This window comes from Giraffa tippelskirchi, chromosome 11 (genome assembly GCF_054371585.1).
Source record: "Giraffa tippelskirchi isolate mGirTip1 chromosome 11, T2T-mGirTip1v1.2.pri, whole genome shotgun sequence".
In the NCBI taxonomy this organism is placed as follows: domain Eukaryota; kingdom Metazoa; phylum Chordata; class Mammalia; order Artiodactyla; family Giraffidae; genus Giraffa; species Giraffa tippelskirchi.
The window spans coordinates 48047155-48119243 of NC_137285.1; the positions used below are offsets into that span (position 1 = coordinate 48047155).

The 72089-nt window shown below is 35.8% G+C and overlaps 2 long non-coding RNA genes across 3 annotated transcripts; one reads left to right on the plus strand and one right to left on the minus strand.

Annotated features, from left to right (window-relative positions):
* Nucleotides 1-2569: 2569 nt before the first annotated feature.
* On the minus strand, nt 2570-50558 carry LOC145527355 (uncharacterized). Of its 2 annotated transcripts, none has more exons than XR_014069708.1 (3): nt 50150-50558; nt 46290-46386; nt 2570-3576 (listed from the first exon to the last, which is right to left on the minus strand). It is a non-coding gene; the product is annotated as an uncharacterized LOC145527355 (long non-coding RNA). The 2 variants fall into 2 exon arrangements; XR_014069707.1 differs by lacking the exon at nt 2570-3576 and adding an exon at nt 17465-20638.
* On the plus strand, nt 3455-15232 carry LOC145527358 (uncharacterized). The gene is made up of 2 exons (XR_014069711.1): nt 3455-3584; nt 14868-15232. It is a non-coding gene; the product is annotated as an uncharacterized LOC145527358 (long non-coding RNA).
* Nucleotides 50559-72089: the final 21531 nt, after the last annotated feature.

The following is a 72089-nucleotide window of genomic DNA, read 5'->3' on the forward strand; positions in this document are numbered from 1 at the left end:
AAGAATTTTCCACAGTTTGTTGTATTCCACACAGTAAAAGTCTTTGGCGTAGTCAGTAAAGCAGAAGTAGATATTTTAATGGAACTCTCTTGCTTTTTCTATGATTCAGTAGATGTTGGCAATTTGATCTCTGGTTCCTCTGTCTTTTCTAAATTCAGCTTGAACATCTGGAAGTTCTTGGTTCACATACTGTTGAAGCCTACCTTGGAGAATTTTGAGCATTACTTTGCTAGCATGTGAGATGAGTGCAATTGTGTGATGGTTTGAACATTCTTTGGCATTGCCTTTCTTTAGGATTGAAATGAAAACTGACCTCTTCCAGTCCTGTGGCCACTGTTGATGTTTCCAAATTTCCTGGCATATTGAGTGCAGCACTTTCACAGCATCATCTTTTAGAATTTGAAAGAGCTCACCTGTAATTCCATCACCTCCACTAGCTTTGTTTGTAGTGATGCTTCCTAAGGTCCTCTTGACTTTCCATTCCAGATGTCTGGCTCTAGGTGAGTGATGACACCATTGTGGTTATCTGGGTCATGAGGATCTTTTTTGTATAGTTCTTCTGTGTATTCTTGCCACCTCTTCTTAATATCTTCTGCTTCTGTTAGGTCCACATCATTTCTGTTCTTTATTGTGCCCATCTTAGCATGAAATGTTCCCTTGGTATCTCTTATTTTCTTGAAGAGATCTCTAGTCTTTCCCTTTCTATTCTTTCCCTATATCTCTTTGTATTTATCACAGAGGAAGGCTTTCTTATCTCTCCTTGCTATTCTTTGGAACTCTGCATTCATATGGGTATATCTTTCCTATTCTCCTTTGCTTTTAGCTTCTCTTCTTTTCTCAGCTATTTGTAAGGCCTCCTCAGACAACCATTTTGCCTTTTTGCATTTCTTTTTCTTGGAGATGGTCTTGATCACTGCCTCCTGCACATTGTCATGAACCTCTGTCCATAGTTCTTCAGGCACTCTGTCTACCAGATCTAATCCCTTGAATCTATTTGTCCCTTCCACTGTATAATCGTGATTTGATTTAGGTCATACCTGAATGGTCCAGTGGTTTTCCCTACTTTCTTCAATGTAAGTCAGAAGTTTGCAATAAGGAGTTCATGATCTGAGCCACAGTCAGCTCCTGGTCTTGTTTTTGCTGACTGTATAGAGCTTCTCCATCTTTGGCTGCAAAAAATATAATCAATCTGATTTTGATATTGACCATCTGGTGATGTCCATGTGTAGAGTTGTCTCTTGTATTGTTGGAAGAGTATGTTTGCTATGACCAATGCATTCTCTTGGCAAAACTGTTAGCCTTTGCCCTGCTTCATTTTGTACTCCAAGGTCAAACTTGCCTGTTACTCCAGGTATCTCGACTTCCTACTTTTGCATTCCCGTCCCCTATGATGAAAAGGACATCTTTTTTTTGGCATTAGTTTTATAAGATCTTTAGGTCTTCATAGAATCAGTCATCTTCAGCTTCTTCAGCATTAGTGTTTGGGGCAAAGACTTGGATTACTGTGATACTGAATGGTTTGCCTTGGAAATGAACAGAGATCATTCTGTCATTTTTGAGACTGCACCCAAGTACTGCATTTCAGACTCTTTTGTTGACTATGAGAGGTACATTCATTTCTCCCAAGGCATTCTTGCCCACAGTAATGGATACAATCATCATCTGAATTAAATTTGCCCATTACAGTCCTAAAAATTTTAGTTCACTGTTTCCTAAAATGTTGATGTTCACCCTTGCCATCTCTTGTTTGATCACCACTTCCAATTTACTTTGATTCATGGACCTAACATTCCAGGTTCCTATGCAACATTGTTCCTTACAGCATCAGACTTCACATCTATCACCAGTCACATCCACACCTGGGAGTTGTTTTCACTTTGGCTCTGTCTCTTCATTCTTTCTGGAGTTGCTTCTCCACTCTTCTCCAGAAGTATTTTGGGCACCTGCCGACTTGAGGAGTTTATCTTTCAGTGTCATATCTTTTTGCCTTTTCATACTTTTCATGGCTTATAAATACATGGCTTACATGTAAATTTCAATATGTATATGTTGGATAACTAATAATATTTTTATTAATTTTTACTGGCTTTTTTTGAATTGTCTATTCATATTCTGTTTTTGTTAACTTTTTAAATTGGGATCTTGGTATTTAATCAATATTTTTAATGTTACTGAAATAAGAAAACATGTATTCTGCTCTAAACAAATAACAAATGTACTTATCGTATTCTATCTGTTGGCAATGTGAGGATTACCTGATTTTCTCTTTCCTTATCCATTTGTTTGTTTACATTTCAGAGATTATTTTATAGACATAATTAAGGCAGATTTTAAGAATGTTAGCATTAAAGTTACAGATCTAAAATCAAGTTAGGGCTGAAAGTAAAATTTATAACATTATAACTTAACAATGGATCTAAGCTCTGACAGCCAAGTTGGGGGGAAAAAGTTCTGCTCAAGTAGAAAACTAACAAACTGTATAAAGCAAAAAGAAAACAATTCCTGTAGATGAAAACAAATAGTGAAAAACATAAAATTTTTAAAATATATGCTCTATTTTTAAAAATAATATATATTTTTTCTTTTTTATGCTTACTGTTTGTCTACTGCAATAGAATGCAAGTTCTATGAGAGTAGGGAATCTCAATGTGTTCAGTAACATATCCCAAGATTCTACAAGAATGTTTGACACAAAATTGTTGCACAAAATACATTTTGAGTGTAAACTTTAATGCCAACAAAAAACAGAACAATAAATATACATATATGCACCATCTAACCACGACTGAGCTAAAGCATCTAGTATACACAGACGCTATTGAATCCTCCCTCCTTCTCCTACAGAAGAAAGGACTATCTTGCATGTTTTATTCTTGTGCAGTTATTTACAACTTACTATACATTATTTTATTCCTAAGCAATAAATATTATATATTATTTCCCATATCTAAAACCTTTATGATACTTGCATTTTGTGTTTAACATTTGTTTAAGTTTACCCTTATTGACAGGTCATTTACTGTCGCTGCTCTACAGTGATCCATTATATGAATATGTAAACATTATGGACTAAATTGTGTCCCCCCAAATTCAAACCCTAACCCTTAATGTGACTGTATTTGGAGACAGGGCTTTCAAAGAAGTAATTAAGATTATCTGAGGTCATAAAGGGGGCTTCCCAGGTGGCGCTAGTGATAAAGAATCTGCCTGCAATGCAGGAGACTTGGGTTACTTCCCTGGGTCTGGAAGATCCCCTGGAGTAGGAAATGGCAACCCAATTCAGTATTTTTGCCTGGAAAATTCCATGGACAGAGGAGCCTGGTGGGCTACAGTCCATGGGTTCACAAAGAGCCAACTTCAACTGAGCACACACACACACGCATGAGGTCATAAAAGTGGGATACTAATCCAGTGGGGCAATATCCTTATAAGAGGAGAGACAGACATCAAAGATACACAAACACAGTGAAAAGGACATGTGAGGACACAAGAAAAATGTGGCCAACTGTAAGTCAGGGAGAGGCCTCAGGAGAAACCAAACTACTTACTGACTCCTTGATCTTGGACTCTCAGACTCTAGAATTGTAAGAAATAAATATTTGTTATTTAAAACATCCAGTCAGTAGTAATTTTTTATGGCAGTATTACATAACTAATACAGTCACAATTTTTCTCTTCTCATGTTACAGATATTGTTTTGAATTGTTTCTAGGTTTCATAACTAAAAACAACAGTGTAATTATCTTTATTTTACTTGTTATCTCTTATATATATGCAAAAATCTATCTGGGCTGGATACCAACAAGTGAAATTGTACCTTAGAATCTGGTCATCCGCAGTGTTATCCTATATTATTCTATGTTTTCAAATGTAATTGTGCCAGACAACACTTTAATCATGAGCATATGACTCCCCTGTTGCAGCACATCTGAAACATTTGCTATTGTCAGAATTTAATGTTTCATATTTTAATGAATGGGGAGTGGTATCCCATTTTGCTTTTAATTTGTATTTTCCTAACTACTAGTACAGAGAAGGCAATGGCATCCCACTCCAGTACTCTTGCCTGGAATATCCCATGGATGGAGGAGCCTGGTAGGCTGCAGTCCATGGGGTCGTGAAAAGTCGGACAGGACTGAGTGACTTCACTTTCACTTTTCACTTGCATGCATTGGAGAAGGAAATGGCAACCCACTCCAGTGTTCTTGCCTGGAGAATCCCAGGGATGGGGGAGCCTGGTGAGCTGCTGTCTATGGGGTCGCACAGAGTCGAACACGACTGAAGCGACTTAGCAGCAGCAGCAGCAACTACTAGTAAGATTAAATAATTTCTCATAGGTTAGTGCCCATTTGCGATCCCACTTATGTAAATATCTTGAACTTTTGTCCATTTTCCTACTGTGCTTTCTTCCCATATTGATTAGTCAAGGTGTTCTATAATCTGAGTACTAATCATTGATTAATAATATAATACAAAGGTTTCTTTCTGTGATTTCTCTTTTAAATTTTATGAAGTCCTTCACAAAATAGATACTTTAAAGTTTGCCATAGTTATTTATCAATAAATACCTTTGTTGTTGATACTTTTAAAGCATTAAGAAATCTTTTATTAAACCCGGTAATAAAAATAATCAAATTTATTGATAACATTTGTTAAATTGTGATTTTAATTTAATACTTACATTTACCCAGAGATTGTTTAGTTATTGTATGAAGTGGGGACTCCATTTTATTACTTAACATTCTAATCTAATATATAGCAACATTTATAGTTCATATTTTCCCACAATTGTACACTTATATTTTTGGAAATTACAATTCTTATGTTGCTGATATGTAATTGTAATTTATTTTTAATAATTATTTTGCAAAAACCACTTTGTTGTTGTTGTTCAGTCACTAACTCGAGTCTACTAACCATCTCATATTCTGCCTCTCCCTTCTCCTTTTGCCTTCAATCTTTCCCAGCATCAGGGTCTTTTCCACTGAGTCAGCTATTCATATCAGTTGGCCAAAGTATTAGAACTTCAGCAACAGTACTTCCAATGAATAATCAGGGTTGATTTTCTTTAGGATTGACTGCTTTGATCTCCTTGCAGTCTAACAGACTCTCAAGAGTCTTCTAAAGCACCACAATTCAAAAGTCTTCTAAAGCATCAATTCTTCAGCACTCAGCCTTCTTCATGGTCCAACTCTCACATCAGTACATGACTATTGGAAAAACCATAGTGTTGACTATATGGACCTTTCTCAGTAAAGTGATGTCTCTGCTTTTTAATATGCTGTCTAGGTTTGTCAGAACTTTCTTTCCAAGGAGCAAGTGTCATTTAATTTCATGGCTGCAGTTACCATGTGCAGTGATTCTGGAACCCATGTGCAGTGATTCTGGAACCCATGTGCAGTGATTCTGGAACCCAAGAAAATAAAGTCTGTCACTGCTTTGACTTTTTCTCCCACTATTTGCCATGAAGTGATGGGACCACATGCCATAATCTTAGTTGTTTTAATGGTGAATTTCAAGCAAGCTTTTTCACACTTCCTCTTTCACCCTCATCAAGAAGTTCTTTAGTTCCTCTTCACTTTCTGCTCTTAGGGTAGTATTATCTGCTTATCTGAGATTGTTGCTATTTCTCCCAAAAATCTTGATTCCAGCTTGTGATTCATCCAGCCCAGTATTTTGCATGACGTACTTTCCATATAAGTTAAATACGAAGGGTAACAATATAGAGTCTTCACATACTCCTTTCCCAATTTTGAGTGAGTCAGTTGTTTCATGTCTGGGTCTAACTGTTCCTTCTTGATCTGCATACATGTTTCTGAGGAGACATGTAAGGTGGTCTGGTACTCCCAACTCTTTAAGAATTTTCATCATTTGTTATGATCCACAACAAGTCAAAGGTTTTTGCATAGTCAATGAAGCAGAAGTAGATGTTTTTCTGAAACTCCCTTGCTTTCTCCATGATTCAACAAGTGTTGACAATTTGATCTGTTTCCTCTGCCTCTTCAAAACCCAACTCATAAATCTGCATGTTCTTGATTCAAGCACTGCTGTAGCCTAACTTGAAGAATTTTGAGCATAACCTTGCTGGCCTATGAAATGATTATACTCAATTGTACATTAATTTGAATATTCTTTGGAATTGGAATGAAAAATGACCTTTTCCAGTCCTGGGGGCCACAACAGAGTTTTCCAAATTTGCTGACATACTGAGTGCAGCACATTAACAGCATCATCTCTTAGTATTTAAATAGCTCAGCTGGAATTCCATCACCTCCACTAGCTTTGTTCCTAGCAATGTTTCCTAAGGCTCACTTGATTTCACATTCCAGGATGTCTAGCTCTACGTAGGTAACCACACCACACCAACAACTTTGCTTTCATGCATTTCTTTTTCTTTGGGATGATTTTGGTCACTGCCTACTGTACAGTGTTACAAATCTCCATCCATAGTTCTTCAGGCACTCTGTCTACCAGATCTAATTCCTTGAATCTATTTGTCACCTCCCCTGTAAAATTATAAGTGATTTGATCTGGGTCACACCTCAACGGTCTAGTGGTTGGCCCTACTTTCTTCAGTTTAAGACTGAATTTTGCAATGACAAGCTCATGATCTGAGCCACAGTCAGCTCCAGGTCTTGTTTTAACTGACTGTATAGAGCTTTTCCATCTCTGGCTGGCTGCAAAGAATATAATCTATCGGATTTCAGCATTGACCACCTGATGATGTCCATGTATAGAGTCATCTCTTGGGTTGTTGGAAAAGGGTGTGTGCTATGACTAGTCTGTTCTCTTGACAAAACTTTGGTAGCCTTTGCCCTTCGTCATTTTGTACTCCTAGGAAAATCCCATGGACAGAGGAGCCTGGTAGGCTGCAGTCCATGAGGTCACTAAGAGTCGGACATGACTGAAATGACTTAGCAGCAGCAGCAGCAGCAGCAGACCAAACTTGCCCATTAATCCAGGTTTCTCCTGACTACCTACTTTTGCATTCCAGTCCCCTATGATGAAAATGACATCTCTTTTTGGTGTTAGTTCTATAAGGTCTTGTAGGTCTTCATAAAGCCAGCTTCTTTGGCATCAGTGGTTAAGGCATAGACTTAGAATACTGTGATAATGAATGATTTGCCTTGGAAACAAACATAGATCATTCTGTCATTTTTGAGGTTGCATCCAAGTACTGCATTTCGGACTCTTTTGTTGACTATAACGGCTACTTCATTTCATCCAAGACATTCTTGCCCACAGTAGTGGATATAATGGTCATCTGAATTAAATTTACCCATTCCCATCCATTTTAGTTCACTGAGTCCTAAGATGTTGATGTTCAATCTTGCGATCTCCTGCTTGACCACGTCCAATTTACCTTGATTCAGGGATCTAACATTCCAGGTTCCCATGCAGTATTATTCTTTATGACATCGGACTTTACTCTCACCAGCAGACACACCCACAGCTGAGCATCATTCCTGCTTTGGCCGAACTGCTTCCTTCTTTCCGGAGCTATTAGTAATTGCCCTCTGCTCTTTCCCAGTGGTATATTGGACCCCTTCTGACCTGGGGGCTCATCTTCTGGCATCAAATCTTTCTGCTTTTTCACATTGTCCATGGGGGTCTCAAGGTTACACAATGGAGTGGGCTGCCATTTCCTTCTTCAGTGTACCACCTTTCGTCAGAACTGTTCACGATGACCCGACTATCTTGGGTGGCCCTGCACAGCATGGCTCATAGATTCCTTGAGTGAACACAGGCCCCTTAGTCACAGCAAGGCTGTGATCCACGGAAGGGCAAATGTCACTCAATCACTACTAAGTTATTAATCTTCATAATTTTCTATATAGTCCTTTAATTTTTCTATACTTGTAATAATAGTTCACAAATATTTTATTATGAAACTTTTATTGAGATCACAGTATGTGTGATGATACTATGAACTCTATACTGATCAAGTTATTAAAAAAAATCACAAAAAGATAAAAGCCCCTTCTTAAAGATTACATTCACAATGTTTTTTCCTTGTTAATTATGCAAGTCCTTTTCCCTACTTTATTAACCTCGCAAGAGAAGCATCACTTCTCTTACTGAAAATCCTCACTTTCCTTTGGGATTCCATTTGCTTCTGATTCCATTTGTTACCATTTATTTCCATATATTTCCAAGAATAAATAAGAGAAGGACAAATCAGTGTTTTCAATTTCTCAGGAAGCAGTCATTGTTCCATTGATTGCACAGAATATATTTAAAATTTGTTTTCATTCACATATTTAGCTGGTATTTACTAAATCCTTTACTAGTAAATGAAGAGACAAGGATTTTTAAGTCAAGATGTGCATCTTGATGTTAAGCTCGAGTGACAAATGTAAACAAATAACAGTAACAGAAGACACAGAGATAGGAGCCAAGCAAGTGGGACTGTAAGTGCTACCTGAGTATATCAGGAAATATTTCAAATAAGTGATTACAGAAGAATCAAAATTCACACATATTTTAGATTTTAGGAACGTTGAGAGGCAAAAAAAGACAACTGCTCTAAAAAAAAATAAACAACTGCTTTTAAAAATTCCTGAGTAACTCATTTGGAAGACTTTTCAAAATCAATGGTAGAGTTTACCTCTCAGAGAAGAAAAATACATATAGTATACTAAAAGAGATATTCTGGCAACTGGAAGAAAAAGGTTTGAAGATCTAGAATTTAAATTGTGACTTCCATTCATATGACTTTTACCAAATTTATTCAACTGTGCAACTATTCCAGATAATTCAAAGGGAAACACCTATAATACTGGTTTATTGCTGTCTTTTAACAGGATTGTTGACTTAGCCTAAGGAGCTACATCTGAGTGGTTACTTCTAAACCTTTTGAAATTATTTCATAATATTTTCTTTTTTCTCTGAAAAACAAAAGAATGCAATAAAAATTATAGTAGATAAAGTAAGAAATCTAGACCCTCTAAAAATATTCAGGAACGTCTTCAAGCTATTATACATATCATCTATGAATTGTCTATAAGCCAGATGTAATATTTTGCTTCCCTGGAATAAGGGTGACAGCAATTTTTCCCCCAGTCTTTTCTTGGACTGCATATTTTGTTGTTAGTTTTTAAAATTGTTTCAATAATTTTTCCAATTGTGTTGAGGTATGATTGGAAAATAGAAGTTTTATTTGTGAAACATATCACTTTTTATGATACAAAAAAAGTGATCAATAAAACAAACATCCCTGAGTTTAAGGTCCAGCTTTATCAAATCTTAATACTTCTGTCTTATTTACCTGATACATTTTTTAGTGGAAAATCAATTAAAATTTATTGAATGCCTACTGATTTTTTTCAAAGTTGTAATTGGCTTTACTTTTCAGTCTGTCTGCCCTCTGATGGAGAAGGATAAGAGGCTTATGGAAGCTTCCTGATGAGAGAGACTAACTGAAGGGAAAACTGGGTCTTAGTGGAGGTGATGGAATTCAGGTTGAGCTATTTCAAATCCTAAAAGATGATGCTGTGAACGTGCTGCACTCATTATGTCAGGAAATTTGGAAAACTCAGCAGTGGCCACAGGACTGGAAAAGGTCAGTTTTCGTTCCAATCCCAAAGAAAGGCAATGCCAAAGAATGCTCAAACTACCACACAACTGCACACATCTCTCACACGAGCAAAGTAATGCTCAAAATTCTCCAAGCCAGGCTTCAGCAATATATGAACTATGAGCTTCCAGATGTTCAAGCTGGATTTAGAAAAGGGAGAGGAACCAGAGATCAAATTGCCAACATCCGTTGGATCATCGAAAAAGCAAGAGAGCTCCAGAAAAACATCTATTTCTGCTTTAATGACTATGTCAAAGCCTTTGACTGTGTGGAATACAACAAACTGTGGAAAATTCTGAAAGAGATGGGAATAACAAACCACTTTACCTGTCTCCTGAGAAATCTGTATGCAGGTCAGAAGCAACAGTTAGAACTGGACATGGAACAACATATTGGTTCCAAATCAGGAAAGGTGTACGTCAAGGCTATTTATTGTCACCTTACTTACTTAACTTATATGCAGAGTATATCATGAGAAACACTGGGCTGGATGAAGCACAAGCTGGAATCAAGATTGCCAGGAGAAATATCAATAACCTCAGATATGCAGATGACACCACCCTTATGGCAGAAAGTGAAGAAGAACTAAGAGCCTCTTCATGAAAGTGAAAGAGGAGAAGGAAAAAGTTGGCTTAAAACTCAACATTCAAAAAACTAAGATCATGGCATCTGGTCCCATCACTTCATGGCAAATAGATGGGAAAACAAAGGAAACAGTGAGAGACTTTATTTTTTTCGGGTCCAAAATCACTGCAGATGGTGACTACAAGCCATGAAATCAAAAGACACTTGCCCCTTGGAAGAAAAGTTATGACTAACCTAGACAGCATATTAAAAAGCAGAGATATTACTTTGCCAAAGAAAGGTCCGTCTAGTCAAAGCTATGGTTTTTCCAGTATTCATATGTGGATGTGAGAGTTGGATTATAAAGAAAGCTGAGCGCCAAAGAATTGACGCTTTTGAACTGTGGTGTTGGAAAAGACTCTAGAGAGTCCCTTGGGCAGCAAGGAGATCCAATCAGTCCATCCTAAAATCAGTATGAATATTCATTGGAAAGACTGATGCTGAAGCTGAATCTATGTTACTTCAGCCACCTGATGCAAAGAACTTACTCATTTGAAAAGACCCTGATGCTGTGAAAGACTGAAGCAGAAGGAGAAGGGGACGACAAAGGATGAGATGGTTGGATGGCATCACCGACTCAATGGACATGAGTTTGAGTAGACTCCAGGAGTTGTTGATGGACAGGGAGGCCTGATGTCCTGCAATCTATGTGGTTGCAAAGAGTCAGACTTGACTGAGCAACTGAATTGTACTGAACTAATCGGCTTTCAGTTCAGATCAGTTCAGTTCAGTCGCTCAGTCGTGTCCAACTCTTTGCGACCCCATGAATTGCAGCACACCAGGCCTCTCGGTCCATCACCAACTCCCGGAGTCCACCAAAACCCATGTCCATTGAGTCAGTGATGCCATCCAGCCATCTCATCCTCTGTCATCCCCTTCTCCTCCTGCCCCCAATCCTACCCAGCATTAGGGTCTTTTCCAATGAGTCAACTCTTCACATGAGGTGGCCAAAGTATTGGAGTTTCAGCTTCAACATCAGTCCTTCCAATGAACACCCAGGACTGATCTCCTTTAGGATGGATTGATTGGATCTCCTTGCAGTCCAAGGGACTCTCAAGAGTCTTCTCCAACACCACAGTTCAAAAGCATCAATTCTGCGGTGCTCGGCTTTCTTCACCATCCAACTCTCATATCCATACATGATCACTGGAAAAACCATAGCCTTGATTAGACGGACTTTTGTTGGCAAAGTAATGTCTCTGCTTTTAAACATGCTATCTAGGTTGGCCATAACCTTCCTTCCAAGCAGTAAGCGTCTTTGAATTTCATGGCTGCAATCACCATCAGCAGTGATTTTGGAGCCCAAAAAAATAAAGTCTGACACTCTTTCCACTGTTTCCCCATCTATTTCCCATGAAGTGATGGGACCAGATGCCATGATCTTATTTTTCTGAACGTTGAGCTTTAAGCCAACTTTTTCACTCTTCTCTTTCACCTTCATCAAGAGGCTCTTTAGTTCTTCTTCACTTTCTGCCATAAGGGTGGTGTCATCTGCATATCTGAGGTTATTGATATTTCTCCCGGCAATCTTGATTCCAGCTTGTGTTTCTTCCAGCCCAGCGTTTCTCATGATGTACTCTGCATATAAGTTAAATAAGCAGGGTGACAATATACAGCCTTGACGTACTCCTTGCCCTATTTGGAACCAGTCTGTTGTTCCATGTCCAGTTCTAACTGTTGCTTCCTGACCTGAATACAGGTTTCTCAAGAAACAGGTCAAATGGTCTGGTATTGCCATCTCTTTCAGAATTTTCCACAGTTCATTGTGATCCACACAGTCAAAGGCTTTGGCATAGTCAATAAAGCAGAAATAGATGTTTTTCTGGAACTCTCTTGCTTTTTCGATGATCCAGCGGATATTGGCAATTTGATCTCTGGTTCCTCTGACTTTTCTAAAACCAGCTTGAACATCTGGAAGTTCACAGTTCACGTATTGCTGAAGCCTGGCTTGGAGAATTTTGAGAATTACTTTACTAGCATGTGAGATGAGTGCAATTGTGCGGTAGTTTGAGCATTCTTGGGCATTGCCTTTCTTTGGGATTGGAACGAAAACTGATCTTTTCCAGTCCTGTGGCCACTGCTGAGTTTTCCAAATTTGCTGGCATATCGAGTGCAGCACTTTCACAGCATCATCTTTCAGGATTTGAAATAGCTCAACTGGAATTCCATCACCTCCACTAGCTTTGTTCGTAGTGATGCTTTCTAAGGCCCATTTAACTTCACATTCCAGGATGTCTGGCTTTAGTTAGGATGAAATATTTCAACATGCTTATAAATGCACAAAAGAAAAATATAAAGCATAAGATTTATCACTAAATTATTATCATGTATCCACCAGCCCGTTTAAGAAACAGCATTTTCCGACACCAAGCTCCCTCCTCGTTCTCTTTCATTACTAGCTATCTCCTTTGTTCCCTCCAAAAGTAACCCCAATCTTGACAATTTCTATTGTGGATTTAGGGAAAACAGCAAACCCAAATAAATGAACTCAAGTCTTTGTAACTAAAACTAACTGATGCTGGGCTTCAGTCTTTCAGAAAGTCATTCTACATCTAGCTAAAACTTAATTTTGTATTTTAACATTTCAGGGTCACAGCCCAAAGATGGTGGATTTATCTGGGGTATTTTCTTCCTCAAGGAAATTCCTGGATTCATGCCTAGTCCACAAGACTGTCAGATAATTCCTAGAATCCTAGACTCTCAGTCACCTCTTCCAAAATTAAAAAATACCCCTAAGGCTAAGAAAGCCCCAAATGCCAGATTCCCATTGACTGAACTGCAGCTTCCCCAATTCTTGGCTCATTAATTTTTCAGTCTTGCTAATTTGCCAGTTCCTTCAGACAGATTATTTTTTATGTTTCACCCAGCTCTTGTAGTTGTTTTCAGCAGAAATGTTGATTAGGTTTACTTAATTGTGGAAGTTTAAATCTCATCAGTATTTTTAATAGAATTATCATAAATATAACTAATATTCCCTGTTTTCAATTTCTTTGATCTCATCCCCTCATTTCTTTTCTCTGTCAAGAAAGAACCACTGTCCTGAACTGTAGTTTTTCACTCCTCACATTTCATAATTTTACTCCATACATAATACATATATAATATACAGTATTTTTGTACATTTTTATATTTTTAAATATATCACAAAACTGGAAGTTCCATTCCAGTTCTCTTACTTCAAAATACATTTGTGAAATTTGAAAAATATATACATATATATTTGTGAAATTTGTCTTTGTTGACACATGTAGTTCATTTCAAATATTTTAACTGCTAGCTAGTATTATTTGTAAAAAGTATATTGCAAATAAACTAATCCTTTTTGGGGGGGGAGGAATCACATTTCCCCAACCAGGGATCAAACCTGTACCCTCTGCAGTGGAAGATCGGAGTCCTAACCACTGAACCACCAGGGAAGTCCTAGCCCTCTCCTTTTGATAGACATTAAAGTCATTTCAAATACTTTGCTCTTATACTCAATGTGCTAATAAATGGTCTCATACATATAAAAACATTTCTCAGGGAATTAACTATGAGTAGAAATGATGAGTTTTGTAATAAGAACATGTTCAACTTTACTGAAGTTTGTTCAATTACTTTCCAAAATGCTTTATTCTTTATTTATTCTCATCAGCCTAATATCTAAAATTTTTTTGCTGTATATCCTTGACAACAGTTGGTACTTTCAGAATGTTAGGACTTTATTTCTAGCCTAACAATTAAATGTTTGATATTTACTTTAAATTTGCAATTTTGTACATCATTCATTTTCTTCATATGTATTTGCTACCATAGTTTCTTTTTTCTCAGAATTCCATTTTAATATGCTTGCCAATTCTTCTACTGTTCTTGTTTTTTTTTTTTACTTCCTTACTGGTTTCTAAGATGTGTATATACTTGAAATTTAAATTATTTTTGCTTTATGTTTGTATAACACATACAGTCTTTAAGCAGTCATTTAAATTTGCATTTGATGGTGTCCTATTTTAATACAGCCATATATATCTTTATTTTTATTTGTGGTATGTATTTAAAAATTTTTAAATAAATTTCTCATAGGATATATAAAATATATTACATAACAGTGGGAAAAAAATCCTCAATGATTTAACAATATAGTGAATATTTCAAATTCACATAAAGTACACTGTGACACACAAACATACTGTAGGTAGTTCTCTATGTAACACTGTGATGCAGGTTACAGATTTCAATTAAATGACATTATTCTTCTGTAACTCTTTTGCTACATTCACACCTCATGATCTTTTGACCAAAATACTTAATTGAAAAAAAAAAAACACCATAAATTGTCACATAAATCTCTCAAATAATAACATAAATAGTTCTTTTATTATGTAGAAAATTATTTCAAGTAAATCATCTATTTTAATCCTTTCAAAATTCTCAGAAACTAATGCTATTTTCCCATTGCATGACTGGAGAAACTGAAGCTAAAATCATTAAGCAACTTGGTACAGGTTGGGCTTTCCTGATAGCTCAGTTGGTAAAGAATCCACCTGCAATACAGGAGACCTGGTTGGATTTCTGGGTCAGGAAGATCCCCTGGAGAAGGGAAAGTCTACCCACTCCAATATTCTGGCCTGAAGAATTCCAGAGTGATGATGCAATCATATTTTCTGACTAGTCTTTCTATATCTTACAGATGAAATGAAGAGCCTAACACTGGGACTTAACTGGTGGCACAGTAGGTAAGAATCCTCCAGCCAATGCAGAGGATAAGGTTTTGATCCTTGGTCTAGGAAGATCCCACATGCCACGGAGCAACAAATCCTGTGCACCACAACTATTGATCCTGCACTCTAGAGCCAGGAACCACAACTGCTGAGCCCACATGATGCAGCTACTAAGCCCACGTACCCTAGAGCCTATGCTCCGCAACAAGAAACGCCACTGCAAAGAGAAGCCTGCACACCATAACGAAGAGTAGCCCCCGCTTGCTGCAACTAGAGAAAGCCCGTGAGCAGCAGCAAAGATACAGCACAACCAAAAATAAATAAGTAAACAAAACTTTTTAAAAAATACTTAAATCCTTAGTATTTAACACTAATAGTATTCAATTATTATTAAAGTATAATACTAATATTTATATCCTCATATGAAAGAGTGACTTGGATTTGGGGGATGTAGTAACTCAAGAAATAAAATCCCTCATTTTTTAAATAAATTTAAAAAAAAAGGAAAAAAAATGGGGAAAAGAATTGGAAAAAGTAGATACATGTATATGTATACCTGAATCACTTTACTGTACACCTAAACTAACACAACATTGTTAATCAACTATACTCCAAATTATAATAAAAAGTTTAAAAATGAAAAAAATGAATAAAGATACTTACCCTGAAAAATAAAATAAAATAAAATCCCTCATTTTTATAATTGAACAGCATGTAAGATTATGTCAAATATATTTCCTGACTATGTTTGATGGCAAGTACAGATCCTACCCAAGATGTTATGTAAAACAACAAAGCATATTTCAATTGTTCTGATTTCACTGAGAGAGGCAGGAACCACACATTACAAGTGTAACTGTATGATCTTTAGCATACAGAAAAATACTGAATATCCATTTATACCAACTAGCTTGTCCTTGCTGTGCTGAATCAAAGTCTAGCAATCACTTAGAAGAATTCTGCCTCTTCAAAGTGTATTAACAGAGAGATATAAGCAGACCATGAACTGAAAAATGGTTGGAAAAAAAATCAAAGTGGTTAGTCCTACACAGCAATGTAATTTATCTATATTTCCTTGATTTCAAATGTTCCTTCCAACATATTATAGAAACATGAAAAGCATGTGAATGTTATCGTATGTCATGTTTCCATTCTAAGAAAAGGTACTGATGATTTTCCTTTGATTAGGCACTATGAGTTGCACTTCAAACACACACAAAGAAAACTAGTATTATTATAGTTCATTTGATTTATAACCAGTTCAATATTAAACATATCAGCTATTAAAAAAAGTTTCAGTGTGCTTTCAGTGGTTTCATCTCTTATACTCTACACTTAATGTGTAACCCCATTTATTCATTATTTTAAAACAAATATATATGTTTAATTGTTAAATAATTACATGGCAGTGTATGACACCATGCACATTTTAAAGTTTGACCCTGTTATTATTTGTCCAAAGTAGTACTCGTCAGAGAAGCATTGCTCATTTGACTAGAACCTGTTTAAATATCCTCTAAATCAATGTGTTAGGCTGACAGAACAAAGAAGAGAAAGGATAATTCTTATTTCTAAATGTTTTCTGAAGTCTTACTTTATATAGAAAGCAGGTGGTTATGGAGCAGTTGAAAAAGTAATGAATTGTAATATCTGAATTCAGCCACTGACACACACTCTGAGGTTTGCTAACACATACTGTTTCCTGAGATTTGGAATCAGATATTAAAACAAAAACAAGAGCAAAAAAATCAAGCATTCCCTCAAATTCTTCAAAATCTCTAAAGAGCAGGTGAACTTTCCCATAAGGTAAAAAAAAAAAACTTAGAAGTATTTATTGCAAGTTATAGATTTGAATATATTTACACAGAAACATTTGTTTTGCATCTGATATTATCTATTCACTTTTCTCCTGAAAATTATACCCTCATTTCCCAGATCATAGTGGGTCAGGTGATAAAGGTTTACTAAAACAGTATAAGACTACTGAACTTCATACTAATGATAATGAGAAGTCACTAAAAGGTTAAAAAGTCAGTGAGTAATATGAATGGACTTATGTTTTAAGAATATCATTTGGGAATATTTATGTGAAGATTGGATTAGAAGGGCACCATGTAGTGAGAAGCTCACTTAAGAAGTACACCAGAAAAGAAAAGATGGCTACCTGGAGGAAGGTGGTTTTGCTCAAGGACTGGAAAGACTTAAAGAGAATTGAAAGCAATTCATCTATGCCCACATCTTCATCCTGTGCCCTCTTGACTGTATAGAGATCAGTGATTGACATATTTGGTTAAATCAGAGACCTTCTTCTCAAAATGCATCCATCAGCATCACAGAAGAACTGACTATGAAATGATTCTCCCTCTTCTGCTATCAATTTTAGTGTTATTGGTAACAGTCTAAGGATTAAGTCAAAAATCATTTTCTCTTCTAGTAGAACTTCCAAGAATCAGATAGGATCTCGTGATCACAACACACAAATGGTAGAGATGAAGAATTTGAAAGTCTCAAAAAGTTATTCATATCCTAGGGGTAATATATATTTAATTTTCTTAATTTCTGAGTCTTTTGTATGTCTGTGTGTATATGTCTGCATGCACATACATGCAGTCTAAAAATAAAGAACACATACTTCATAAAATTACTGTATTCAGGTTGTTTTTAATGTAAAACATTTAATACAGTACCTGGCACAGATGAGACATTAGTAAATACATAGTCCCTTCTTCCAACTAACCCTTTCTTAGCTCACAGCCAAAAGAAGAGAGTTCTTTTGGGGATACTAGGTAAAAAATATATACTGGTAATCCCTAAACTAAGAATAGAGACCATAAAGAACTATAACTTTCAGTTTTCCTTAGAAGTTTCCAAATCTGATTTATCATTATAAATATATCCAGATTATTTACTTGAACCAAATATAGAGTTGATGTTCTTTCTTCTTTAAGCTCCCATATTTAACTAAGGAGTAGCTATGCCATAGTGACATTTTTATATATTGAAATCTTAGAGTGAAATTTTTTTAACTTCTTTTCCCTGGTAGTTTTAAAACAAAATCCTAATGAAAGGGAATGGAATACAAAGTTAAAACCTAATCAACCTCCATATACTGCCAAAAATCTGATTCTTAGGAACATCATCCAAGGTTTCTTAAGAGCGACTCTCATTATTATCCTCCACACTCCGAGAGTTCCCGAGAAGTTCAAGAAGAGACACTAATTTGACCACAGGTTATAGAGTAACTTTGTCAGATTTTTTTTAAAGTCATAAGCAGAATGCAACTAGGCAATATAAAGAAAAGTGAACAATAAGGCTGTCATTTTTTAACAAGAAGGCAAACACATTGATACTCAGTGAACTGGAGATACTATTACAGCTTGCTTTCTCTGTTTGATCCCATCTAGCCCTCTGTTCTAACTCAAAGGTAATCAGATCACTTCCTTGGAGGAGGTGAGTAATGAGACAGAGTTTCCAACCTCTTCATACCAGATAAAATGACCTCTATTTCATTGCCACTGTGATTAAACGTGTTATAGCTATGCAATAAGAGACCAGACGTGAGCATTAGAAATTGGTAAGAAATTCTTCTTTAATCGTTACTCTAGAGATTTTGACACATTTTTCTGTGGATTTCTTACTCCTATTTTCAAACTTTTTATTGTTCCTATCAAAATAATTAAAGGGATTGCTATAAGGGTCATAAAGATTTAACAAAAGAACTACCTGTCCTCCATTTCTCTTGTTACTGGAAAGTACGTAGGCTCTGGTTCTATGCAGTGCTGAAGAGATACTCAGGAGGGAGTCGATACTAAGTGCCATGTACTTAGCATATGAAACATGTCCAGGCAGGTGGCAATTGGACTTCTTATCCTTTATTTAACTTTCTTTCCATCTCCTCTCTCTCTCTCTTCACTCTCTCTCTTTGAGTTGATATCTTAAAGGTTTGAGGGGGACAGGATTTTTACACCCAATAATTTCTTTGTTACAGTATAACACATCACTCCTATAAATTCCCTCAGAATGCTGAAATTAATTAGAACCCTAATCTAGAACACATTCTCACAAAAATTCCCTTAAATCTGAATAGTGAAGAAGGAAAAGGGGAATTTCTAAGCTAGACTCATTCCCAACTGTATCTCTTAAGTACTCTGTTCTTTTTGTTGCTGCTGTGTCACTCAGTCGTGTCCAACTCTTTGAGACCCCATGAACTGCAGCACGGCAGGTTTCTCCGTACTTCACAATCTCGAAAAGCTTGCTCAAACTCATGCCCTTTGGGTCAGTAATGTCATCCAACCATCTCGTCCTCTGTCATTCCCTTCTCCTCCTGCCCTCAATCTTTCCCAGCACAAGGGTCTTTTCAAATGAGCCGGTTCTTCGCATCAGGTGGCCAAAGTGTTGGACCTTCAGTTTCAGCATCAGTCCTTCTAATGGATATTCAGGAATGATTTCCTTTAGGATTGACTGGTTTCATCTCCTTGCAGTCCAAGGGACTCTCAAGAGTCTTCTCCAAACCCACAGTTCAAAAGCATGAGTTTGTCGGCATTCAGCCTTCTTCATGGTTCAACTCTCACACCCATACATGACTAATGGAAAAAAAAAACCATAGCTTTGACTAGACAGACCTTTGTTGGCAAAGTAATGTTCTTGCTTTTTAGTATGTTGTCTAGGTTGGTCATAGCTCTTCTTCAAAGGAGCAAGCAACTTTTAATTTCATGGCTGCATTCACCATCTGCAGTGATTTTGGAGCCCAATAAAATGAAATCTGTCACTGTTTCCATTGTTTCCCCATCTATTTGCCATGAAGTGACGGGACCAGAAGCCATGATCTTCATTTTTTGAATGTTGAGTTTTAAGCCAGCTTTTTCACTCTCATCTTTCACTTTCATCAAGAGGCTCTTTAGTTCTTCTTCACTTTCTGCCATAAGGGTTGTGTCATCTGCATATCTGACGTTATTGATATTTCTCCCAGCAATCATGATTCCAGCTTGTGCTTCATCCAGCCCAACATTTCATATGATGTACTCTGCATATAAGTTAAATAAGCAAAGTGACAATATATAGCTTTGACGTACTCCTTTCCCAAATTAGAACCAGTCTTTTGTTCTTTGTCCAGTTCTGACTGTTGCTTCTTGTTAGAAGCATACAAGTTTCACAGGAGGCAGGTAAGGTGGTCTGGTATTCCCATCTCTTCAACAATTTTCCACAATTTGTTGTGATCCACACAGTCAAAGGCTTTAGTGTAGTCAATGAAGCAGAGGTAGATATTTTTCGAAACTCTCTTGCTTTTTCTATGATCCAACAAATGTTAGCAGTTTGATCTCTGGTTCCTCTGCCTTTTCTAAATCCAGCTTGAACATCTGGAAGTTCTTGGTTCGTGTACTGTTGAAGCCTAGCTTGGAGAATTTTGAGCATTACCTTGCTAGCATGTGAGATGAGTGAAATTGTGTGGTAGTTTAAACATTACTTGGCATAGCTCTTCTTTGTGACTTGAATGAAAACTGACCTTTTGCAGTCCTGTGGCCACTGATGAGTTTTCCATATTTGCTGGCATACTGAGTGCAGCACTTTAACAGCATCATTTTTTAGGATCTGAAATAGCTCAGCTGGAATTCCATCACCTCTGCTAGCTTTGTTCATAGTGATGCTTCCTGTTGCCACTTGTCTTCACACTCAAAGATGTCTGGCTCTAGGTGAGTTCTTTCCTTGGGTGTAGGATTATCTCCATTATGTACTTCCCATCCTAATATATGAATAATTTTATTATTTTATGGAAAAAAGTCAAGAACTACCACTAGGCACATAAAAGCTAGGGAACTAAATAAAATAAGCAATTTACATCTAGTAAAAGCAAACAATGACCTTGAATATGTCGTTAAAACTCAGTTAACTGTCTCTGCATCTGAAAGTTAGAGAGTTCAATTCTGGCCTTCAATACCACTTCAAAATATCATAACATTGACTCAAATTATGTCATTAAATTTCAGTATCTTATATTGGCAGTTTCCTGAAATGGTTTTCTTTTCTTTGGTTGAAAATTCATACTAGGCCAGAATTTTATCACACATCCTAGTGTGGTCAGTCACCAGTATGAGAAAAAATCATGGCATAATAGAACTAGAATTTAATCTTCAAATCAAACAGATATTTAACTCAGTGTGCAATCCTTTCTCATTGCTCAGTCTGATGTGAAGCATTCACTTTTTCCATCTGATGCCATTTGGGAATTATTTGAAGAAGTGAAGAGGAAGACGAAACAAATTCGATATTTATTAGTTTACAACACTATGCTGCCATATGAAAACTCCCACAGCATCCCTGCCTTCACCAACACTACCATTTCCCAGATGTATGCGATTGAGGTTGAGTGGAATAAAACAAGCAGCTTGACTCCTTTCTTTCTTATTTAATTCTTATGAAAAAATCAATAGTTCTTTTCTGAGATTTAAGGGAAATAGGAATGCAGATTATGATAAAAATATTTCCAAATTAGGACTTTTTGAAGGTCACAATCTTTTCTTATATTACATAAATATCTATGAGAATGTTATTTTTATACTTGTCACATGAGACTACTTTTACAGTGATAATATATACTATATGTATGTTCAAAACATGTAGATTCAAAACTAGTTATCCAGTGGTAAGTAATGTCTATGTTTTAACCCTCATGGATACATATTTTATATTAGCTTTTAAAGTGGTAAGGAAGTACTAAAAATTAATTCCATTGTTAGAAATCAAAAATAAAACCTCATATAATTATGTTTGAATAATTAAATGGCATGTTGTTGGAAAAACAGCATGAGGAAGAGCAGTGTGTTCCAGAAACATTTTTAAGAAGGCAGAAAATGAAGTGAATTTAATTGTGAGCTTCATACAAATTTCCTATTAAGTATATATATATGATGGTGGTTTAGTTACTAAGTTGTATCCAACTCTTGCGACCCCATGGACTGTAGCCTGCCAGGCTTCTCTGTCCACGGGATTTTCCAGGCAAGAATACTGGAGAGGATTGCCATTTCCTTCTCCAAGGGATCTTCCCAGCACAAGAATCAAACCCGGCTTCCCACATGGCTCAGTGGGTAAAGAATCCACTTGCAATGGAGGAGACACAGGCAGATGCAAGTTCGATCACCGGGTCAGGAAGATCCCCTGGAGGAGAGTATGGCAACCCACTCCATTATTCTTGCCTGGAGAATCCCTGTGGTCAGAGGAGCCTTGTGGGTTACACTCTACAGGGTCGCAAAGAGTTGGACATGACTGAAGTGACTGAGCTTGCACACATATATACATAGTTACAAAAAATGTATTCCACCATGTATATTAATTCACTATTAATACTCCTTCAACATAATTTTTTCACATATATGCACATGTGAGGGTAAGAAATACTCATTTAAATTTCTACGAAAAATTTTTTAAAAACTTAGAATAGTCTAATGTTATGAGCTTACAATAGTCTGAAAATGTAAACATTTCTAAATTTCTTAAATAGTGCTAAAGATTAAAAATAAGTTTTGTAAATATCAAAGTTACATATCAAAGTTTTGAAATATCAAAGGTTTATAAGATTATATATAGTATTGCAACCCATCTATAATTTAATTCTTTTTTAATTGTGTATAACAGTAAGTCTACCATTATAAATAACCTTCTATACAGAGCCATGCTAAATGATGCCATAAAGTTATTACATGGTATTTGCTATATTTTCTGTCCCTTGTTTTTGAAAAGATTTATAGTTATTTCTCTATTATAGCAAGCAGATGTGAAGTGATTACAGGATGATCTATATGTGTCAGAAAGTGCCATTTGTTTCTTATTTAACTCCACTTCCATGGAAATTTGAAGATGTCTCATGCATCATCTCTTCAATTTCCTGAAGAAAAATAACTTTCATTATTTCGGCACAAGGCATCCTAAGAATGTCCTATGTCAAGAATAATTAGAATTTCACTTTTTAACATCTCTCCTGCAGTATGAAGTGAAAGTCACACTCAGTCGTGTTCGACTCTTTGTGACCCCATAGGGTCTACAGAATTCTCCAGGCCAGAATACTGAAGTGGGTATCCTTTCCCTTCTCCAGAGGATCTTCCCAATCCAGGGATAGAACCCAGGTTTCCTGCATCACAGGCAGATCTATTACCAGCTGAGCCACCAGGGAAGCCCAAGAATACTGGAGTGAGTAGCGTATCCCTTCTCCAGCAGATCTTCCTGACCCAGGAATCGAACCAGGTTTCTCCTGCATTGTTGGCGGATTCTTTACTCACTGAACTATCAAGGAAGCCCCTTCTGCAGGATATTGACTTTCTAAAGGAGCCTTGCCGTCTGGAGTCTGATAAATGTGTTCTTGTGTGTATGAACTGAAGTGAATCTGAATCACACCAGTTAGAGCTGTCCATGTGAAAGTATAAATATGCACAAATGTACATATTGAGACATTCATTAATTTACTTCATGACTATTCTACTTATTAAAATAGAGGTTACTTTGACAGACGATCTCAAATTCTTTCTCTATAGAGAATAAGGAAAGGTATCTAACTACATGGTTACCATGCTGTTTGCAAATTGAGTTTTAACAGCTACTATCATCTCACGAAAGCAAAATATCAGATTACTGTTGATCCTAAAGGCTTCTGTAAACTGTAAGGGTGACAAAGGAAAGTTTATATAAAATACTGGAGAAACAAAGACAGGAAGGTGAGAGAGCAACTACTTCATATAAAATCAAACCAAACTCCTTACTGTGCCTAACCTCACACCGCTTTTCCACAAGCACCTGCCATGCCATTTTACAAGTAATCCCTATGCCTGGAAGTTTTGTGCTGTTTCTCCCTCCAGATAAATCCTCTTCTCTTTCCCCTTTATAGCATTTCAAAACTTCTGAAGGTTATTCTTTCATAGCATTTCCACTATACCTTAATTGTGATCCTTATCACACTGCATGTTAATATTTTACTTATTTTCTTACCCTGTTACACTAAAGCAAATTGAATACAGTGACATCTTGTTTTTATATACATTCATAAGGGTTGGATATAGGCATCACCCTCAAAAACCTGCTTAATAAAGGAGTGAATGATTGAAAGCATGATTGAATGAAAAAACTATGATCAACAGCACCTTTATAACACTGAATAAAATAAAAACTCTGCATTCAGTGCCAGCGTCAGAAGATGAGATGGTTGGAGAGCATCACCAATTCAATGGACATGATCTTGGGCAAACTCCTGGAGATGGTGCGGGACAGGGAGGTCTGGTGTGCTGCAGTGCACAGGGTAACGAAGAGTCGGACATGACTTGATGACTAAACAACAAGTCAGAATGGATACGGAGATTTCTACTGATTCTTAATTCAGATATGGATGGCAAATTCTTAAGAAATTCTTCCCATATATAATTTAACATTAGATCATATGTCTATAGAAAACCTGTTCCCCATTTTATTTTTTATTTGTTGGTAAAATTACTGAACTTACAGATATGACAAACACAACAAAGCTGGAATTGACCGAGCAATATAATCTAAGGATTGTGAAGCATGTGAGATACAACTGATAAAACAAACTAAGGAGCCAGTGATGAAGAAAATGGAAAGAATTTAATAGTTAAATCTATAAATGAACATAGAAAAGTGAAGGGTTTTAAAATTAAAGAGTTTAGAATTTAGCAGTAACATGACAGAATGGAGGAAGGACATATGAAAAGCAAAGTTTGTTTAAGAAATTCTAAGATGTAGCTGTATTACAATAAGTGAGAATAGAAAACAAAATGATTAGCTCTTATCAATTAGTCCAATAAAACCGATGATGACTGATGAAAATAATATCTGTTTAAGTAGAAAAGGAATAAGAAATTAGGATCCTTATTTGAAAAAGAAAAACTGGAGGTTGAGACTGATTCATGTTGATGTTTGAGAAAGCAACAAAATTCTGTAGCAATTATCCTTCAATTAAAAAAAAAAAATTTTTTTAAGTGGAGGTTGATACTGGTAGGAACATATCAGAAGTAAAGGAAGGTAAGTTGAAAAAGCTTCAGGGTTGTTTTTAGCCCATGACACTTTGAGTAGAGATTGGCATTATGGTAGGATGATTCCAAATCAAGAATTTTCAAATGATAGATTTCTTGGAGAAACTAACAAAATCAGTCTTACTTACTTGCTAATTTTGAGGATGAATTTACAGAAAAAAAGTGGAAAAACCCTTACGCATTTGAAAGCTCCATCATAAAGAAGATAGAATATTTGAAGTGATCAGCTTCAAGTACAAACTTGAATGGGTAAATGTTAAAAAGTAAAGAATAGGAAGTAAAACAAACATAGACTCAAGAATTAGATATGGAGCTAATCAGTAAGGCAACAAATAGAAAAGAGAAAGAAAATCTAAGAATCATGAAAGTATAAACACATCTTTCCAAACGAATATCCAAGTAGAAGAGTTAAACAACTTTCAGATGGGAAGAACTAATCCTAATAAGAACTGGGTAAGCATAGTAGGTATGTCTAGGATATCACTGATAATCAGTGATAGAACAGACAAAATTAAACATAAAGGAAAAACAAGAGAGGAAACTGAAATTTGGTATGTGCTCAAAAGGGGCTTAGCTATTATAATATATACACTTAATTCTCACAAATTTATGAGATAAGCATTGATTAGGCTGAAGGCCATAATTACCCACACAATGGATCCTCTTATGTTGCTGAATATACAGAAACTGACAGGGGGAGAAAGCTCTCTGTGTCTTACCAAAATTCAATCACAAAGGAAAAGAGAAATTAAGATATAAGGTCTCCAAAACTATCACAAGTCCCAGTGTAGTTTTTGTTCTGGACTTTTTAATTAAGGAGAAAGCAAAAATTGGCCAATATCTGAAGACAAGTAGACATTTGGTAAAAGAATTCTGGAACAAGAGGGAACAATAATTTATTGTTCTCACAAAACTAGTTATTGGAGACCCATAGTTATAGAATAGAGAAAACTTTGAAAAGAAAGAAAAATGCAAAGGCCTTGCAATTTAGACAGAGAAAATGTTTTATAGCAAGACATTCAAAATGTTACCTCATATCTAAGTATGAGCAAGTCATATTGCTGAGGTATGTAGGAAAGTCAGCTCCATCAAGAATTCTATTTTTATAAAAAACAAACCTGAAAACAACATAAAAATGAACAAGCAATTCTCAGCTTTTGGTGATAAAAGTAGATGATTCTAAAAATTGTTCAAAACAATATCAGCTAAGGTTAGTAGGTTCACTGGAAGGTTGGAAGTTAGGAAGTTGCCCAATTTTATAAAGGTTTATCAATAATAAAGCAGTCAATTCTCAGGATTATTTATAGAGGTTTCTTTTGTTGTCAATAGAATGTATACATCAGATGCCAGTTTCCTTCATCTCACTGAGAATTTGCCTAGAATATTTTTTTATACTTTACTTTCCAAATGATAATCAAAACAACTAAACCAAATTGTATTATATCAAAATAGATGATGAGTGATAGTATCAATTATTTGCATTTTTGAGCTTTTAACATTTTGAAGAGTTAACAAACTGTTACTAATGGTTAGGCATCAGAAATAGATTAAATCATAATTTTGCCACTTAGCATCTTGATCTTAGATGTAAAATGAACACACTAATACCTACAGTGTGGCATGGTTCTTAGAATTGAAAGGACATGTAAATCTACTTAAATGGAACCGGTTACACAGTAGAAGTTGAAAAAATGACACTAAAAATGACACTAAGGGCTTGAAAGACAAACTGAAATAATATGTATGTCAGTAACATTAAAGCATAATCTTGAAAAAGGTAAAACCATGATTCTCATCTAAATATATGAACAAACTTCAAATATGTAGTTTAATTTATTAATTAATGAGAGAGCATGAAGGATGTTACATCTCGTCAACCGATTATCCAAAAAACACATACATATATAAGCAAACAGGAATACTAAAATTAATGTGATTAATAGACAAAATATTTTGATTCTTCAACAAGGTTTGTAGAAATCAACTGCACTCCACTCATCAAAATGCATCTACATGTATATAACCAAGAATTATTTGTACCACTAGTAGTTATCTACAATTTACAAGGTTGTAAAAATAGCTCAAAGATTATAAAAAGACAGAGATAAGTAGGATCTGTGCACTAAATAAGATATCTGGTACTAAATTCTGCCAATTTCCATTTGTCCACTCACACTCATTTTTCTGACAGTCTTCCCACCTTATGTTCATTATGATATCAAATACATTTTATTATTGGTCACAGAAAAATAGACTAGTCTTGTTAGGTTTGACCTAGTTTTATGTAGATCAAGTAAGATTTTTTCATCAACTCTGCAAGCTTCCTTTAGAGTTTTTTTGCTAATCAAGTGCCATAGAGTACTGAATAAATTCACAAGTACACAAAATTCATTTCCACTCAAATGTTTCCATCAAAAAAAAAAAACAACTGAGATCATCATTTTAAATATCTCTATGTATTCACTATTCAGAGGATAGGAAAACAAACACAAGAAACTCCAGCAAATCTGTACTACAGTGCTTATACATTTGAATGAATGAATTCTCTTTCAGAGATCCTCAAAATTTTCTAAGGCTCCTGGCTTATAAGAAATTTACCTTTCTTACCACCTTGAAGACTCAACTCTGTAAGGTCAGTTCTCCTAATAGAACTTTGTATGCCTTGTGTTGTCAATAAAGCAAGCATTCTTATTAAAAACCATCTTATCACACCCAATTCAATGAGCATCACAGAATCATATGATACTGCAGGTGTGGCTGTGATTATGTAATTTGTCACATATGTATGGTTAAAAATGATAACAGACTTTTACAGTGCTAATGCAATCTATTTTTATTTTTCCATAAAAAGTAAAGAGACTCAGATTTTAAGAATTCTGGGAGGTCAGTGAGAATCAGATATCATTTTAAATGTATTATTTCAACTAATAAATGCTAAATTGTTAGAGTTACTAAACTGGAGTAACTAGTTCCTTTGAGTTGCAAATAGCTTAAGAAAAAAGAAAAAGGACTTCCATATATATTTGGAAAGTGGAACATTCAAACAACACTGATAATACTGCAATAAATAAACACATGCAATTTCTCTCATGAGTGCACTCACTCCTATGTAATTAGTTTGGGGTTGGTTTTATTTGCTTGTTTTTCTTTTTCTGCTGGAGCCTAGGTTATGCATCCACTTGCAGGTGGCTGATTTCTGGATTAAAATGAGCCTTGGAAATTCTGATTCAGGTCACTCATATGGTCTGAAAGTTATCTAAGTGATGTCTGCTAAGAGGTTCTACCTTCAAGTCAATGCCTCAGGGTCTGTAGTTTGAAGTGCCTGATAGAGTACTTTTCCACAAATCTGAGACTGTCTTTCTTTCTTTCTTGAAAGCACATTCTCTAGCCTATAGCTTGTATCAAAGTTCAAGAAAGCCAAGTAGTAAAATAAAAATATCTGTGGATGATATTGGAATAATGCCTGGTTGTGGTTAGTTTATTTCTATAAGTAACAATATCAGGGGAAGAGACTAAAATTCTCTATGGCAGCATTGTTTATAAAAATTGATTAGGGCTTTCCCTGAGGATAAGTACATATTACGGAAAGAAATCTATTGACAAATCTCCATTCTTGGCAAAACACATACTGTCTCTAAAATATGTATGTTAATAATGCTTTACCTGCATAAACTAAGGGAAGACTGGGCATATCTTCTGATCTGACAGTTTTCTATGCAGCTCTTAAAATAGCAACACATGAAACCAACCTAATGGTTTCCAGCTTTTCCCTTTACATAAAGAGGAAAAGGAATATATATGATTTCCCAAAAGCTGATTGGAAAATCTCAAAGAAAATTTTAAGTAGACATTTTATGAGTTTTACTGTAGATTTTGGAAATGATGAAATCAGGAACTGTCCGAGATTTGGGCACTTGATTAGGATAGAGTGTGGTTGCCTGAAAAGCAATAGTTGGTTTTGTATTTAATCACAGTGACAAGGAAAAGTTTTAAAGACTCACAGAAAATAATGCAATTGTGAAGAACTTAATAGTTTTTTTTCAAAACTGAAGAAAACTTGGTCTTCTTTCTCATTTCTTTAAGTAGTAAAGAAGACTTTAAATTCAGCATAAGACATAGAAAATTAATCTAATACAACACAGAATCTCTACTACCTAGGTGGATTGCATCAAATTGAAAAATAACTCCTTTTATTGTTGCTAAAGGCACTAATTAGAAATTTTGCAAGTTTTCCCCCAAATCGAATGAATCCAAATGTTATCCTTCATTATGCCCTTTTATTCTCTGGAAGCAATGGACACTTTAGGCACAGTGATTCTCTCATTGCTTCTGCAAGGTCAAAATAATTTTTGCAACAATACCAAAATGCTATTTATGTTAAAAATGCAATGTGTTCATTATCATTATCTTCAAATGAATCAGTAAGTGTTAAAAATGTCAGTTTCTATTTCCAATAAATAAATGTAGAGAGTTAACACACATAAACAAAAGCTCTTTGAAGTACACAAAAGTATTAAAGGTTCAGAGACTAAGACTCCTGAAAACTGCTGCATTAAGAAAACCCTATACTTTTTTCTTGATAAACAAAAAACAGATACACACTTGCATTTCTTTGTTATCACTGCTCCTAGTATAGATAACTTTTAACAAAATTAAACTACCGTTTTACAGAAAAAGCAAGGGGTTGGATAAATGAGAACTGTCTTACTAGCAGCTCCATGGATGTACACAATAAAACTCTTTAATGTCACATACATCTCTTACACAGTCATGACCCAAAGCTGCAGCTTCTCTACAGAACATAAGATTAAATTAAAAAGGCATACAGAATTAAAATGATGTTCAGTAACTAGGCTCTGGTAATCTATCTTACTTAAAAATTATTTAGGTATATACAATGAGTATCCATTAAGTAGCTTAAGGTAATATCAGACTGTGGTTTTAGATTATTTAAAGATCTCAGAAATTTCCTTTGAACTGGCATAATACAAAACATAACTACTGTAGAAATAAAAAGTATGACAAAATAATTATTCAATTTAATTGAACAAATTTAAATCTGTTTTAATATTACACAAAACTCAAAAGTAAGTCTTACTCCCTTATTTGATCAGTAAGATTATAAAATTTTGGGAAAACAAACCCAACCATTAATAGAATAAATACATGCTTTTACTATGTATGTGTGTGCTCAGTTCCTCAATCATGTCTCTGCAACCCATGGACTGTCACCCACCAGGCTCCTTTATCCATGGAGTTTTCCAAGCAATAATAGTGGAGTGGGTTGCCATTTCCTTCTCCAGGGTATCTTCCCAATCCAGGGATTAAACACACGTCTTCTGCTTGGCAGACAAATTCTTTAGCATCACCTGGAAAGCCCTTTGTTTCTATTATACTTAACAATAACAAATCAGAGAAAAGATCATTGATGCTAGTTTTTTGAAAAGATAAACAAAATTGATAAACCTCTAGCCAAGAAGGCTCACCAAAAATAAGAGAGAACCAAATAAAATAAAAACTGAAACAGGAGAAATAACTACCAATACCACAAAGCTACAAAAAATCATAAGAGAATACTATGAACAGCTATACACTAACAGACTTACAGATATAGAAAACAAAGTAGTGATTACCAATAGAGAAAGAGAAGGGGGGGCAAGGTAGGGCATAGGATTAAGAGATACAAACTACTATGTATAAAATAGATAAGCAACAAGGACATATTGAATAGCACAGGGAATAATAGCTAGTATCTTGTAATAACTTTTAATGGAGTATAATTAGTAAAAATAACAAATCACTATGTTTTGTATTTGAAATTAATATATTATAAATTATATTTCAATTAAAACAACAAAAATAAATATGGATAAACTATAAAAAATAATATCATAATCCTCATACAGAAAATGAACGTAAGTCAAGATTTTTACTTAACTCATTAATTAGTGACAGGATCAGTAATATATTATAAAACACTTCAAAGGAAAATCAACAGATACGTATTAAGTAATCAGGAATGATGAAATGAATTTGTTCAGTAGATTGAAAACTGACTTCTTTGGGAGAGAGAAGGAAATCAATAGTACTTCTACAGAACAAGATTTATTTTACATGCCTCGGAGAAAATTACATCCATTGCTATCATTTATCTACAACGTAGAGTGGTTATATAGCTCAAAGGCAGTGAAGGATGAGCTAGAAAGAATACTCAATGATCTTTTTTCTGCATTTCAAAGTCATTCACAATTATTCCTGAATTTATCATTAGGAATAATTTGCCAAATTGTTCCTATTAAATGAACTGATCTCTAATTTTAGATACAGAACAAATGAATTTAATCAACAAAGTTCCTAACAGAAACAATTATAACTCAATGAAGAACTTAATGAAATTTATAAAATTACACATACTCGATTTATTGAAAAATTGGATGTGATAGAATGCAATCAGGGAGAAACTTTATTCCTCCTCATAACTTCCCTTTGCAGTGCATTCTGTAGACTGATTTTATTTCCCAAGGTTAAATGAAACCTCAGGAAAGTCTTATAGATTTCTCATTCCTTTCAGTTAATATAAATCCCTGTCAGTCTAATATCAAATCTTTAACTTCTCTTCAAGTCTATAATTTCCCTCTCTTTAGCTGATAAGCAATCAAAGGAAAAGAAATGCATAGTTGCTTTGTCTTGATCTCCTGCCCCACACTTTAGGGTACACTCCAAGTTGAAGCAAGAGAAGTAAGGAGAGATAAGAGTAAGAAGTCTCAGCTGTCTGGAAAGTTGTAAATCAGCACTGGTATCATTTGGGTTGGGAAAAGCTAACTCTTTCTCATGTAAGACATTCTTCATAGTTGCATAGCTTCCTGAAGTTTCTAAAGTGATTGACAGTGTTCCTTCTGTCATGTCGATGTTTCTGTCCCCATCACTCATGTCCCATCTCTTATAGGGCCATGCTACACTTCCAGTCTTTCCTTTAGAGGCTACCTCATTTCTGTCTTTGGAGGACCTCATTGGCAATCCTCCTGGAAAGAGTCTTTTAGAAATGACTCACTATTGGAACTTTGTTCAGTATTCTTCTCTAGCTCAAGAGAAAAACAATACCTCTGTTTTGGCAGCCAGTAGTAGTGCCGTTGTCTCTCAAAGTAGTATATCCGAACTTGTTCCAAGGAAATTAGCTCTGCTCTCATGCATTTAGACTTTTCACACTTGAATACAGACTTGGTTCACTTCAAGTACACTCTCATTTGGTTTGAGATAAGGAGGAGATACTGCCTGGTCATAAGAGGTTAGAGGAAACCCACAGTATACCAGCAATTCCTTCTCTCTAAAGACCTCCATTACAATGTCTTAAACTTTATAATAAAACTTATAAAAAACATTCAAGATCACATTTAACATGTTATATGCATTTAGTTTTCATGTCATGATTTATATTGAATTAATTTTTGTAAATTCCTTGTGTTATTTATCTTGTTTATAAAAAATTCAGGCAGCTTGAATTATTTAAGCAAATTTCTTTGGAATAACACACATTACAAATGTTTATTTGTATGTCCCCTTTTCAGTGTGGCCTACATTCAACTTCTTATTTAAAACTGGAGACATATCCACTTCTAGAACACACCTACTTCCCTTCCTTGATTAACTTTTCCCCACAGCACTTGTCACAACATAACAAATCTAACTATACTATATTACACTATTGTACTTATTCCTCTTATTTATCTTATAGCTACATAGAAAACAAGAACATTGTATCCCAGTGGAAATAATAATCATAGAAGTTGAGAACAGTCATCAGGGTTTTTATACTATATACAAATATATAAGTGACAGGATATACTGATGTAGTGAGTGTAAAAGTGAGAGAAAGAAATCAAACATGTGTTCTGCTTTTTGAGCCAGAACAATCAGGTGCTTTATTGCTTGGTTTTTAAAATTACTGTTGTGCAAAAATTTACCGAAAAATTGAAACAATTTTTTAAAATGTGAACTTTGGTGAAGTCATCAAGAGTTCCTGAGAAACTAGAACATTAAAAAAAAAACTTTAAAGGATGAGGGAAGGAAACTAAGAAGGAACAGTCAGGCTAGAGGGAAAACAGAAAGTTGCGACACTGATGGTTTGGTGAGATATCGAAAATAGTGAAAGTAGCCAATTTTGTTAATGTCACTAAAGTAGGACAAGAAAAAGCTGGAAAAATATCCATTGTATTTATAGCTAGCTATTAAAACCATGGAATTCTCAGATGGATTTGAAAAGAAAGATAAAGGTCAAGTCCACAATGAAGAAGTGAGTGTGAAGTGGGGAATAAAGAAATCAAGCACAGCAACTCTTTAAAGAACCTGGGACGGTGCTGCTGCAGACATAGAAGGTTGACAGTTGGAGGGGGATGCAGGTTAGGAGAATGGATCTGGATCTGAGGACTATTTTATTGTTGTGTTTAAAGAAACCTGGGCATGTTTATACACACATCAAAATGGATCAGTGTAACTACAGAATATACAAAAGAGAAATAACACGCTTAAATGTAAGAATTCTGAGCAGATATACAATCTATGTGCTTTATAGCATAGAGCTACTGTCAATAAACAGAGAAAAGGTGTCCTTTATTATTATATAAGTCATACATGTATGATGATGATGAGAGTCATAATAATAGAAATATTACAAGGTAATTCAGTGTAGGACAGAATAGTAAACATTTTACCTCTCTTATCTCAATTATTCATACCATTAAAATCTGTGAATCAACTACTGTTGTTATTTCAATTCATAGTTCAAAAGCTGACGCTTAGAAAATTTGTCCAATTCTGTCACTCAGGAAATGCTTGGATTGAGGGTTCAAATATAAGTTCTTGACTGCAAAACACCAACTCTTATATCTTTGAAATACAACATCGAGAAAAGTTAAGGGAAAAAGACAAAGGGAGGCTTTTCATCTTCATAACCAAGTCTAGCTGATAATGATATTTGACATGTGCTAGAATAACTAGAGCTTATGAAGTTTTATTTTCTTTTAAAATTATATTAGAAAGCTAAGAATCACTTGGTGGATCATAATTACTCTAATACAGATAATTTCTGGAAATTTATGAAAATGTGTGCCTTCATTTTGTAAAAATTACACTTCCAAAATGACTCTCTTGCTTCAATGAAGTTATTGAGTTTCCATAAACAGAAGCAACATTTACATTGGCAAATGGATTATATATGCATATATATGATAATGTATCTCACATTTTATTTTTTGATAAAGTATAGGAATATAATAACAGAGTGACAATTACTGAGCAAATTTCTACAGTCTAGTTCACTAGTTTAATAAAAACAAGCCCATGGAAAGTGCACATTGCAACACTTCATCTATTAAATTGCACAGAATTGAAGCAGTGTCTAAAGGCCACTCTACAAGCAACAAAAATTACCATACATACATATTAATATGCATGGATTGATACAGTGAGCCAGATTTGCATCCTATACATAAAACTGTCAACTCACATTTCAATGATAAATCATGAAAAAAATAAAAAATAAAGGGGTATTCAGGCATAGGAGCACTGCATATATTTTATGGGCTGGCAAAGACATTATCTTTATGTGTCTGATTCATTTGTTGCGCTAATTTTCAAAATACCTGACATTTTACCAGAAAGTTAATATGACAGGTATACCTTAAAACCACCAATGTGAAAAATATGCCATGTTTTCACAAATCTACAGAAATTTATAAGCCACAAAGTGTTATTTTTTTCAATTTCTTATTTCCTAATATATTACAATTTGGTAAAATCTTTATCAAAGAATCTGAAATTAAAAATATTTACTCTAGTTCTCAAAGTATTAATTGGACAGAACATAAACTTCTCTGATTACCTAAGAATACTATCACATAAAGTAAGAGGAAAACATAGTGATGTTTTTATGTGTTATATAGCTAGCTTCTACATAATAAATAACTAGTTATAAATAACACTTAGCAAAAGAATGTGTAGCTACTCACACATATATAAAATGTTTAATACACATCACATTGACATTTCTTAAACTAAACTGCTTATATTCGCCTCTAAATCTGTCCATTGCAAACTTCCTTGGAATATGTTCACTTCCTGCTTCTACAAATATTCTGTGTTCTGACATATTAATAATATCATCCCTCTACTGCAATATTCTCTTAGTCTCCCTGCTCTATCCTTGGCAAACCTAATAAATATTTTCAATACAGTAATTACACTTTGTCCTTTTAAAGCAGTCAGGTCATGTCACCAATCTGCTAAAATTCTTGCAATATCTGCAGATTTTACCTAAGTAAAACACAAACTCTTGTAAAGGGCTTGTTGCTGTTCTTCAGTCGCTAAGTCATGACACACTGCAGCATGCTAGGCTCCACTGTCCATATCTTGCAGAGCTTGCACAAATTCCTGTCCATTCAGTCAGTGATGCTATCTAACCATTTCATCCTCTGCCACCCCCTTCTCCTTTTGCCTTCAATCTTTCTCAGCATCAGGGTCTTTTCCAATGAGTTGGCTCTTCTCATCAGGTAGCCAAAATATTGGAGCTTCAATTCAGCATCAGTCCCTCCAAAAAATAGTCAGAATTGATTTCTTTCAGGATTGACTGGTTTGATCTCCTTGTAGTCCAAGGGACTCTCAAGAATCTTCTTCAGCACCACAATTCGAAAATATCAATTCTTCGGCGCTCAGACTTCTTCACGGTCCAACTCTCACACCCCTACATGACTACTGGAAAAACATACTTTTGAGTATACTCACCTTTGTCAGCAAAGTGAGGTCTCTGCTTTTTAATAGGCTGTCTAGGTTCATCATAGCTTTCCTTCCAAGGAGCAATTCTCTTTTAATTTCAGAACTGCAGTCACTGTCCACAGTGATGTTGGAGTCCAAGAAAATAAAATAAAATCTGACACTGCTTCCACTTTTTCTCGTTCTATTTGCCATGAAGTGATGGGACCCAAAGCCATGATCTTAGATTTTGGAATGCTGAGTTTCAAGCCACCATTTTCACTAACTTCTTTCACCCTCATCAAGAGGCTCTTTAGTTCCTCTTCAGTTCAGTTCAGTTCAGTCGCTCAGTCATGTCCGACTCTTTGCGACCCCATGAACCGCAGCACGCCAGGCCTCCCTGTCCATCACCAACTCCCGGAGTCTACCCAAACCCATGTCCATCGAGTCAGTGATGCCATCTAACCATCTCATCCTCTGTCGTCCCCTTCTCCTCCTGCCCCTAATCATACCCAGCATTAGGGTCTTTTCCAATGAGTCAACTCTTCGCACGAGGTGGCCAAAGTATTGGAGTTTCAGCTCAACATCAGTCTTTCCAATGAAGACCCAGGACTGATCTCCTTTAGGATAGATTGATTGGATCTCCTTGCAGTCCAAGGGACTCTCAAGAGTCTTCTCCAACATCACAGTTCAAAAGCATCAATTCTGCGGCGCTCAGCTTTCTTCACCGTCCAACTCTCACATCCATACATGACCACTGGAAAAACCATAGCCTTGACTAGACGGACTTTTGTTGGCAAAGTAATGTCTCTGCTTTTAAACATGCTATCTAGGTTGGCCATAACCTTCCTTCCAAGCAGTAAGCGTCTTTGAATTTCATGGCTGCAATCACCATCAGCAGTGATTTTGGAGCCCAAAAAAATAAAGTCTGACACTCTTTCCACTGTTTCCCCATCTATTTCCCATGAAGTGATGGGACCAGATGCCATGATCTTAGTTTTCTGAATGTTGAGCTTTAAGTCAACTTTTTCACTCTCCTCTTTCACTTTCATCAAGAGGCTCTTTAGTTCTTCTTCACTTTCTGCCATAAGGGTGGTGTCATCAGCATATCTGAGGTTATTGATATTTCTCCCGGCAATCTTGATTCCAGCTTGTGTTTCTTCCAGCCCAGCGTTTCTCATGATGTACTCTGCATGTAAGTTAAATAAGCAGGGTGACAATATACAGCCTTGACGTACTGCTTTTCCTATTTGGAACCAGTCTGTTGTTCAATGTCCAGTTCTAACTGTTGCTTCCTGACCTGCATACAGGTTTCTCAAGAGACAGGTCAGGTGGTCTGGTATTCCCATCTCTTTCAGAATTTTCCAGTTTATTGTGATCCACACAGTCAAAGACTTTGGCATAGTCAATAAAGCAGAAATAGATGCGTTCCACTTCACTTTCTGCCATTAGAGTGGTATCATCTACGTATCTGTGATTGTTGGTATTTCTTCTGGCAATCTTGATTCCAGTTTGTGATTCATCCAGCCTGTTATTTTGCTTGATGTACTCTGCATAGAAGTTAAATAAACAGGGTGATGATACACAGCCTTGTCATACTCCCTCCCCAATTTTGAACCAGTCCAGTATTCTATATCCAGTTTTAACTGCTGCTTCTTGACCTGCATACAAGAGACAGGAGACAGCTATGGTGGTTTATGGTGGTCCCATATTTAAGAATTATCCACAGTTTGTTGTGATCCACAGGTATAAATCTTCAGTGTAGTCAATGAAGCAGAAGTAGATATTTTTCTGGAGTTCCCTTGCTTTCTCTATGATCCAACAAATGTTGGCAATTTGATCTCTGGTTCCTCTGCCTATTCTAAACACAGCCTGTACATCTGGAAGTTCTCAGTTCACATACTGCTGAAGCCTAGCTTAAAGGACATGAGCATAAACTTGTTAGCTGTGAAATAAGTGCAACTGTATAGTGGTTTGAATATTCTTTGGCATTGCCTTTCTTTGGGATTGGAATGACTTGTTTCCAGTCCTGTGGTCACAGCCGAGTTTTCCAAATTTGCTAATATATTGAGCACAGAACTTTAAAGCATTATATTTTAGGATTTAAAAAGCTCAGCTATAATTCCATCACCTCCACTAGCTTTCTTCATAATAATGCTTCCTAAGGCCCACCTGACTTCACACTCCAGAATGTACAGCTCTAGGTGAGTGACCACACCATCATGGTTATCTGCATTATTAAGACCTTTCTTGTATAGTTCTTCTGTGTATTCCTGCTACCTCATTTTATTCTCTTCTGCTTCTATTAGGTCCTTATTGTTTCTGTCCTTTATTGTGCCCATCCTTGCATGGAATGTTCTCTTGATATCTCCAATTTTCCTAAACAAATCTCTCATCTTTCCCAATCTATTGTTTTCCTCTATTTCTTTGCATTATTCATTTAGGAAGGCTTTCTTATCTCCCCTTGCCATTCTCTGGAACTCTGCATTCAGTTGGATATACTTTTCCTTTTCTCCTTTGCCTTTTGCTTCTGTTCTTTCCTCAGCTATTTGTAAAGCTTCCTCAAACAACCGTTTTGCCTTATAGCATTTCTTTTTCTTTGGGATGGTTTTGGTCACTGCCTCCTGCACAATGTTACGAACCTCCGTTCACAGTTCTTCAGGCACTCTGTCTACCAGATCTAATCCCTTGAATCTATTTGTCACCTCCACTGTACAATCATAAGGGATTTGATTTAGGTCATACCTGAATGGGCTAGTGTTTTTCTCTACTTTCTTCAAATGAAGCCTGAATTTTGCAATGAGGAACCCACGATCTGAGCCACAGTCAGTTTCTGGTCTTGTTTTAACTGACAATGTAGAGTTTCTCCATCTTCAGCTACAAAGAATACAATCAATCTGATTTCAGTATTGACACATGATGTCCATGTTTAGAGTCATCTCTTGTGTTGTTGGAAAAGGATGTTTGCTATGACCAGTGTTTTCTCTTGACAAAACTCTGTTAGCCTATGCCCTGCTACATTTTGTACTCTAAGGCCAAACTTGCCTGTTATTCCAGGTATCTCTTGACTTTCTACTTTTGCATTCCAATCTCCTATGATGAAAAGATATCTTTTTTTTGTTGGTGGTGTTCATTCCAAAAGGTGTTGTAGGTCTTCATGTGTGTGTGTGCTTAGTCACTCAGTAATGTCCGACTCTTTGCAAACCCATGGACAGAAGCCCACCAGGCTCCTCCATCCATGGGAATTCTCCAGGCAAGAATACTGGAGTGGGTTGCCATGCCCTCCTCCAGGGAATCTTCCCAATCCAGGGATTGAACCCAGGTCTCCCACATTGCAGGTGGATTCTTTACCATCTGAGCCACCAGGGAAGCCCCCAGGTCTTCACAGAACTGGTCAACTTCAACTTGTTTGGTATCAGTGGTTGGAGCATAGACTTGAATTACTGTGATGTTGAATGGTTTGCCTTGGAAATGAACTGAGATCATTCTGTCATTTTTGAGGGTGCACCCAAGACTGCATTTCAGATGCTTTTGTAGACTCTGAGGATTATTCCACTTCTTCTAAAGCATTCTTGCTCACAGTAGTAGATATAATGGTCATTTGAATTATATTCACCTATTCCTATCCATTTTAGTTCACTAATTTCTAAGATGTCGATGTTCAATATTGCCATGTCCTGCTTGACCACATCCCATTTACCTTGTTCCATGGACCTAACATTCCAGCTTCCTATGCAATGTTGTTCTTTACAGAATCAGACTTTGATTTCACCACTAGGCACATCAACAACTGAGTGTCATTTCTGCTTGGCCCAGCCCCTTCATTCTTTCTGGAGCTATCAGTAACTGTCCTCTGTTCTTCCCTAGTAGCATATCAGACATCTTACAACCTGGGGAGCTCATCTTCCAGTATCATATCTTTTTGCTTTTTCTTCCTCCAGTGGACCACGTTTTGTCAGAACTCAACTATGACCTGTTTGTCTTGGAAGTTTGGCAAGGCATGGCTCATAGCTTCATTGAGTTATGCAAGCCCCTTCACCACAAGAAGACTGTGATCCATAAAGGGGATAAAGGGTTTAGAAAGACCCTAATGATCTAGGCCCTCATAATCATCCTAACATCATTTCCTACCTCACCCCAGTCTTTCAAACAGGTCCCCTTCCCATTACACTGGCCTCTATTACTCTGATTTGTCTTCCATGATCCTGTCTTAAGACCTTTGTACTGTCTGTTTCCTCTGCCTGGAGCAAGTTCCCCTAACCCCAGGGAGGGAGATGGCTAACTCCCTAACTGCCAATCTAATCTTTACAAAAATGGCATCTTACCAATATAGCCTATTCTGATTACCTTATTTTACTTTGCAACTACAACTTTTGTCACTTCTATTTCCTTTATATTGTTTTACTTTTGCTTATTCCAATAATATTATTTTCTAACATTCTTTTTAATTAGTACATTCATTATATTTTCCTATATCAATTAAAACATAATTTCCACTGAGCAAAACAACTTGTCTATTTTCCTCAAGGATACAATTCTAAAACTTAAAACAAGACCCTAGAAGGTATTTAAAAGATATTTTGAAGAGAATAGAGTATTTTAATATAATTTTAGTGATAAAGCATACACATACAAATTTAATTCTAGGAAGAGTAAGACAAGACACATAAGTAAGACAAGAAACAGTATTGTTGATTGGTAGGAAAAAAATACATTATTGGGATGGAAAGAAAAAATCAGTGCTTTCAAAAGACTGTATCTGAGATGAGCCTTTAAAGATTGGTATAATTTTAATAAGTAGATATCAAGGTGTAGGAACCATAAGAATTAATTAGAGGAATAAGAATAAAACTCAGTATCATTTGCTTTGTATGTTCTATCATTCTATGTGACAATGTAAAAACAAAGATGAGTAATCTGGTCACTGATTTCAAAGCTAGTGAAATGTGTGTGTGTGTGTTTTAATTCTAACAATCAATCAATAGTAAAATAAAGTGCTAAAATGAAGAATATTTAGAATACACCTCTGGGAAGACATCTTCTCAGAGGAAGTTGCAAAAGTACAAAAATCAAAAGTACAAAAGTACAAAAAATCAGTTTTTTCCATAGTCAATGAGTAGACTTTATCTATATGGAATATTTGATAATACTGCCAAAGGAATAAAATGGCATAGTATCTAGAAAGTATCTCAGTTCATGCTCAGATGGATGTTCACTTGCAGCTGATTTTATAAAGCTTATTTATAAAATGTTCAATTTGGATATAATGTTGACACCATTGCAGATTCCAAATCTATTTTTTGCCCAACGGTAAGGACTGCCAACCAGGAAGATGAATAAAAGGGAAACTTCAGACAACTCCATGACTTTTATGCCTGGACATAAAACTTCTGTTCTCTTCTCCCCATTTGTCCTATTTCAATAAAAATAGTTGAGCAACTTAGAAAAACACAAAAGAACCTTTAGCATTACTTGGAGCTAAACTCCAGGCCAATCCTAAGCTTTCCCTCTTCCAACTAAGTCTCATTTCATCACAATCTTTTAACATTCTGAAACAAATTACTTCCCAAAGGTTTTCCACAAATGAAAGAAAAAAATGGAGAAATGAGAATGACTTAAACAATACCCCAAGAAGCCACCAATAGCAACCCCATTGTATCACACACTCAAAATTCTATAATCTCCAAAACTGCATAGAAAAAAGAACATTCCACCTCTTTTGCCTGCAGCAGATTTGAGTTTCATTTTGATTCATTTGTTCTTTCTGCCGAAGTTAGATCTTTATTTGTGTGTTTTCAACTCCCAGAAGTAGTAAGAGAAACAAAAATAGAGCAAGAGTTTCCCTTTCATTTTTTGTTGTGGTTAACCTATTTTCTCTTAATCTGTATTCAGTAAATTCTGAAAGAATAAATAGAATCACTGTAAAAGGATGCTTCCCTTCAACTCATATACTGAAAGTGATCAAATTCTCTTTTAAAGAACAGCTGCTACATTTTATCTGCACAAGTTTTAATAGCAAGGATATGAAGAATTTATATTATTTATAAAATTGAAGTATTTGTAAATACCTTAATTATGATCTTTGTAATAATTCTATAATATGAATGAGTTGGTACCTAATTGCCAAAGTGAACATAAACAAAATATTTTAGTGAAGGTATTTTCCCTTGGCTTCCCCCCATTCTGGTATCAACTGAAACATCATTTTCTTCTGATAGCCATCTGCTCTACTAACTTTGGGTCATTATTTACATAACAAAAACTAAAATATACATGCAAACTGGCCAAGGATTTGAGAAAGGATACAAACCTCAAAGGATTCTAAACCTCAAAATCTTTTTCATCAGTGAAGTGAGGAATTTGTAAGTATTTCAGTAACAAAAAATGTTATGAATATACCATTTTGACTCACTGACTTTTAAATATTTATTTTTCATACATTTACACAGTTCAAAAATCCAAAAGACAAAATTATAAACAATGAGAAGTCTCAGACTCACTCAATCACCATCAATCTAATTTACCCCACCTCATTCCATCAGGGAGAAGGAAATAGCAACCTACTCCGGTCTTCTTGCCTGGAAAACCCCATGGATGGAGGAGCCTGGTAGGCTGCAGTCCATGGGGTCGCTGAGAGTCGGACACGACTGAGCGACTTCACTTTCACTTTTCACTTTCGTACACTGGAGAAGGACATGGCAACCCACTCCAGTGTTCTTGCCTGGAGAATCCCAGGGACGGGGGAGCCTGGTGGGCTGCCATCTATGGGGTCGCACAGAGTCGGACACAACTGAAGCGACATAGCAGCAGCAGCAGCAGCATTCCATCAAAGGCAACCATTGTTATTACTTTTGGGTACATCACCCTGGGGTGCTTTGTACAAACATAAATATATATACTCATTTTCCCTTTTTGTTTAAGAAAAAGGTAAGCTTGATATAGACAATACTATGAAAATTGCTTTTTCACCTGATAATGATGTATCTTGAGCTCTTTAATATCAGTATATAGAAAGTTTCCTTATTTTCTTTACCTGCTTTACTAGAGTGGTATATCACTAGTCCCCTATTAATGAACATGGGCTTCCCCTGTGGCTCAGATGGTAAAGAATCTGTCTGCAATGCAGGAGACTGGGGTTCAAGCCCTGGATAGGGAATATCACCTGGAGAAGGGAATAGCTACTCACTCCAGTATTCTTGCCTGGAGAATTCCATGAACAGAGAAGCTCAGCGGGCTACAATCCATGGGGGTGCAAAGAGCTGGACATGACTGAGTGACTAATACATACGCACACATTGATGAACACTTGGGTTATTTCCATTCTTCTGGTGTTACAATATTTCAGTTACCTACTTTATAGCTATATTATCTCATCTATGCAGAAATGTATTCCAGATAAATTCTAGAAAGTGAGATCAGTTGGTCATAGGATAAAGGCAAATATTTTGATATATTACTATAACTCCTTTTATTGGCATTATAGCACTTGTCCTCCCACCAGCAATGTATGAAAGTATCTGTTTCCCCTTAGCCTGGCACACAGAATATTTTCTTATTTTCTCATCCTTTTGGATTATTGCTAATCTGAGAAGTAAAAAATCTTGTTTTATTTTTACTTTGCATTTCTCTTTTGAGCAAGGTTGAATTTTTTTTTTAATTACTTTTTAAGGTATATTTAAATTTGTTTTCCTTTGTTCATTCTTTCATCTTTTATATATCTGTAAGATATTTACATAATTAGGAAGATTAAATCTTCTTCTCACAGATGAACTGACAATAATTTTTCCTAGTTTGTCACTCGTTTTCAGAGTTTGCCTACAGTGCTTTTTTCCCCTTCATTGTGCTATGCAGAAGTATTTGATATTGTCATAGTCAAATTTATCAATATTTCCCTTTATGTATGATAGATATTAAATCATAACTGAAAAAAATCTTCCATACTCTAAGCTTATAAAAGGATTTGCACATATTTTATCCCAGTATATTTATGATATTTTTCTTACTCTGAATTCTTGCTCTCCTCTAGTACGTTTATTACTGTAATTCCAGTACAATTTTAAAAAGGAATGGTGAGAGAAATCATCCTTGCTTTATAACTGATCTTAGTGAAAAAGATTCAAGTTTCTAATCATTGAGTATGATATTACCTGTATGATTTTTTGTAGATATTCTTTTTCAAGATGAAGAAGTCCCCTTGTATTCCCAATTTACTGAGAGTTTTTATCATGAGTGTGCACTGGATATTACTAATATTTTTTCTGCATCTATTGATATGATCATGGGGTTTGTGCTTTTTTAGGTTACTGATGTGATGGATTACATAAACTATTATTTGAATGTTGAACCAGCCTTGCATACCTGGTAAAAAACCTCATTTGGTCATGATGTATAATTATTTGTATACATTGTTGAATTTGATCCACTAATATTTTGTTGAGGACTTTTACATTTATTTCATGAGAGATACTGATCTATAGTTTTCTTTCTGTCTTTGGTTTTGTTTTTAGGGTAAGCTGGCCTCACAGAATGGGTTAGGAAGTATCCTCTGTATGAGACTGCAGAGATTTGGTTTAATTTTTTCCTAAATGTTTAATAGAATTCACCAGTGAACCCATGTGGGCTTGGTATTTTCTGTTTTGTAAGATTATTTATTAACTCGGTTTCTTTAATAGATAAACACATATTTGAATTATCTATTCTTATATAATTTTGGAAATTATGTCTTTTTATGAATTGGTGCATTTCATCTGTTATTAGATTTGTAGGCAGAGAATTACTCATAATAAATCCTTTATTATACTTTTCATGTCTTTGGGATTTGTAGTGATGTCACATGTTTCTCACTTCTCACATTAGTAACTTGTCTTTTTTCTTTGACCCTTAGCATAGCTAGAGGTTCATCAGTGTTATTGATCGGAGTTGAATATTTCTCTGTCCCCTAGATAACTTAGTCTCTGATAATATGCCAGCAAGTTAGGCTCATTTTAACTAGCTTCATCGGAAGGGAGGCCTTGTTAACAAAAACAGAGTACTCTGGATTATTTCAAAATGGGTTCCTTTACCCCTTTCTCCCTGCCCAAAGCCTGAGGGTGTTTTTTTCTGATGAGTTATGTGGGAGCTTGGCAGAGCTCCTGAAGGTAAATCCCACAATACTGAAGCAGGGACTCCCTATGACTGGTTTTCCCTAGAGTTGTTAATACTCAGATTTGTCCTTACTGGCCTCCAACAATTTTGTCAATAACAATTCAGATTTTCCTTCCCCACCACTGGTACCTATAGTACTTCCTGATTATATGTCTCTGCTCTAGTAAGCCATGACTCCCTGTATTCACCTATCTTCTTCTCCAATCTTGGAGGCAGCAATCTGCTCTGTGATCTCCCCTCTCTTATGGATACAAAAAAAGGAACTGATTTTTCAGTCTGCTTAGATTTGTACCTATTCTTAGGACAGAGGGGTGACTTCCAAACTCCTTATATATGGAAGCAGAAACTGTTCCAATCCTTATTCAGATGTTTAATTATCAGTTTCACTCACTGCTCCTGGCCAACAGTAATTGTCAGAGCTCTGAATAATTTAATATTTGATAACTATCTTGAATAATTTTCTTTAAATTATAATAATTTTACTTATTATTCTTTTCAATATAACTTTACCTCCCACACACATTTTACTAAAAAAATTAAGAAATAAAAGTAGTTGGGAGGGAGGGGACAGTAGTTGGAAGCCAATATCCATATCCTTGCTAAATGCTTTTACTTCCTAAGAAAGCTTAGTAAAAACCATTGTTAGCAGAACACCTCAAGAGGATGAGAAAAGAAAAAAAGTTATTTTCCTAAGGACTTTGGGATTGGAGAAGCTGGGCATATTTCCAGCCTCTCCCACTTATCTATCTTGACTCCAGTGCAGCAAAATATCTTCCCCAAAACAAAACCATGCTTGAAGGACAAAAGTAAGTTAACCCTTTGATCACCGTATATTTACACCAATTTAGTATACAGTGGAATCATGAATCACTCTGGTAATAGTGAAATCACTTGGATGTGTTAGGCAAATATACCCTCTCAGAATCTCCCTAACTGGTCATGCATCATGTATTCACTTGTATCATTCAAAGAGAATTTGCAAGTAACTTTTCTTACTATATACATTTTAACAACAAAAATTCTATATCACCTAAGTACTTCTAACTCTACACCAGAAGAGATAGGGGCCACATATGAAATCATTTCTGAGATCCATTATTAAGATAATTTTTAAAAAGTAAAAAATGAATGGAGTATATGTATAGCAATTAGTCTCTTAAGTCATCAAGCTGCAAATGTGCACTTCATTCAGAAAATGCCTGTAATAACGGAGATTAACTATTCATCCCATACTTGAAATTTTATTTTCCTTACTCTGCAACCTGCTTTATTTTCCTTTTTTCAGAAAGCTTTAAGTTTGTTAAAGTCAAAGAACTTCTCAGCTCTTGTATGTTTTTACTTATGCTAAACTTCTATTTCAGAGAGTATGAGGTTGATGCAGTCCTCTGAACATCAACATTTCTAACATTAACACCTCTAGTATTTAGCTATAAAGACACAAGAATCCACAGTTTTAGTTCTTGTTTCACTTACCTACTAGATTTCTGGTTTAGTGCTTCTTAGTTTCAGTCTCTACTGGGAATTCTCAGGCATCTCTACTCCTCCAGTTAAAGCCAATGAACTCCAAAATCTAAAGGAGAAATGTTCAGTTAACCATTTTTGGATCATACTTTATTTTTAACTCAGTTTGATAAGCCTTCTGAAATCTTAGGACATAATGACAATAGTTTACTGAAACAATCCTTCATCACTGGTAAATTACACATAGAGTATTTGCTCAGAATGGTCTGGGTGCAACCCTAGCCTTCTAGTATCATTTTCTTGCTCAACTACTTTGTTGTTGTCGTTCCTAATTACTTCAAATCAACCCTAATAATCAGATTCTAATTTCTTCAAATCAACTTAATTTTTAAGTTCTAGGTCTTTGTGCTAATCCATATTCTGACACCAACCTTTGAGGTTGATGGAAAGATGTTAACTGACAAAGATAAAGGATACAAATTTTCTTAAGTGAAAAACTAACTACTAAGACAACTACACAAATTAGGAAATCTAACATCTTCAGACTTTAAGTCCCCAGTTTCCTATTATTTCTGCAGAGGACTCTTCCAGCAATAAGAAACTTGCTTTTCTATTATAAAGAGGAATTTGTTCTGATAACTCTTCTGTAAAACTTGGCTACTATGATGGTATAAATAACTAATGCAAATAACCTCAGTCTATTTTTAAAATTTTTCTTGGATACCGAATGAATCTGAATTGTCAGTTTTCAAGGCAGTCCAAGTCTTTAGATGTGCTTGAGGTAAGTAACTTGCATGGGGATCCATAGGTGAAGCCAAACCTGGCTTCAAAACTAGTTCACTATCCTTTACACACTCTGCTCTACTGCCTGTGCCTTGTCACTAACTTTGACAGAACTGATTTTACCTCATTAAGCTCCGAAACTGCCCCTCAAATTATACTGATAGAAAGACAAACATAGATGCAGAGCTTGCCATGCATTTATTAGAAGTCTATAAGAGAAATTACTTGAAAATATAAGCATTTAAAATTTTTCCTTCTACTTAGCACACATCATTTTCTCATGGACACAAAAAATTATGTTAATAGTCGCATTTTCTTATTTTGTTTGGCTATTGAGAAATAGAGAGTCAAATTTGGGTACATATTTTGCAATGCACAGGAAGTTCTGGCCTCATTCCATTTATATTCTCCTTGAAGTTGCCAATTTAACAATTTTATTTAACAATGTTTTATAAGTGCAAAAACATCCATAACTTATAGGTGGATAATAATAATTTAATAACTATTAATAACTGATTTTATTCTGTTTTACATAAATTATTTTATTCAATTCTCACATTTTCCTTAGGACATGTAGACCATTAATTTTTCCAGTCAGTAGAAATTTTTCCCATCAAGGGTAACCTTCTTTAAGGCTGTGATATGGAAGCTGCAGATAATTCTGCCTGTATACAATTGGACCCAATGTATCCTTATAAACATAGGCTAGGGATGTAGATTACTGACCAGTAGTAATCTATTTATATAAATAAAAGTAAGGAAGAAATAATAGACTACAAGGGATGGAAGAATCCAACAGTGTTTCTTAAGATAAATGAGAAGAAATAAAAAAGCACCTAAATTGATATTTATTTAAATATGAAGCAATTTGGCCTGAATTACTCAGTTAGACTATTTACATTGTTCACATAAACCAGTAAATTTTTCATTTCCTTCAAGTCATTTCTACATATAAGATTAAATTATGCCCTATCAATCTTTATTCTAGAATATGCAATGATATAACAAAAATGATTTAAAACTGCTTGAGCATATCAAAAATTGAAGACTATCCTGTATTTAATTTGAAAATGCTTGTATCACCACCCATGCTCTTTTACTATAATTTTAGCTTACTCTCCTATAAAAAATGCATAGGTGCCATTCATTGATTAATATTTTATACTGAATATGATTTATAACATTCTCGTTTATTGGGGACACGTCAAGCACATCAGATTTTAATGCACTGGCTATCCTGCATCATGACACATAATTTATTTTTATTTCAATAGTCATAAATTTGGCTATAAATTTGTGTCAGGAAACTGTTTTCAATAAATACACTGAAATTAATTTGTATTGACCTCAGTATTTAAGAGGGATTCTGAAATATATTATAACTATAGATCAATAACTAATAAAATTCAAAATCACTCTGTTTTGACAAGTTTTTTTCCTTATCGGTAGATTTCATCAAACCAAATATTTATTGGGTACTGGGGATGTACTCAGTACCCTTTTGATGCCTCCTTTTTATGCCTCTAGCATTGTCTTAATTTTTAGATGGTTATAAAAACATCAAAAAAACACTGCTTATTTTCAGAGATACTTAGAGATTGAAGCCTCCTGGGAAGACAGGCTAACTTAACCAGAGATATCCTAGCCAATTTGACCATGTCTGAGGATGAAGATGGCAATGGGGTACTTTTAAAAAGGAGAAAAAAACAAATGTTTAGCCTTGCTTACGGAATCATATGGTGACTGTATACTTTACTGATAACTTTAAATGATATTTCTTTTCTAAATCAACAATAATTGTGTTTGAAAATGAAATCATCTCTTTATATCTCTTATCACATCTTCTCTGTAACTGGAAATCAAGAATCTTGTGAAAAGAACTATGTCAGGAATGACTGAGAAGTGACCTGAGGACCTCCAGGTTTGATGCTCATGCTAGACTTTTGCTGAGCACTCTAAATTAAACTGCTGAATAGTTGCTGAGTTGCCAAAAGGAAAGAATAATGCTGAAACCTGGAGTTTTCCTGCACTAAAGAAAATATACCTTTTCCTAGTAACAAATGCATACATTCTATAACCCAATCATATGTACAGAACAGTTTTACTCTACAACCTAAATTCTTGGTAAATAACTTGTATAAGACTGCATTAACATCCCCCCTTTTCCCCATAAAAACCCTTAATCATTTTTCTCTGGTAGGACACTATTCTGGGTTCCTCCAGAATCTGAGAGCCCAAATTGAAACTGGAAGTCTTCAAACTGCCTTTTTGCCTTCTTATATTAGTTTGGGGTCCTTTAGGTTGATAGTCTTAGAATTCATCTAACTCAACAATGTTATAAATAGATAAATATAACTTTAAGAATACTGAATTATTCAAATTAAAATTGCAATAATTAATAAACAATCTTGTGCTTATGCAAAGTCGTGTTCAACTCTCTGTGATCCTAGGACACTTTGCGACCCCGGGACTCTTTGCAATCCCACAAACTGTGGCCTGCCAGGTCCTCTGTCCATGGGCTTTCCCAGGCAAGAATACTGGACTGGGTTGCCATTTCCTCCTCCAGGATATCTTCCCAACCTTGGGTATCTTCGAACCCAGGTCTCCTGTGGCTCGGGCATTGGGAGACAGATTCTTTACCACTGAGCCACTAGGGAAGCCCTTAATGAAGAATATGTCTATGTATTAGTTATAATACGTATGTCTATGTATTAATGTAACAGTACTTATTGAATACCTCTATACCAATTTCCTGAGCAAGTGTGGAGATAGTGTTGGTAATCGGATCATATACATTTTCTGCCCTTGAGAAGCTTCCGGGTCTAGTGAGAAAGAGGGATGCGTCAACTAAATACCCTGTGATGTGATTACAAAGCATTGTCAGTACTATGGGAAAAAGTAAACAGGAACAACTACAAGATATAAGAAGGCATTTACCTTATCAAGCTCACAGAACCAAGCAAAGGGTCTGTGAGAAAACGTACTTTTTACCTAAGATAGGAAGGAGGAAGAGATGTTAGTCACTTTTATTCATGGTGCACATTTTTCCCGTCAGGATTTAAAATTTCTGAATTTAGGATAAAACTTACAGTCAGTGGAGTATCCTTATTTGACACTCTCCCTCGCGAGCTCTCTCTTTCCCTCTCCTTCATCTCTCCCCCTCAGGCTGGCATGCAAGTTTTCTACCATGGAGGCGCGCTTTGTCGCGAAATTGCGCTACCACGCAGGGTTCTACGCAGTGCAGGAGCACTTTCTCGCGATATTGCCGTCTCGCGATCTCGCCAACTGGCTCTGCGGCTCTCAGCTCTCCTGCGCGCTTTTCTTCCCCTCGATTCTTTGTTCCTCAGAGGCATACCTTTCTCCTTTGTGCCTCTCTGCGGCACAAAAAAAATATTATAAAACCAAAATAACACGTCTGTCAAAATGGCTTAAAAATAATCTGAAATGCTGGCAAGGGTACAGAGGAATGTGATCACGCATACACTGCTGGTGGAAATGGAATATAAAATGGTAAGCCACTCTAGAAAAGGTTTAGCCACTTTCTTATAACACTGAACATGCATTAACTCTATGACCCGGAAATTGCACTGTTGGGCATTTAATCCAGAAAAGATGAATGTTCCCTAGCAACTTTATGAATAGCCAAGAATTGCAAACAGCCCAGATATCCTTCAACCCCTGACTGATTAAAACAATGGTACACCTATACCAGGATTCCATGACAGCTCAGACAGTAAAGAATCCACCTGCAGTGTGGACAGACCTGGGTTCGATCCCTGCGTTGGGCAGATCCCCTGGAGGAGGGCATGGCAACTCACTCCAGGATTCTCGCCTGGAGAATCCCCTGAACAGAGGAGCCCGGTGGACTACAGTCCGTGGGGTGGCAAGGAGTCGGACAGGACTCAGCGACTAAACACAGCACAGCACACCTATACTGTGAAGGCAAAATGAGAACGGCTGTGAAGAGGATGAGAGGGTTGGAGGGAGTAATGGACTCAAAGGACATGAATTTGAGGAAACTGGGAAATTGTGAAGGAGCCTGGGATCCTTCAATAAATGGCTGATTCTAGAACTGATGAAGTAAATATAAACAATGAGCCTGAGATATCTTGTATTGCCAGCAAGTGAGAAAGTCAACAAAAATAAGGAAATGAACAATCCAATGAAGGGGCATGTGAAAGGGACACAAGAGTCAATTAAATGAGCTCCCAAAGCTGGAACAATTAAAGCAAAGAAATAAATAGTATTGGAATATAATCTAAGTATAGAATAAATACCCATGAGTCTATAATGATTAAGTAGATGATTGAATAAATAAGTGTTGAAGAAAAGACAAATCTCCTGCAGAAGAATTCTGTGTAATCAATGTACACACCTTACCATCAAAGAGCAGGCAGGTAACTCCCACTTCTTAAGTATGGACTACGCATAGTGACTTTCTTCCTAATATTACCATTTTGGAAAAGGAGGAAAAAAACGCTTTTAAGTGGAGAAACTTAACAAATACTACTCAGATGATTAAGGTTGATATCAACAACGATAAGCTATACCTTTGAAAATGAAAATAACATTTTACCGTTGTGGTCTTCTTCCCCAAAACCCATAATCCCAGTCTGATCATGAACAAAAACATCAGACAGATCCAGTAGAAGGACATTCTTCGAAACACCTTAACAGCACACCTCAAAACTGTCATTTTTCTGTTTATCAAAAACAGAAAAATTCTGAGAAACTGTCACAGCCAAGGGAAACCTAAGGAGATTTGACAACTAAATGTAATGTGATATTCTGGGTGCAACTCTGGTACAGAAAAGATGATATTTAGGTAAGTACTAAGAAATATGAATAAAGTCAAATTTAATGATAATGTATCATATTTTTCATTAAATGTAACAAATATCTTGTAGTAATTATAAGGTGTTAATAATGGAAAACTGGGTGTGGGGCACATCAGAACTCTAAGCCATCTTCATAATTTTTCTGTAAATCTAAATGGCCTAAAATTTTTTTAATATATTACCAAAAAAAGTAAAAAAAGAGAAAAAAATTAAAAGCTTACATGCATTCCATTTGTATAATATCCTTGAAAGGACAGAGAAATTATATCCTTGAAAGGACAGAGAAAAGGAAAGAGAGCAATTAGAAGTTGCCAGGAGGAAGGAAGGTGGCTGTGGCTATAAAAGGGTATGACAAGAGATCACTGTGATGGAATTATTCTGTATGTTAGCTATGGTAGTAGACACATGACTCTACACATGATAAAATGGTATGAAAATATACACACAGTGCCTGCATATAAAACTGGTGAAAATTCAATAATGTTGGTGGACTATATACATGTTAATTTTCTAGCTGTGATAGTATCCTGTAATCATGCAAAGTGTTAATTGGCAGGAACTAGGTAAAAGGTTTACAAGAATAACTCTGTGTTATTTCTTAGAATTGTATGGGAATCTATAATCATCAATAAAGAGTTTAATTAAAATATTATTGTGCCATATAATCATGGCAGTAGATTTAATGGTGTGCAATTGGGAAAGTAGGATAGAGATGAAAGATTGTGAAGGTCTTTCTAGAGAGAGAGAGAATATCACATGTAAAATGACTTGACATAGAAATTATGTTGCATTCATTGAACAAACATGAAAAAGCAGCCCATGTGGCTTGAGTTTCTGAGTCTAGGAAAGAGTAGTTCAATGTGGGATTGGTGGGAAATAAATTGTGGCCATCCTGTTGAGCCTTTTAGGGAACATCAAAATTTTGTTCTTAGTTTTAAGTTCCTTTATAAGCCATGAAAGTGGGAAAGATTGTTTAGCATTAACTTTTCAGTCAATAGAGCCAGGTATAAATTTATATTTTAAAATTGAAATTTAAATTCTTATTCTTATAAGATTCTTATTCTTATTCTTGTAAGGAATTCTTATTCTTGAAAGATTAATTATATGTGCTTCTTGGCCAGATTTTTCTATATATATACCACAGATCCATATCCTTACTGGATATTTGACATTGAGCTAATTACTCAGCCCTCATAAACTCAGCTTTCTGCATTATATTTACACAGACTCGCCTACCTGGTGAACACCAAACCCTCATATGTATATGACTTGGACTAAACAAAATAATCCATATGCAGCACTTAGTATAGTGTTTGGCACTTATTAAGCTTTACATGACAACTGTTAATTTTAGTTTTTCATAGACTTTTAAGAATTATAAAACTTATATTGTTAATTATATAAAAGGTCCAAAAAGGAAGATGAAATAAAATTTAAACTACTTGTTACAGCACTTTTCATCCAAAATCACCCATAAATGGCCATGCATTAGTTAAACCTAATTATAATGAAAAAGGAGGATCATGGGTGACAACCTACCTCACTGATTTTAAGGGCCCAGAATAACACTTTTTTACTGCTATACATCCAAAACAGAGGAACACAAAAATATTTGCTAAATGGATGGGTAGGTTAAACAATATATAATGGCTTTTATTTTCCCTGTGAAATAAGGTAAGATATTCAACAGAGAAAGGAGTGAGGGAGAGAGGATTTGAGTGGTGAATCTTTGAAATAACAGCTACAGAAATGTAAAAGATAGCAGATGTGTAAAAAAAGATTAATGCTAAAAAGTGCTGAAGTTCCAGTTGAATGTGAAGCCCATAAATGTGCAGTATCACATATTAAATAATTTTCTGTAATATTCTCTTCAGTTGTAGCCTAGGATTAAAATCAGAGAACTGTGTAGCCAAATTAAGCTAGTAAGTAAAAGCAGGCAGAACAAGAATGGTGAGGGTAGAAGAAATAAGACATATGGGTGTTGATTAAGGAGTGCATTCCACATAAAAAGAAAGATGGAGCTGAGGTAGGGTAGACTGTAGATGCTTAAAAGAAAATGTAGAAACACAGATAGAATTGATGTATATACAGACCCATTATAATAGAACTAAGTAAAAGTGGAGAACATTAGAAAGCTGAAAATGGTATATTCAAATTGTTTTATACCTCATCTTTCAACAAGACAGTGTTAAAATTCAGGTAAGGTCTTGGATTCATTTTGTTCACTTTATTATCTTCATATAATGTTCACTTTATTATCTTCATATATTATCTTCAATTATTTACATTGTCTCACATATTATTAAATAAATTACTTGAATCTTGGCCAACTTATAAATTAGAAACAACTAGTATGAGCACAATAATTATTTAGATGCACATTTTTATGTTTATTTAATCAATTGAAGTTTTGAGAACATGTTTCATAATGTATAAATGTACTTGTATAGTGCCATTTTTTTCAACTATATAAATAAGTTGATATAATGGGAATACATATCATATGTTTAAGAATTGGTTGCACAATCAGAACAGATTTGAGGTTAGTATCCAAGAAGATAAAAGAGCAGGGGTCAGTAGGTTTAATTAGCTGAAAAAATAAACAGAAACCTCAATCAAAAGAGTTAAGCAACCAGCCGCTTCCCTAGTGGCTCAGATGGTAAAGAATCCGCCTGCAGTGAGGGAGACCTGAGTTCCATCTCTCCGTTGGGAAGATCCCCTGGAGGAGGGCATGGCATCCCACTCCAATATTCTTGCCTGGAGAATTCTATGGACAGAGAAGCATGGCGGGCTGCACAGTGGTGGAGTCGGAGTCCAAGGCGACTGAGCAACTAAGCACAGCACACAAGCAACCAGAAGGGGGAGCTCTCACACCCTGAGATGAAAGCAGAGCCCAACAGGGAAAAAAAATTCTTTCCTGGCAAGTACCCAGCCAATGAAAAGCGATGGACTTTTTGTTAGTACCACTGAGAACTTTCTTTTCCTCTCTATAAAAATTTTCTCTTTCCCTTGCTGTGGGGGGACTTGCACTTGACTCATCATGGCTGCATATCCCTAATTCTTTGCTGATCCCGAATAAAACCCATCTTTACTGGAGAACTATCTGGCTGCCTTTTTGACTCAGGTCAACTTTAGACATTAATAAGAAAATAAATATTAGAGAAAAATTGAACTGTAAATATACAATAGTTACTGAAAAATAAACCTTTTTTTAAATTTACCTGATATATGTATTTAGGAAACATTTATACTTTCTTTAATGATTAGAGGACAAAAGAAGTATAAAAAGAAAAAAATTATTTTAATTTTGAAAGAAGGCGACCCTGGGCAATACAAACAAACAAAAAGACACATGCCCCTAAAGAAATCACCTATCCTCTCTCCTCTGCTGAATCTTACTTTTCTCATTGGAAATGCAAATAATTTTTTCTATTTCTAGTCTGATTTTTTCCCCAAAAAGTTCTTGAAGGCAACACAGGAAATAGGTATGATAAAAATGATTTTTTTTAATTTAAGAAAAATATGAATGAAGGGACAAAAGAAGGGAGGCAATTAAATGAAGCCAAGAGAAATAATCCTACCCATGAGGAATGTAGAGCCAAACTGAGCCAGTGAGCAGGATTATTAGTTTTTGTAAGTCATTGTCTATACAAATCCAAAGAATTATTTTTGTTACCAAACATGTGAAATAAGAAAGATCAGGGGCTTTGGTAAGCAGAGAACTTACATTTCTTACATCAGCCCTAAAGTATCAGTATGACTTAAGCTTCCATTAATGCAAGAAAGAAGTGAAGGGTTTAGGAAGATGCCTTTAGTCTTTTTGTTCTCACGCACAAAAATGACACAGTTCTTTAAAACAAAATAAAGGATACTGATGTAGCAGATCATGTATAGAGAAAAGGGATGGAGGGCGCAATGAAGCAAAAATGCCAATGGAGAAAGCCTTAAGGTGGAATGGCCAGATAAGTCACCAGTTTGAAGGAAAAGAAATTTGTTGAAAGAGAATGAGTCAGTCTTTTATCTTTGACACAGCTGGTCAAAGGAATAAACCACTTCTAAAAATATAATCACTGGCTATTTTTATAGAATTTATAAACAGAGAAAAACTTTTCAAGTGGCTAAGATCCTTTTCAGACTTTCAATAATGTATTATCAGATATTGCTTTTTTCATTAACTTTAACTCTTTATTTGTGATTGTGGTTTTCAGTCTATCTGCCCTCAGCTGGAGAAGGATGAGAGGCTTATGGAAGCTTCCTGATGGGAGAGACTGACTGAGGGGGAAACTGGGTCTTGTTCTGATGGGCAGGGCTATGCTCAGTAAATCTTTAATTCAATTTTCTGTTGATGGGTGGGGCTGTGTTTCCTTCCTGTCATCGGACCTCAGGTCAAACATGGTGGAGGTAATGAAAATAATGGTAACTTTCGAAAGGTCCCGTGAATGCATTGATACATTCAGTGCCCCCAACCCTGCAGCAGGCCGCCACTGACCCATGCCTCCACCAGAGACTCCTGGACACTCACAGGCAAGTCTGGGTCAGTCCCTTGTGGGGTCACAGCTCCTTTCTCCTGGGTCCTGGTGCACACGAGGTTCCGTTTTTGCCCTCCAAGAGTTTGTTTCCCCAGTCCTGTGTAAGTTCTGGCCATTCTATGGTGGGGTTAATGGCGACCTCCTCCAAGAGGGCTTATGCCATAACCAGGTCTACTACAAAAAAGCAAAATGGTTGTCTGAGGAGGCCTTACAAATAGCTATGAAAAGAAGAGAAGCAAAAGGCAAAGGAGAAAAGGAAACATATGCCCATTTGAATGTAGAATTCCAAAGAATAGCAAGGAGAGATAAGAAAGCCTTCCTCAGCAATCAATGCAAAGAAATAGAGGAAAACAATAGATTGGAAAAGACTAGATATCTCTTCAAGAAAATTAGAGATACCAAGAGAACATTTCAGGAAAAGATGGGCACAATAAAGGACAGAAATGGTATGGACCTAACAGAAGCAGAAGATATTAAGAAGAGGGGGTAAGAATACACAGAAGAACTGTACAAAAAAGATCTTCACAACCCAGATAATCATGATGGTGTGATCACTCACCTAGAGTCAGACATCCTGGAATGGGAAGTCAAGTGGGCCTTTGGAAGCATCACTCTGAACAAAGCTAGTGGAGGTGATAGAATTCCAGTAGAGCTATTTCAAATCCTAAAAGATGATGCTGTGAAAGTGTTGCACTCAATATGCCAGCAAATTTGGAAAACTCAGCAGTGGCCACAAGACTGGAAAAGGTTAGTTTTCATTCAAATCCCAAAGAAAGGCAATGCCAAAGAATGCTCAAACTACCACACAATTGCATTCATCTCACACGCTAGCAAAGTAATGCTCAAAATTCTCCAAGGTAGGTTTCAACAGTACGTGAACTGTGAACTTCCGATGTTGAAGCTGGTTTTAGAAAAGGCAGAGGAATCAGAGATCAAATTGCCAACATCTGTTGGATCATTGAAAAAAGCAAAAGAGTTCCAGAAAAACATCTACTTCTGCTTTATTGACTATGCCAAAACCTTTGACTGTGTGGATCACAACAAACTGTGGAAAATTCTGAAAGACGTGGAAATACCAGACCACCTGACCTGCCTCTTGAGAAATCTGTGTGCAAGTCAAGAAGCAACAGTCAGAACTGGACATGGAAAAACATATTGGTTCCAAATTGGGAAAGGAGTACATCAGAGCTGTATATTGTCAACCTGCTTATTTAATTTATTTGCAGTGTACATCATGAGAAATGCCGGGCTGCATGAAGCACAAGCTGGTATCAAGATTGCCAGGAGAAATATCAATAACATCAGATATGTAGATGATACCACCCTTATGGCAGAAAGTGAAGAAGAACAAAAGAGACTCTTGATGAAAGTGAAAGAGGAGAGTGAAAAAGTTGGCTTAAAATTCAACATTCAGAAAACTAAGATCATGGCATCTGGTCCCATCACTTCATGGCACATAGATGGCGAAACAGTGACAGACTTATTTTTGGGGGTGCCAAAATCAGTGCAGATGGTGATTGCAGCCATGAAATTAAAAAATGCTTGCTCCTTGGAAGAAAAATTATGACCAAACTTGACAGCATATTAAAAAGCAGAGGCATCACTTTGCCAACAAAGGTCTGTCTAAGCAAAGCTATGGTTTTTCCAGTAGTCATGTATGGATGTGAGAGTTGGACTATAAAGAAAGCTGAGCACCAAAGAATTGACGCTTTTGAATTGTGGTGTTGGAGAAGACTCTTGAGAGTCCCTTGGACGGCAAGGAGATCCAACCAGTCTATCCTAAAGGAGATCAGTCTTGGGTCTTCATTGGAAGGACTGATGTTGAAGCTGAAACTCCAATACTTTGGCCACGTGATGTGAAGAACTGACTCATTTGAAAAGACCCTGATGCTAGGAAAGATTGAAGACAGGAAGAGAAGGGGAAGACAGAGGATGAGATAGTTGGATGGCATCACCGACTCAATGGACATGAGTTTGAGTAAACTCGGGGAGTTGGTGATGGACAGGAAGGCCTGGCCTGCTATAGTCCATGGGGTTGCAAAGAGTTGGACATGACTGAGGGACTGAACTGAACTGAACTACCTCTTCATTGAGATTGAATTTTATGTCTGTATTTTTCACCATAATTTTTACATAAAACAGTGTGTAGCACACAAATATAATTAAGTTATATGCACTTCTTGGTATCTTCAGAAATGATGCCTGTAGCCAAAAAATAAAAAGTGTAGTTATCATTACTAGAATTTTTGATATTACTTATTCATACAGTTGAACACCAAAAAAAAAAAAACAGGAAAGATCTTAAAACACAGAATCTATAAAAATGTGACAGTTTAAAAATTTTAAATCTAAAATTAACATTTAATAAAATGTTATTTTCATACTTTTTTCTGTTTTGACTTGTAATAAACAATTTTGTCCAGCTATATAACTGTGTACTCAGTCACTCAGTCAAGTCCAACTCTTTGTGACCCCATGGACTGTAGCCCAACAGGCTCCTCTGTCCATGGGATTTTCCAGGCAAGGATACTGGATGGGTTGCCATTTCCTACTCCAGGGGTCTTCCTGACCCAGACATTAAACCCGCGATTCTTGCATCTCTTGCATTAACAGGAGGATTCTTTACTAACTACACTACCTGGGAATCATTTATTTACCATTACTTTATATTTTACTTAACTTTGCTATCCATTTATTATTATTTTTTTTTTTTATAAATTTATTTATTTTAGTTGGGGGCTAATTACTTTACAATATTGTAATAGTTTTTGCCATACATTGACATGAATCAGCCATGGGTTTACATGTGTTCCCCTTCCTGGACCCCTCACCCACCTCCCTCCCCATCCCATCCTTCTGGATCATCCCATTGCCCCGGCCCTGAGCCCTTGTCACATGCATCGAACATGGAATGGTGTTCTGTTTCACATATGATAATATACATGTTTCAATGCTATTCTCCCAGAACGTCCCACCCTCACCTTCTCCCTCAGAGTCCATAAAATTGTTCCATGCATCTGTGTCTCTTATTCTGTCTCGCATATAGGGTTATCGTTACCATCTTTCAAATTCCATATATATGCATTAGTATACTGTATTGTTGTTTTTCTTTCTGGCTTACTTCACTCTGTATAATGGGCTCCAGTTTCATCCATCTCAGTAGATTTATTATTTAAAAGGACATTATCAATGAGCACCGCTAAAACATTTTTCTACAGCGATTTGTCTTTTTGTGAACTTGTAATCTAACTGTGAACATTATTTGAAGGAGCTAACCTCTGGAAATGTTCTCAGATATTTTGCCAGTTTTTTCTCTTTCCACTGATTGTACATTAAAAAATAAAACTACCAATTCTGAAAACATTTCCCATTCAAATGTGGCCAGTTGATGTCTCTCTTAGACTCATCCAATCAATACAAAGTGGCCTTTTCTCCTCCTTGAGTTGGAACTCACCATACAATGCAGCATTGTTTGGGACATTAAGCTATAACGTTACTTATCTGGTACTTGTTCCTTGAGGTACTGTCAGTATAATTTAAACGGACCACTAAATGTTGACATGACCAATATACGAGGGGAGAAGATAATATCAATAGTTCTTTTATCTTTTGAGGGGTTATTCTGCCTGGTTCAAGAGTAAAACTATTAGATATAGTAAGGCTGAATGGTTTAAAGTAATGGCAACTAAAAGCAAAAAAGATGTAATTCACATCTGTGAAGAAATAAACAATAGATTTATTAAGCAAATATATAACGAATACCAGTAATATATTCAGCATTGTGCAATATTTATGTACCTGCAGATCAGGTAAGCTCTAAATTTACTAAATTCTGATTTATCACATAATGAAAAAAAATCCCGAGGATTTAAAGTAAATCTATAATTAACTGTATGCAAAATATGATATTTAGAATTTAATGGCATATTCAACCTTTTCAATTTGCATGGAGTTTATTTTTCAATTTTTTGAAAAATTTATACAATTTTTAAAAGTTGCTTTCCATTTCCAATTCTTATAAAATATTGGCAGTATGCCCCTGTGTTGTACAATGTGTCCTATCTTACACCCAGTAGTTTGTCCCTCCCATGCTCCCTTCCCTGTATCACTCCTCCCCACCCTCCCAACTCATAACTACTACTTTGTTCTCTATATCTGTAAATCTGCTTCTTTTTTTATTCACTAGTTTATTGCGATTTAGATTCCACATATATGTGAAATCATACAGTATTTGCCTTTCTCTGTCTGACTTATTTCACTTAGCATAATACCATCCAAGTCCCTCCATGTTGCTGCAAATGGTATAATTTCATTTTTTTATGGCTGAGTAGTATTCAATTGTGTGTGTGTGTGTGTGTGTGTGTGTGTACACACATCACATCTTCATTGTGAATAATGCTGCTTTGAACATTGGTGTGAATGTATCTTTTAGAATTAATATTTTTATTTTTTTCAAATGTATACCCAGGAGTGAAATTGCTGGGTCATATGGTAGTTCTGATTTGTTTTGTTTCGTTTTTTTTGAGAAACCTCCCTACTGTTTTCCACAGTGGCTGCACCAATTTATGTTCCCACCAGCAGTGTACAAGTGTTCCCCTTTCTCCACATCCTTGCCAACATTTGTTATTTGTGTTATTTTTGACGATAGTCATTCTGACAGATGTGATGTGATACCACATTGTGGTTTTGATTTGCATTTCCCTGATGGTTAGCGATGGTGAGCATCTTTTTATGCACTTGTTAGCCTTCTGCATTTTCTCTTTGGAAAAATGTCTATTAACTTCTGCCCATTTTTGACTTGGGTTATTTTGGTTTTTTAATGTTGAGTTGTATGAACTGTTTATGTATGTTGAATAACAATCCCTTATTGGTCATATCATTTGCCAACATTCAGTAGGTTGTCTTTTCATTTTGTCAATGGTTTGCTTTGCTTCACAAAAGCTTTTAAGTTTAATTAGGTCCTATTTGTTTATTTTTATTTTTAGTTCCATTACTCTAGAATATAGATCTGAAATATATTGCTGCAATTTATCTCAAAGAACATTCTGCCTATGTTTTCTTCTAGGGAGTTTTATAGTATCTGGTCTTACATGTAGGTCTTTAATCCATTTTGCATTTACTTTTGAATATGGTGTTAGAGAAAGTACTAATTTCATTGTTTTACATGTAGCAGTTCAGTTTCCCAGCACCACTTATTGAAAATACTGTCTTTTCTCCATTGTAAATTCTTAAAAGTCTTGCTTAATTCTTGATGTTCAATTTCTTCTCTTTGTAAATATCTTCATTACTTTATATAAACAAAGTAATTTAGTCTATATGCTTCCTTTGCACTTATGTCATGTCATGAACTGTAATCAAACTTAACAAATGAGGGTTCATGTTTATAACATCACTGAAACTATGAGTCAATTGTTCAAGTTTACAGCCTTCTATATGTCATTTTTCTTCAAGGTTTATCCTTTTGTTTTGTTTTGTTTTGTTTTTATTACTGGTTATAAATGCTTGCAACTAGCTTTTGAAACACCTGACACCCATATATACATGTACTTTTCCAGAAGTGGAAAATAACAATTTTCCACAATTATTTTTTTACAAATACTATAGCTATGTTAAAGTGGCGTTTATCTTTAGATATGAGTTGGATCATTCTATTTATTGGTTTTAGTTGTTGTTGCTTAGCCACTAAGTCATGTCCAACTCTGTAGCCCACCAGGCTTCTCTCTCCTTGGGATTTCCCAGGCAGGAATACTGGAGTGGGTTGTCATTTCCTTCTCCAGAGGATATTCCCAACCCAGAGACTGAACTCAAGTCTCCTGCATTGGCTGGTGGATTCTTTTACTGCTGTGCCATTTTTAATTATTTTTCACAAACAGAACTTATTATATCCTTTAACTCATGTGTTTTTCAGTAAAATTTTGTTTGTTTTATAGCTAAAATTTATTTCATCTAGCCCCATCATTTTATAAGAAAAATATTTATAAATATACTTTCAATATGATGCTATAAATTAAATAGGTAATATATACTTACAGAAAATATTAAATAACTTTGGCTTATTTTTGGTTGACTTTCCTCCCATTACTATCTTCCATTTCTCCAGTTTCTCTATTCATGGATAAGCTTTGATACATATTTTTTCGCTTTAGGAAGGTATTAGGTGCATTTTAAGCATATTTAACCTTCTTTTGAATGCAAATAATAGAATACCACCTTGTAGGAAAATAAAACTAACAAATTGCACAAAGACTCAGGTAAATCCAAATCTTCACTTTTTCTGTGCATATAGCTGAGCATCTACAACATGGCTGGAGAGAAACATATAATTATACTAATTAGTCTCACTTTTCCATTAACTGTACTTGGCATATACTTTGCCTTAGTCCAGTCGCTTTCTCAGTCCCCAAGGTGACTATTTAATCCTTGTTCCTGCTCCATATATTTCTAAAACTGTGTCCTTTACACTCAGCTTATGACTTTGTTTCCTGTTTTACTGAGAGAGCAAAAATAATAAGAGGACAGTTTTCCACCTTTAATAGCCATATCTACCCCTGTGCTCTGCCTTCTTTCCTATCATTCTAGGTGAGTTCACTGCACTCCTAGCAAATATTTATTACTCATTTGTGAGTAGATAACATCCTCTCTTATCTACATGATCTAGAATCTGGTAAATCTTTTCTTTTTCTAGTATGTCACTAATTGTTCCCTCTCTATGGGATTATTTTCATATTATTTCTGTTGTTTAAAATAATAGTATAAACAACCAACCTCTCTTGATCCAGATTCCACTTTAATTGTTGCCTCATTTGTCTCCTTCATTTACAACAAAATTATTTGTCACTAAGTTTACCCTTCTCCTCTGTCTTGAATATAATTATGTATGGTAAATATAATTATATTTCTTATTATATTTTATAATATAAATTAATATGATATATAATTAGAATCAGTGTAGATTGGAAATGAAAACATTTCTAACAGGTTGATTTGTTATATTAATCATGATACTTAGGTATTTTATATCCTTAATTATAATTTGGTGTTTGTTTGATATTTCTTCAGGAGAGAAGTAAACCAATACCTGTTATTCTTGTATTTTCTGAAGGTTTTGCTTCATGGTGTTTGATGCTGGGTTCTTTTCTCAAAGTTATTCATAAATGATGCTTGTAATTATCTGTCATACTGTATTAGTTTGCTAGCATTGCCATAATAAAATACCATAGTATTTTAATGTACTTTAATGGTGGACTAAACAGACAAAATTAATTTTTCCACAGTTCTGGAGGCTATGACTTTGAGATCAAAATGTCAGGAGAGCTCATTTCTTCTGAGGCCTCTCTCCTTGGCTTGTAGAAGACCACCCTCTCCTTCTGTCTTCATGTCTTTCCTCCCTATCTGCGTTTTTATCTCCTCTTCTTAAAAGGAAACCAGTCATACTGGATCACTCACCTGATCTCAATCAACCTGAAATACCTCTTTAAAAGTCATATCTCAGGGATGAGTAGGAATTTAGGGATTAATATATACACATACTATACTATATTTGTAATAGATAACCAACAAAGACCTACTGTATAGCACAGGGGACTATACTCAATATTTTGTAATAACCTATATGGGGAAAGAATCTGATGTATATGTATGATATATATATATATATCATTGCTTTACTGTGTGCCTGAAACTAACATGACATTATAAATCAACTATACTTCAATTTAAAAACAGCTTTTGCTCTAACACAAAAAAAGCCCTGTCTACAAATGACAGTCAAATTCTGAGGTAGTGGGGGAATTTGTGGGGACAGAATTCAGTCTTTTAATAACTGAAATTTTCCTTGTTTGTTTAATTTAATTATAAAATTCACTTTGTACATGTTAAGATCTCATATTCTCCTGCATTTTAGAGCCATTTTTTAAGCTACACTTATGTAACTTATTTTAAAATGTAGGCTGTTATTATTTTCTCTGATTATAAAAACCTACTGTCATGTTACAGAGAACCAGAAAATAGAGAAAACTAAAATTATGATGACAATATTATCCATAATTCCATAAATATATTAGTCTTAAACAGACACTGTTTCATAGAATCTCACATGTGCATGTACACACACAAATACAAATTGAAATCAGGGAAAATTCAGTCTTATTTCATATTCTTTTCCAGTTACTGGTAGCAATCATCCCTATGATTGTTTTTTTAAAAAATCATTGTTAATAATGAATAGCATTTTTCTATATGACAATAATCTTCTTGATAATTTAGATTTTCTTCTTGCACATAGAATAAACAAGACTCATGGCTTTTTTCAGAACTCTCTGTAATAAAAATACCTACAGTAATGTATTCCTTGTAAAATACTGCACCGCCGTGATAATTATTATGTCCAGTGCCATGTGATATAAAGTCTTAAGTTATTTAAATATTAACTGAGGGGCTTTCTCAGCAAGTAGTGGAATTATAATATTCTTTTTTCTTCTACCTTTTCTAATCTAAGCTCCTACTTCTCTTTTTTCATTATGATAATCATGGTTTCTGGCCAGTCCATGGGAGAATGCATTGAATGGGGTTTCATACCACCTCCGGGCTCTCCCCTGAAGTTTTCTTTAGTTAGGTGAATGCACTCTTTTCTGCAAGTCACTTATACCATCCTCAGAAGCTAGGAATTTAGCATTTCCTTTCCAGTTCCTCCTTTGCTGAGACTATTTGCTCCTTTTGATGGTTTATAGGACAAAATTAGAAAGGTAGTAACCTCCACCAAGTTTATTTTTTCATGTGCTTCATGGATAACTTTGAGATTCTTTGCATGGAGACTCTCTGTGAGTGAAGGCTGATCCAAAACCATTAGAGAATCTGTTCCTGAAGTATCTGGCGAGTATGTCATTTTAGTTCTGGATTTCCACAGGTAGAAAAAAAAACAAACACAAATCAAACTGTTACCTGCAAATAATCTTGAGGAAGCTCTGCCCCTTTTACTTAAGATTAGAGGAAGTCACAACCTATCCTTCCTGGTAGGTGGACTGAAACTTCAGAATGTCACCATCTCTTTCAAAAAAAAGCAAAAACATGAAAACATCCTCCTTATGAATTAAATCTCTCTCATCTATGTTTATGACTGTTTTGATTATTGTGGTAGTGGTGATTGTGGGGATAGTAGTAGAAAAAAATGACAGGAAATAAAATAAATTTTAGCTGTGTATGTAATATAAGCATTTAGTGAAAACATAGAAATAAATGTGACAAAATGTTAACAGCACTTAATACTGGAGGGTGGATTATATGGTTCATAATTTAGTCTGTTCTTTAGGTCACTTTAAAATTTTCTCAATAAAATAGAAATAAAAGGTTGTCAGTTCAGGTCAGCATTTCTCTTGCCAACCTATATGTTATTTGAAAATAGTTTTAAAATGGTCTTTATCCCCATCCTAAGCTCACTATCTTAGTAACACAAAGTAGAGTTTGCAACAGTAAGTCTTATTGTTAAAAATTTATATAGAGGATTTTTTTAATGTTTTCTGTATTATTTTTCTTCTTCTTAAAACTCAAACTGAAAGAATAGAAGACAACATGATCCCTACACCTTCTACTCCTTATTCTGTATAATATTACAAGGCATTGAAAATGTCATGTAAACGCTTTTTGACAGTGTCATTCTTTCTCACTTTAATTCATAAGACTGAAATTAAGTTGTGCATGCATGCTAAGTTGCTTCAGTCGTGTCTGATTCTTTGTGACCCCGTGAACTATGAACATCCATGGGCTGTTATAGATATAACTTGTGGAGGAGTGGGGAATTTGCAGGGGATGTGTTTCAAGGGCTGGAATGCAAGGATTCATGAAGCAGGACTAACAGACTTATTGATTCAGTACTGAGAAGACAACATGTTTTCCCTTTTAAATGATGTAAAATATATTTCTTTATCTGACTCTGTCAAATACACACCACGTAAAAGCACCAAGTCCTGACCAATTTTACTAGTAAAGATACAAGGAGTTACTTTTAGATTCAGAGACTTTATAGGGAAAAAAAAATGAGCAAAATTGCCAGCTCCCATGGCTTTTGTCCCAACAGCAAAAAGGATGGCACTGAAACAAAAGGGGCGGATTGAGGACAATGTGAGTAGTGGGATGCTGTGTTGATGAGGAGCCAATTCTTGACTGCAGCTGCGTAGTTTTATGTTTTGAAGCTTTATTGTGACTGTGGAGTTACAGAAGACTGCTATCTCATTAGAACCCAGAAGGTGATGAGAAACAGTCTCATGATAACCCCCAGGGGACATGGAGGGGAGTGAGTAAGAGATGCCTTATAGAAGTTCTTTCTTTGCATGTCTTCTATCCTCTTGTGTTCTGGGAGTATCACCAGGCAGCTGTCAATACTCAGACTGCTGCTGCTGCTGCTGCTGCTAAGTCGCTTCAGTTATGTCCAATTCTGTGCGACCCCATAGATGGCAGCCCACCAGGCTCCCCCGTCCCTGGGATTCTCCAGGCAAGAACACTGGAGTGGGTTGCCATTTCCTTCTCCACTGCACGAAAGTGAAAAGTGAAAGTGACGTCGCTCAGCCGTGTCCAACTCTTTGCGACCCCATGGACTGCAGCCTACCAGGCTCCTCCGTCCATGGGATTTTCCAGGCAAGAGTACTGGAGTGGGGTGCCACTGGCTTCTCCAGATACTCAGATTAGCTCTAAATATATGCAAGTTTGCCATGGTATCATGTGAAAGTCAAAGTGAAAGTCACTCAGTCCTGTCTGACTCTTTGCAACCCAATGGACTATACAGACCATGGAATTCTCCAGGCCAGAATACTGTAGTAGGTAGCTGTTCCCTTCTCCAGGGGATCTTCCCAAGTCAGGGATCAAACCCAGGTCTCCCATATTGCAGGCGGATTCTTTACCGGCTAAGCCACAAGGTAAGTTAGGTATCATGCAGCATGGCCAAAAATTTTGGAAAACATCAAAAATATTTAATGTGCTGCTTTTTCATTTTTGTCTACAGATTTTCTAACATGCTATCTAAGAGAAATTGGATGAACTATCACTGTGTGTGCTGTCAATTTTAAACATCTTTCAGATAATCTAAAATAGCATTTTTCCTAGGTCTCCACTTTATTAAATGTCATTTGTAATAGACTACCCTCACTCATTATTCTGAAGGATATGTTTTACCCAAATGTAACTGAATATTAGAGCGTCCCTGGTGGCTCAAGAATCTACCTGCAATTTAGGAAACATAGGTTTGATCCCTGGCTTGGGAAAATCCCCTGAAGAAGAAAATGGCAACCCATTCCAGTACTTTTGCCTGAGAAATCCCATAGACAGAGGAGCCTGGCAGGCCACAGTCCATGGTCTTGCAAAGAGTCAGGCATGACTTAGCAACTGAGCACACACAACTGAATAGTAAAATCCACTTCAGGATCACCTTTTCAAAGCTTGTCCAACTAAGTAACAGGTAACTCTTGCCCACCATATTATTTGTGTTTCCATTACTATAGCTCAAACATAATTCCCCAAAAATGGCTAGTCAGTTCAGTTTAGTTCAGTCGCTCAGTCATGTCCAACTCTTTGCGACCCCATGAATTGCAGCACGCCAGGCCTCCCTGTCCATCACCAACTCCCGGAGTTTACCCAAACCCATGTCCATCGAGTCAGTGATGCCATCCAACCATCTCATCCTCTGTCGTCCCCTTCTCCTCCTGCCCCCAATCCTACCCAGCATTAGGGTCTTTTCCAATGAGTAAACTCTTCACGTGAGGTGGCCAAAGTATTGCAGTTTCAGCTTCAACGTCATTCCTTCCAATGAACACCCAGGATTGATCTCCTTTAGGATGGATTGATTGGATCTCCTTGCAGTCCAAGGGACTCTCAAGAGTCTTCTCCCAATAAGTAGTTTTTCTCTATGTAAATGATATTTAGCTAGTCTGATTAGCCAACACTGTATGTTTACCTCTTTTCAAAGAATAAATAGCTTTGCAATATTTAAATATAACCAAGACTGGTTATTCATCATAGATTTTAGCGCATGTAGTCTAGTATTTACTGCTACATTTTTTAAAAGGGTTTAAACCTAAGTAAAATTGAATCATGCAGTTATACACAATGCATATTGTAAGGACAGCTAATGGACTCTATCATTTTGGTGCTAACAGCTGTTTTCTCCTCATAAATTCTATTCTTAGACTCTATCCACACTACCAACCAAAATAAAACAGGAAGTTAGAGGAGAAAAAAGATTACCTACAAAAAGTACAGTTAACATTATCCTTAATATTAAAAATGCTTTCACCCTAAGATTGGACCTAGACAAGTATATCTGCTTTCACTCCATCTATTCAACATTGAATTCATAGTTCTAGCTAGTACAATAAAGAAAGAAAAAGTAAAAAAATTAGACTGGAAAGGAACATATAACATTTTTCTTATCCACAGACTTTACCACAGGTTTATTTTTGAATATTTATCTTGTGTCCAGCAATCTTGGTGAAGTCTAATTTTAAGGATCTGATTTTTTCAAATGAATTTTCATATTGGTAATAGGTTTTATGAGAATTATTTTTTCCTCCTTTGTAAAGCTAATGCCCCATATTTCATTTCCTTTTCTTTTTTTTTTTTTTTCCTTCACTGGCTAGAACACTGAGAAGCTTTTTAAAAAATCTTATTTTGCTCCTGTTTTCAAAAGAGATAGATCTTATCATGTTTTAGGTATGATTCTTTTAAATAAAATTTGTTACTTTATCAAAATCTGTCATCCTTTGTATTTAAAGAGGTAAATTTACATTTGGGCTATTTCAATCATTTTATTTTGTGTTTTGTATTTCTACTCGTTGTATTCATTACCCTGGCTTTCATTCCATTTTTGACTTCTCTAAAATTAATAGAACATTTTATATTACCTTTCCCCTTTACAATTTCAGATGTTACACAGCCCATATTTTGTGTATTTATGCCTAGCATTTTTACCTCTTATCTTTATAGATCACTCTTAATTTTACAAAGCAATGAATTTTCTTTAAGTGAACATGGCATTCTTAATCATTCTCCAGGATAGGCAGAAGGTCACAAACATCCTAAGAAATCTCTGGTACTCCCTGCCAGTCACTATCACTAGCTGCATAAGCTTCTTCTATGGGCTTCCCAGGTGGTGCTAGTAGTAAAAACTCGCCTCCCAATCCTGGAGATGTAAGAGATGCAAGTTTGAATCCTGGATTGGGAAGATCCCCAATGGAGGAAGATCCCTTCCTGGAGGAGGAAATAGCAACCCACTCCAGTATTCTTGCCTGAAGAATCCCATGGACAAGAGTCTGGAGGGCTACAGTTCATAGGGTCGCAAAGAGTTGGACATGACTGAAGTGACTTAGCACGTGGCATATTAGGTGATTTCCTTAGATCTATCTCCCCGTTCACCAATTCTCTGTTTAGCTCTATGTAATCTTCTTTAGTCTTTCAACTGAGTTTTCAGTTCAGTCATTGTATGTATATTACTTCAAGTTCTATTTCTTTTTCAAATTTTTATTTTCTTTGTTAGCTCTTCAAGAAAGTTAAGCATATATTTGGTAGCTTCCTTCTGTTTCTTGCATCTACTATAAACATTCTCATAAAAGGCTCGCTTCTCATGTTTCATAACTGAATTTTAAGAGGTAAATTTCATCAAACATTTTTTCATATCTGATTACATTCACAGTCTCCCTATTTCTGACAAAGTTAAGTAGTTTTCAATGCCTTTGGAAAAAATCATAGGTAAATATTATAAATTTGAAAGCTAAGCGTAGTTTGTTTTTTTTTTAATCAGAGTTTTGATTTTTCCCAGCACATTTTCTCTCTTTATACTAAAGACTAGACAGAATAGAAATTTTATGTCCACATTTTTTCTTTATGTGTAGTTTTTCTAGTTCACTTTTAATGGATGAAGAATCTCTGCGAAAGAATTTTCAAGACTAGAAAGTAGGGCTTAACTAACTTCAACAGCCACAGGCCATCTCCCTATCATTTTGTATGGATTAAAAGTCTAGGCTTCAGCCTTCAAACCATGTGTAGAGGATAAAATCATTATGGATTATAGAGTCATAAATTCATACCATATTGATTTTTATTATTCTTTGTGCTCCTTAAATCTTCCCTTTTATTCCTTTGTGTTTGATTACATATTATTTTTAGAGTTTCATTTTATCTATGATCTCATGTTTGTAACAGAAGGAAAATTATCTGAATCAGCTTAGGACATCCATTGTGCTTTTGGTAAAAGAAAGCAGTGTAAACAGTCAAATAAGTTGTCCTAATAAGCAGCTGGACTCCACATCTGTGTCTCCTTTATTATAGTTCTCTCATCTCCAGTCCTCACATCCCCTCTTCTCTTTTCTACATTTCTCTCTAGCCTATTTTCTCGCCCCAAACAACCAGAAACCTAATTTCATCATGTGTATGTGACACTTCTACCATTTCACTCAATTTTCTCCAAACATCAAAATTCTTTCTTGATCTTTAATTTAGTTACATTTAATTCACAGAAATACTTTCTCTAATTACAGGTTTGGGGAAATTAATTGATATCTCCTCTTTCAAAATTAACTTTTAAGTGTTGATTTTCAGTAGTTGGCTCTAAAAGAGATACTTGCTGTTAGAGAAAACAAACCAACAAAAAAGGCAAAATCCACAAAAATCATGCACACACACTGTAAGGAACTATCATGAAAACCATGACTTTGTGTAACCCTTGATTAGCTGGAGTTGAGTTCAGTCCCTCAGTCATGTCTGACGCTTTGCAACCCCATGGACTGCAGCACGCCAGGCCTCCCCTGTCCATCAAAAACTCCCGGAGTTTACGAAGACTCATGTCCATCGAGTAGGTAATGCCATCCAACCATCTCATCCTCTGTCATCCCCTTCTCCTCCTGCCTTCAATCTTTCCCAGCATCAGGGTCTTTTCAAATGAGTCAGCTCTTCGCATCAGGTAGCCAAAGTATTGGAGTTTCAGTTTCAGCATCAGTCCTTCCAATGAACACACAGGACTGATTTCCTTTAAGATAGACAGATTGGATCTCTTTGTAGTCCAAGGGACTCTCAAGAGTCTTCTCCAACACCACAGTTCAAAAGCATCAAATCTTTAGAGCTCAGCTTTCTTTATAGTCCAACTCTCACATCCATACATGATTACTGGAAAAACCATAGCCTTGACTAGACAGACCTTTTTTGGCAAATTAATGTCTCTGCTTTTTAATATGCTGTCTAGGTTGGTCATAACTTTTCTTCTAAGGAGTAAGCGTCTTTTAATTTCATGGCTGCAGTCACCATCAGCAGTGATTTTGGAGCCTCCCAAAATAAAGTCACTGTTTCCACTGTTTCCCCATCTATTTAGCGTGAAGTGATGGGACAAGTCCATTCTAAAGGAGATCAGTCCTGAGTGTTCCTTGGAAAGACTGGTGCTGAAGCTGAAACTCCAATACTTTGGCCACGTGATGCGAACAACTGACTCATTTGAAAAGACCTTGATGCTGGGAAAGATTGAAGGCAGGCGGAGAAGGGGATGACAGTGGATGAGATGGTTGGATGGGATCACTGACTCAATGGACATGAGTTTGAGTAAACTCCGGGAGTTGGTGATGAACAGGGAGGTCTGGTGTGCTGTGGTCCATGGGATCACGAAGAGTCAGACACGACTGAGCAACTAAACT